Below are 72,089 nucleotides of genomic sequence, written 5' to 3'. Positions count from 1 at the left end.
TGAAATCCTCACCTTCGGGAATTCTCAGAGGCGCTCCGCTATAATTCACCGGACTGTCCGGTGCACCACCGGACAGTGTCCTGTGCCCCAAGAGAGAGCGACTCTGAACTCGCCAGCTTCGGGAACCCGCTCTCCTAAAATTCACCGGACTATCCGGTGAGTCACCGGACAGTGTCCGGTGCACACCGGACTGTCCGGTGTGACAGCGGAGCAACGACTACTTCGCGCACAACGGTCGACTGCAACGCATTAAATGCGCGCCTGCGCGCGCAGAGGAGCAGAGCACGCGTGGGTGGCACACCGGACAGCCTACAAGGCCTGTCCGGTGCACCACCGGACAGCCAGGCGGGCCCACAAGACAGAGCTCCAACGGTCGAAACCCAACAGCCAGGTGACGTGGCTGGCGCACCGGACTGTCTGGTGCGCCATGCGACAACAGCCTCCACCAAACGGCTAGTTTGGTGGTTGGGGTTATAAATACCCCCAACCACCCCACATCCAAGTTTCCACATTTCTACACCTTACAAGAGCTATAACATTCAATACAAGACACACCAAAGTGATCAAATCCTCTCCCAATTCCACACAAAGCCTTAGTGATTAGTGAGAGAGATTTGTTGTGTTCATTTGAGCTCTTGCACTTGGATTGCTTCTTTTTCTCATTCTTTCTTGCGATCATCTCAATTGTAATCAAGGCAAGAGACACCAATCGTGTGGTGGTACTTGCGGGAAGTTTGGTTCTCACTTGATTGAGAAGAGAAGCTCACTCGGTCTGAGGGACCGTTTGAGAGAGGGAAAGGGTTGAAAGAGACCCGGTCTTTGTGACCACCTCAACGGGGAGTAGGTTTGCAAGAACCGAACCTCGGTAAAACAAATCCTTGTGTCACACTCTTTATTCGTTCACGATTTGTTTTAAGCCCTCTCTCGGATTCGTTCATATTTCTAACGCTAACCCGACTTGTAATTGTGATTAAGTTTGTAAATTTCAGATTCGCCCTATTCACCCCCCTCTAGGCGACTTTCAATTGGTATCAGAGCCCGGTGCTTCATTAGAGCCTAACCGCTCGAAGTGATGTCGGGAGATCACGCCAAGAAAGAGATGGGGACCGGCGAGAAGCCCGCTACAAGCCACAGGAAAGCTCCATCGGGAGAGTCCTACAACAAAGGGAAGGGGAAGGAAAAGGAATCCCTTTCACACAAGTCACGTCGGAGCGGTGATAAGAAGAAGAAGATGAGGAAGGTGGTCTACTACGAGACCGACTCCTCGTCGCCATCCACCTCCGGCTCCGACACGCCGTCCGTAACTTCTAAGCGCCATGAGCGCAAGAAGTTTAGTAAGATCCCCCTACGCTATCCTCGCATTCCTAAACATACGCCTTTACTTTCCGTCCCATTAGGCAAACCACCAACGTTTGATGGTGAAGATTATGCTAGGTGGAGTGATATGATGCGATATCACCTAACCTCACTCCACAAAAGTATATGGGATATTGTTGAGTTTGGTGTACAGGTACCATCCGTAGGGGATGAAGATTATGATGAGGACGAAGTGGCCCAAATCCAACACTTCAACTCTCAAGCCACAACTATACTCCTCGCCTCTCTAAGTCGAGAGGAGTATAATAAGGTGCAATGGTTGAAAAGTGCTAAGGAGATTTGGGACACGCTAAAGACCGCGCACGAAGGAGACGAGGTGACCAAAATCACCAAGCGGGAAACAATCGAGGGGGAGCTCGGTCGCTTCCGTCTTCACCAAGGGGAGGAGCCACAAGACATGTACAACCGGCTCAAAACCTTGGTGAACCAAGTGCGCAACCTCAGGAGTAAGAAATGGGATGACCATGAGATGGTTAAGGTTATTCTAAGATCCCTCGTTTTTCTTAACCCTACGCAAGTTCAATTAATTCGAGGAAATCCTAGATATACACTAATGTCTCCCGAGGAGGTAATAGGGAATTTTGTGAGCTTTGAATTGATGATCAAAGGCTCAAAGAAGATCAACGAGCTTGATGGCCCCTCCACGTCCGAAGCACAACCGGTCGCATTCAAAGCGACGGAGGAAAAGAAGGAGGAGTCTACATCAAGTAGAACACCCATCGACGCCTCCAAGCTCGACAACGAGGAAATGGCGCTCATCATCAAGAGCTTCCGCCAAATCCTCAAACAAAGGAGGGGGAAGGATTACAAGCCCCGCTCCAAGAAAGTGTGCTACAAATGTGGTAAGCCCGGTCATTTTATTGATAAATGTCCATTATCTAGTGATAGTGACAGGGGCGACGACAAGAAGGGGAGAAGAAAGGAGAAGAAGAGATACTACGAGAAGAAGGGCGGCGATGCCCATGTTTGCCGGGAGTGGGACTCCGACGAGAGCTCCACCGACTCCTCCTCCGACGAGGACGCCGCAAACATTGCCGTCACCAAGGGTCTTCTCTTCCCCAACGTCGGCCACAAGTGCCTCATGGCAAAGGACGGCAAAAGGAAGAAGGTAAAATCAAGATCCTCCACTAAATATGAACCCTCTAGTGATGAGGATAATGCTAGTAATGAGGAGGATAACTTGCGCATCCATTTTGCCAACCTAAACATGCAACAAAAAGAAAAATTAAATGAATTGCTTAGTGCTATTCATGAGAAGGATGATCTCTTGGACACCCAAGAGGACTTCCTTATTAAAGAAAACAAGAAGCATGTTAAGGTTAAAAATGCTTACGCTCTAGAAGTAGAAAAGTGTGAAAAATTATCTAGTGAGCTAAGCACTTGCCATGATACTATTGCCAACCTTAGAAATGAGAATGCAAATTTAATTGCTAAGGTTGATTCAAATGCTTGTGATATTTCAATTCCCAATCTTAGAAATGATAATGTTGATTTGCTTGCTAAGATTGAAGAATTGAACATTTCTCTTGCTAGGCTTAGGATTGAAAATGAAAAATTGCTTGCTAAGGCTAAAGACTTAGATGTTTGCAATGCTTCCATTTTCGACCTTAGAAGTAAAAATGATATATTGCATGCTAAGGTTGTAGAATTAAGATCTTGCAAACCCTCTACATCTACCGTTGAACATACTTCCATTTGTACTAGATGTAGAGACATTAACATTGATGCTATTCATGATCATATGGCTTTAATTAAATAACAAAATGATCATATAGCTAAATTAGATGCTAAAATTGCCGAGCATGACTTAGAAAATGAAAAGTTTAAATTTGCTAGAAGCATGCTCTATAGTGGGAGACGCTCTGGCATAAAGGATGGCATTGGCTTCCAAAAGGGGGACAATGTCAAACTTAATGCCCCTCCTAAAAGATTGTCTAATTTTGTTAAGGGCAAGGCTCCCATGTCTCAGGATAACGAGGGTTACATTTTGTACCCTGCCGGTTATCCCGAGAGCAAAATTAGGAGAATCCATTCTAGGAAGTCTCACTCTGGCCCTAATCATGCTTTTATATATAAGGGTGAGACATCTAGTTCTAGGCAATCAACCTATACAAAATTGCCTAAGAAGAAAACTCCTAAGACATCAAATGATTCTAACATTTCATTTAAGACCTTTGATGCCTCTGATGTTTTAACTAACAAATCTGGCAAGGTAGTTGCCAAATATGTTGGGGGCAAGCACAAGGGGTCAAAGACTTGTGTTTGGGTACCCAAAGTTCTTTGTGTCTAATGCCAAAGGACCCAAAACCATTTGGGTACCTAAAGTCAAGAACTAAACTTGTTTTGTAGGTTTATGCATCCGGGGGCTCAAGTTGGATCATCGATAGCGGGTGCACAAACCATATGACAGGGGAGAAGAAAATGTTCTCCTCCTATAAGAAAAACCAAGATCCGCAATGAGCTATCACATTCGGGGATGGAAATCAAGGTTTGGTCAAAGGATTGGGTAAAATTGCTATATCTCCTGACCATTCAATTTCCAATGTTTTTCTTGTAGATTCTTTAGACTACAATTTGCTTTCTGTATCTCAATTATGCAAAATGGGCTACAATTGTCTTTTCACAGATGTAGGTGTTACTGTCTTTAGAAGCAGTGATGATTCAATAGCATTTAAGGGAGTGTTAGAGGGTCAGCTATACTTAGTAGATTTTGATAGAGCTGAACTCGACACTTGCTTAATTGCTAAGACTAACATGGGCTGGCTCTGGCATCGCCGACTAGCATATGTTGGAATGAAGAATCTTCACAAACTTCTAAAGGGAGAACACATTTTGGGACTGTCGGCGTTTCGACCCCGGGGGGTCCCTGGACCGACGAGTAAATTGTCGCTGCGTGTCCCAGCCCAGATGGGTCGGCGCGAGACGGGACACAAAGGGGAAGAACAGTAAGGGGAAACCGCGACCTTCGTGTTGTCCTGCGCCCAGGGCGGATGGATGCGCTTGCAGTTGGGGGTTACAAGCGTTCGCGTGGGAGAGAGCGAGAGCCTTATGCGTCGGCCCGTTCTCCCGCGCGGCCAACCTTCTCGTACGAGAGCCATGGACCTTCCTTTTATAGGCATAAGGAGAGGGTCCAGGTGTACAATGGGGGGTGTAGCAGTGTGCTAACGTGTCTAGCAGAGAGGAGCTAGGGCCCTAAGTACATGCCGTCGTGGCAGTCGGAGAGGTTTTGGCACCCTGTTCATGTGATGTCGTGGCCGTCGGAGGAGAGCTGGAGCCCTGTGGAAGGACAGCTGTCGGGGCTGTCGAATCCTTGCTGACGTCTCCTTGCTTCCGTAAGGGGCTGAGAGCCGTCGTCGTCATGGAGCACGCGGGGCGCCATCATTATTTGTTTACCGGGGCGAGCCAGATGGGACGCCGGTCTTGTTCCCCGTAGCCTGAGCTAGCTAGGGGTAGGGTAATGATGCCCCCCCCTGTGACGTGGTCGGTCCGAGCCCAAGGTCGAGCGAGGCGGAGGCTCCTCCGAGGTCGAGGTCGAGTCCGTCTTCCGAGGTCGAGGCTGAGTCCGACCCCTGGGGTCGTGCGAGGCGGAGTCCGTCTTCCGAGGTCGAGGTTGAGTCCGAGCCCTGGGTCGGGCGAGGCGGAGACTGTCTTCCGAGGCCAAGGCTGTGTCCGAGCCCTGGGGTCGGGCGAGGCGGAGTCCGTCGTCCAGTTTCGAGGTTGAGCCCGAGCCCTGGGGTCGGGCGAGGCGGAGCTTCCTATGACGCCCGAGGCTGGACTTAGCTGCTGTCAGCCTCACTCTATCGAGTGGCACAGCAGTCGGAGTGACGCAGGCGGCGCTGTTTTCTTGTCAGGTCGGTCAGTGGAGCGGCAAAGTGACTGCGGTCACTTCGGCTCTGTTGACTGAAGAGCGCGTGTCAGGATAAGGTGTCAGGCGATCCTTGCATTAAATGCTCCTGCGATACGGTCGGTTGGCGTGGCGATCTGGCCAAGGTTGCTTCTCTGCGAAGACTGGGCCTCGGGCAAGCCGAAGGTGTGTCCATTGCTTGAGGGGGCCCTCGGGCGAGACGTGAATCTTCCGGGGTCGGCTGCCTTTGCCCAAGGCTGGGCTCGGACAAGGCGAGATCGTGTCCCTTGAGTGGACTGAGCCTTGACCTTAATCGCGCCCATCAGGCCTTTGTAGCTTTGTGCTGATGGGGGTTACCAGCTGAGATTAGGAGTCTTGGGGGTATCCCTAATTATGGTCCCCGACAGGGACTAACAAATGTTCATTTTGAGAAAGACAGGGTTTGTAGCGCATGTCAGGCAGGGAAGCAAGTTGGTGTTCATCATCCACACAAGAACATCATGACGACTGACAGACCACTGGAGCTCCTACACATGGACCTATTCGGCCCGATTGCTTACATAAGCATCGGCGGGAGTAAGTACTGTCTAGTTATTGTGGATGATTATTCTCGCTTCACTTGGGTGTTCTTTTTGCAAGAAAAATATCATACCCAAGAGACCTTAAAAGGATTCTTGAGACGGGCTCAAAATGAGTTCGGCTTAAGGATCAAGAAAATTAGAAGCGACAATGTGACGGAGTTCAAGAACTCTCAAATTGAAGGCTTCCTTGAGGAGGAGGGCATCAAGCATGAGTTCTCTTCTCCCTACACCCCACAACAAAATGGTGTAGTGGAGAGGAAGAATAGAACTCTATTGGACATAGCAAGGACCATGCTTGATGAGTACAAGACTTCGGATCGGTTTTGGGCCGAGGCGGTCAACACCGCCTGCTACGCCATCAACCGGTTGTATCTACACCGAATCCTCAAGAAGACATCATACGAACTCCTAACCGGTAAAAAGCCCAATATTTCATATTTTAGAATCTTTGGTAGCAAATGCTTTATTCTTGTTAAAAGAGGTAGAAAATCTAAATTTGCTCCCAAGACTGTAGAAGGCTTTTTACTAGGATATGATTCAAACACAAGGGCATATAGAGTCTTTAACAAGTCCTCAGGACTAGTTGAAGTTTCTTGTGACGTTGTGTTTGATGAGACTAACGGCTCTCAAGTAGAGCAAGTTGATATTGATGAGATAGGTGATGAAGAGGCTCCGTGCATCGCGCTAAGGAACATGTACATTGGGGATGTGTGTCCTAAGGAATCCGAGGAGTCACCACATGCACAAGATCAACCATCCTCCTCAACACAAGCATCTCCACCAACTCAAAATGAGGATGGGGCTCAAAATGATGAAGGAGAAAATCAAGATGTTGAGCCACCTCAAGAGGAGAGCAATGATCAAGGGGGAGATGCCCATGATCAAGACAAGGAGGATGAAGAACCAAGGCCACCACACCCAAGAGTCCACCAAGCAATACAACGAGATCACCCCGTCGACACCATCCTCGGCGACATTCATAAGGGGGTAACCACTAGATCTCGTGTTGCTCATTTTTGTGAACATTACTCTTTTGTTTCCTCTATTGAGCCACACAAGGTAGAGGAAGCACTACAAGATTCGGATTGGGTGGTGGCGATGCAAGAAGAGCTCAACAACTTCACTAGGAATGAGGTATGACATTTAGTTCCACGTCCTAATCAAAATGTTGTAGGAACCAAGTGGGTGTTCCGCAACAAGCAAGACGAGCATGGTGTGGTGACAAGGAACAAAGCCCGACTTGTGGCCAAGGGATATTCACAAGTCGAAGGTTTGGATTTCGGTGAAACCTACACACCCGTAGCTAGGCTTGAGTCAATTCGTATATTACTTGCCTATGCTACTTACCATGGCTTTAAGCTTTACCAAATGGACGTGAAAAGTGCCTTCCTCAATGGACCAATCAAGGAAGAGGTCTATGTTGAGCAACCTCCCGGCTTTGAAGATAGTAAGTACCCTAACTATGTTTATAAACTCTCTAAGGCGCTTTATGGGCTCAAGCAAGCCCCAAGAGCATGATATGAATACCTTAGAGATTTCTTTATCACTAATGGCTTCAAAGTCAGAAAAGCCGATCCTACTTTATTTACTAAAACTCTTGACAATGATTTGTTTGTATGCCAAATTTATGTTGATGATATTATATTTGGGTCTACTAACGAATCTACATGTGAATAATTTAGTAGGATCATGACACCGAAATTCGAGATGTCTATGATGGGGGAGTTGAAGTATTTCTTAGAATTTCAAGTGAAGCAACTCCAAGAGGGCACCTTCATTAGCCAAACGAAGTATATTCAAGATATTCTAAACAAGTTTGGGATGAAGGACGCCAAGCCCATCAAGACACCCATGGGAACCAATGGGCATCTCGACCTCGACGCGGGAGGTAAATCCGTCGATCAAAAGGTATACCGGTCGATGATAGACTCTTTACTCTATTTATGTGCATCTCGAACGGATATTATGCTTTCCGTATGCATGTGTGCAAGATTCCAAGCCGATCCTAAGGAAGCTCACCTTACGGCCGTAAAACGAATCTTGAGATATTTAGTTTATACTCCTAAGTTTGGGCTTTGGTATCCTCGGGGATCCACATTTGATTTAATTGGTTATTCGGATGCCGATTGGGCGGGGTGTAAGATTAATAGAAAGAGCACATCGGGGACTTGCCAGTTCTTGGGAAGATCCTTGGTGTCGTGGGCTTCAAAGAAGCAAAATTCCGTAGCTCTTTCTACCGCCGAAGCCGAGTATATTGCCGCAGGACATTGTTGCGCGCAATTACTTTGGATGAGGCAAACCCTTAGGGACTATGGTTACAAATTAACCAAAGTTCCTATTCTATGTGATAATGAGAGTGCAATCCGAATGGCGGATAATCTCGTTGAGCATAGCCGCACTAAACACATAGCCATTCGGTATCATTTTCTAAGGGATCACCAACAAAAGGGAGATATCGAGATTGCATATATTAACACTAAAGATCAATTAGCCGATATCTTTACCAAGCCACTAGATGAACAAACTTTTAACAAACTTAGTTATGAGCTAAATATTCTTGATTCTAGGAATTTCTTTTGATGTCTAGCACACATAGCTCATAGATATACCTTTGATCATGTCTCTTTTATATATGCTATGACTAATGTGTTTTCAAGTGGATTTCAAACCAAGTCATAGGTGTATTGAAAGTGAATTGGAGTCTTCGTCGAAAACAAAGGCTTCCACTCCACTCAATAACTCATCCTTCGCCGTCGCTCCGAGCAACTCTCCGCCTTTGGTATAATCTTCACTCATGTTTTATTTGCCAAAGGGAAGAAAGTAGTAAGATAAGGGCTTATATTTCACTCAAAGTATCCATTTTTGGCGATTCATACCAAAGGGGGAGAAAGTATTAGCCCAAAGTAAAAGGACCGCACCACCACCTTGTTTTAAAAATAAGTTTTTCAAATTGGTATCTTATTATATTCAAAAGGGGGAGAAAGTAGCACCTTCAAAAATTGATATCTTAAAACCCTCTTGAATACTAAGAGGAAGAATTTATTGAGGGAGAGTTTTGTTTAAGTCAAAGGAAAAGCATTTGAAACAGGGGGAGAAAATTTCAAATCTTGAAAATGCTTCTCAAAATCTTATTCATTTACCTTTGACTATTTGCAATAAAACTTTGAAAAGAATTTACAAAAGAATTTGCAAAAACAAAACATTGGTGCAAGCGTGGTCCAAAATGTTAAAAATAAAGAAACAATCCATGCATATCTTATGAGAATTTCTATTGGCTCAAATTCTAAGTAACCTTTGCACTTACAAATTATGCAAACTAGCTCAATTATGCACCTCTATACTTGCTTTGGTTTGTGTTGGCATCAATCACCAAAAAGGGGGAGATTGAAAGGGAATTAGGCTTACACCTATTTCCTAATTGATTTTGGTGGTTGAATTGTCCAACACAAATAATTGCTCTAGTGCATAAGTTCTACAGGTGCCAAAGGTTCACAATAAGCCAATAAAAAGACCAACAAAAGGGTTCAAACAAAGAGAGCAAGGGACAACCGAAGTGCCCCCTAGTCTGGCGCACCGGACTGTCCGGTGTGCCACCGGACAGTGTCCGGTGCACCAGGGGACTCCAAGCTGAAATCCTCACCTTCGGGAATTCTCAGAGGCGCTCCGCTATAATTCACCGGACTGTCCGGTGCACCACCGGATAGTGTCCGGTGCCCCAAGGGAGAGCGACTCTGAACTCGTCAGCTTCGGGAATCCGCTCCGCTAAAATTCACCGGACTGTCCGGTGAGTTACCGGACAGTGTCTGGTGCACACCAGACTGTCCGGTGTGACAGTGGAGCAACGGCTACTTCGCGCGCAACGGTCGACTGCAACGCATTAAATGCGCGCCTGCGCGCGCAGAGGAGCAGAGCACGCGTGGGTGGCACACCGGACAGCCTACAGGGCCTGTCCGGTGCACCACCGGACAGCCAGGCGGGCCCACAAGACAGAGCTCCAACGGTCGAAACCCAACGGCCAGGTGACGTGGCTGGTGCACCAGACAGTGTCCGGTGGCGCACCGGACTGTCCGGTGCTCCATGCGACAGCAGCCTCCACCAAACAGCTAGTTTGGTGGTTGGGGTTATAAATACCCCCAACCACCCCACATCCAAGTTTCCACATTTCTACACCTTACAAGAGCTATAGCATTCAATACAAGACACACCAAAGTGATCAAATCCTCTCCCAATTCCACACAAAGCCTTAGTGATTAGTGAGAGAGATTTGTTGTGTTCATTTGAGCTCTTGCACTTGGATTGCTTCTTTTTCTCATTCTTTCTTGCGATCATCTCAATTGTTATCAAGGCAAGAGACACCAATCGTGTGGTGGTCCTTGCCGGAAGTTTGGTTCCCACTTGATTGAGAAGAGAAGCTCACTCGGTCCGAGGGACCGTTTGAGAGAGGGAAAGGGTTGAAAGAGACCCGGTCTTTGTGACCACCTCAACGGGGAGTAGGTTTGCAAGAACCGAACCTCGATAAAACAAATCCTTGTGTCACACACTTTATTCGTTCATGATTTGTTTTAAGCCCTCTCTCGGACTCGTTCATATTTCTAACGCTAACCCGGCTTGTAGTTGTGATTAAGTTTGAAAATTTCAGATTCGCCCTATTCACCCCCCCTCTAGGCGACTTTCAGCCTCCCAACGGCCACTTTTGGTGGTTAGGGCTATAAATACCCCAACCACCCCACCATTCATTGCATCCAAATTTTCATACTTCCCACACCTTACAAGAGCTATAACATTCAATACTAGACACACAAAAGAGATCAAATCCTCTCCCAAGTCCTTAGTTCATTCCCAATCAAATAGTGACTAGTGAGAGAGTGAATTGTGTCCATTTGAGCTCTTGCGCTTGGATTGCTTCTTTTTCTCATTCTTTCTTGTGATCAAACTCAATTGTAACCGAGGCAAGAGACACCAATTGTGTGGTGGTCCTTGCGGGAACTTTGTGTTCCGTTTGATTGACAAGAGAAGTTCACTCGGTCTATGTGACCGTTTGAGAGAGGGAAATGGTTGAAAGAGACCCGGTCTTTGTGACCTTTTCAACGGGGAGTAGGTTTGCGAGAACCGAACCTTGGTAAAACAAATCCTTGTGTCTCACTCTTTATTTGCTTGCGATTTGTTTTTCACCCTCTCTCGCGGACTCATTTATATTTCTAACGCTAACCCGGCTTGTAATTGTGCTTAAGTTTATAAATTTCAGATTCGCCTTATTCACCCCCCTCTATGCGACTTTCAATTGGTATCAGAGCTCGGTGCTTCATTAGAGCTTAACCGCTCGAAGTGATGTCGGGAGATCACGCCAAGAAGATGGTGATCGACGGTGAGAAGTCCGTTACAAGCCACGGGAAGGCTCCATCAAGGGAGTCCGCCAACAAGAAGAAGGATGGATCCCCTTCACGCATTCGGTCGCACAAGAGTGGCGAGAAGAAGAATAAAATGAAGAAAGTGGTCTACTACGAGACCAACTCTTCCTCGCCCTCTACATCCGGATCCGACGCCGCGTCCATCACTTTTAAGCGCCAAGAGCGCAAGAAGTATAGTAAGATCCCCCTACGCTATCCCCGCATTCCTAAGCATACTCCATTACTTTCCGTCCCATTAGGCAAACCACCGACGTTTGACGGTGAAGATTATTCTAGGTGGAGTGATATGATGAGATATCACCTAACCTCACTCCACAAAAATATATGGGATGTTGTTGAGTTTGGTGTACAGGTACCATCCGTAGGGGATGAAGATTATAATGAGGACGAGGTAGCCCAAATCGTGCACTTCAACTCCCAAGCCACCACTATACTCCTCACCTCTCTAAGTCGAGAGGAGTATAACAAGGTGCAAGAATTGAAGAGCGCCAAGGAAATTTGGGACGTACTCAAGACCGCGCACGAAGGAGACAAGGTGACCAAAATCACCAAGCGGGAGACGATCGAGGGGGAGCTCGGTCGCTTCAGGCTTCGCCAAGGGGAGGAGCCACAAGAGATGTACAACCGGCTCAAGACCTTGGTAAACCAAGTGCGCAACCCCGGGAGCAAAAAATGGGATGACCATGAAATGGTCAAGGTTATTCTTAGATCACTCGTTTTTCTTAACCCTACGCAAGTTCAATTAATACGTGGTGATCCTAGATATACACTAATGTCTCCCAAGGAAGTAATAGGAAAATTTTTGAGCTTTGAGTTAATGATCAAAGGCTCAAAGAAAATCATCGAGCAAGATGGCCCCTCCACGCCTGAAGCACAACCGGTCGCATTCAAGGCGACGGAGGAGAAGAAAGAGGAGTCTACATCAAGTAGACTACCCATCGACACCCTCCAAGCTCGATAATGAAGAGATGGCGCTCATCATCAAGAGCTTTCGCCAAATCCTCAAGCAAAGGAGGGGGAAGGACTACAAATCCCGCTCCAAGAAAGTGTGCTACAAGTGTGGTAAACCCGGTCACTTTATTGCAAAATGTCCATTATCAAGTGACAGTGACAGGGGCGACGACAAGAAGGGCAAGAGGAGAGAAAAGAAGAGGTACTACAAGAAGAAGGGTGGCGATGCCCATGTGTGCCGTGAGTGGGACTCCGATGAGAGCTCCACCGACTCCTCCTCCGACGAGGACGCCGCCAACATCGCCGTCACCAAGGGCCTCCTCTTCCTCAACGTCGGCCACAAGTGCCTCATGGCATAGGACGGCAAAAGGAAGAAGGTAAAATCAAAATCCTCCACTAAATATGCAACCTCTAGTGATGAGGATAATTCTAGTGATGAGGAGGATAATTTGCGCACCCTTTTTGCCAACCTAAACATGCAACAAAAGGAAAAATTAAATGAATTAATTAGTGCTATTCATGAGAAGGATGAAGTCTTGGACACCCAAGAGGACTTCCTAATTAAGGAAAATAAGAAGCATGTTAAGGTTAAGAATGCTTATGCTCTAGAGGTAGCAAAATGTGAAAAAATATCTAGTGAGCTAAGCATGTGCCATGATATTATTGCCAACCTTAGAAATGAAAATGCTAAATTAATTGCTAAGGTTAATTCAAATGTTTGTGATGATTCAATTTCCAATCTTAGAAATGATCATGCTAGTTCTATTACTAAGATTGAAAAATTGAATGATTCTCTTGGTAGCCTTAGAAATGAAAATGAAAATTTGATTGCTAAGGCTAAAGACTTAGATGTTTGCAATGCTTCCATTTCTAATCTTAGAAGTGAAAATGACATTTTACATACTAAGATTGTTGAACTAAAATCTTGCAAACCCTCTACATCTACCGTTGAACATGTTTCCATTTGCACTAGATGTAGAGACATTAATGTTGATGCTATTCATGATCACCTAGCTTTAATTAAGAAACAAAATGATCACATAGCTCAACTTAATGTCAAAATTAATGAGCATGACTTAGAAAATGAGAAATTTAAATTTGCTAGAAGCATGCTCTATAGTGGGAGACGCCTTGGCATCAAGGATGGCATTGGCTTCCAAAAGGGAGACAATGTCAAACTTAATGCCCCTCCTAAAAGATTGTCTAATTTTGTTAAGGGCAAGGCTCCCATGCCTCAGGATAACGAGGGTTACATTTTATACCCTGTCGGTTATCCCGAGCACAAAATTAGGAGAATTCACTCTAGGAAGTCTCACTCTGGCCCTAATCATGCTTTTATGTATAAGGGTGAGACATCTAGCTCTAGGCAATCAACCAGTGCTAAATTGCCTAAGAAGAAAACTCCAATTGCATCAAATGATTCTAACATTTCATTTAAAACTTTTGATGCATCTTATGTTTTAACTAACAAATCCAGCAAGGTAATTGCCAAGTATGTTGGGGGCAAACACAAGGGGTCAAAGACTTGTGTTTGGGTACCCAAAGTTCTTGTATCTAATGTCAAAGAACCCAAAACCGTTTGGGTACCTAAAATCAAGAACTAAACTTGTTTTGTAGGTTTATGCATCCGGGAGCTCAAGTTGGATCATCGACAGCGGGTGCACAAACCATATGAGAGGGGAGAAAAAGATGTTCTCCTCCTATGAGAAAAACCAAGATCCCCAACGAGCTATCACATTCGGGGATGGAAATCAAGGTTTGGTCAAAGGTTTGCGTAAAATTGCTATATCACGTGACCACTACATTTCCAATGTTTTTCTTATAGATTCTTTAGACTATAACTTGCTTTCAGTTTCGCAATTATGTAAAATAGGTTACAACTGTCTTTTTACGGATATAGGTGTTACTGTCTTTAGAAGAAGTGATGATTCAGTAGCATTTAAGGGAGTGTTAGAGGGTCAGCTATACTTAGTAGATTTTGATAGAGCTGAACTCGACACTTGCTTAATTGCTAAGACTAACATGGACTGGCTCTGGCATCGCCGACTAGCACATGTTGGAATGAAGAATCTTCGCAAGCTTCTAAAGGGAGAACACATTTTGGGACTAACAAATGTTCATTTTGAGAAAGACAGGGTTTGTAGCGCATGTCAGGCAGGAAAGCAAGTTGGTGTTCATCATCCACATAAGAACATCATGACGACTGACAGGCCACTCGAGCTCCTACACATGGATCTTTTCGGCCCGATAACTTACATAAGCATCGACGAGAGTAAGTACTGTCTAGTTATTGTGGATGATTATTCTCGCTTCACTTGGGTGTTCTTTTTGCAGGAAAAATCTCATACCCAAGAGACCTTCAAGAGATTCTTGAGACGGGCTCAAAACAAGTTCGGCTTAAGGATAAAAAAGATTAGAAGCGACAACGGGACGGAGTTCAAGAACTCACAAATCGAAGGCTTCCTTGAGGAGGGCATCAAGCATGAGTTCTCCCTACACGCCTCAACAAAATGGTGTAGTGGAGAGGAAGAATAGAACTCTATTGGACATGGCTAGAACCATGCTTGATGAATACAAGACTTCGGATCGATTTTGGGCCGAGGCGGTCAACACCGCCTGCTACGCCATCAACCGGTTGTATCTACACCGAATCCTCAAGAAGACATCGTATGAACTCCTAACCGGTAAAAAGCCCAATGTTTCATATTTTAGAGTCTTTGGTAGCAAATGCTTTATTCTTGTTAAAAGAGGTAGAAAATCTAAATTTGCTCCTAAGACTGTAGAAGGCTTTTTACTAGGATATGATTCAAACACAAGGGCATATAGAGTCTTTAACAAGTCCTCTGGACTAGTTGAAGTTTCTTATGACATTGTGTTTGATGAGACTAACGGCTCTCAAGTAGAGCAAGTTGATCTTGATGAGCTAGATGATGAAGAGGCTCCGTGCGTCTCGCTAAGGAACATGTCCATTGGGGATGTGTGTCCTAAGGAATCCGAAGAGTCTCCAAATGCATAAGATCAACCATCTTCCTCCATGCAAGCATCTCCACCAACTCAAAATGAGGATGAGGCTCAAGATGATGAAGGAGAAGATCAAGAAGATGAGCCACCTCAAGAGAAGAGCAATGATCCAGGGGGAGATGCCCATGATCAAGACAAGGAAGATGAACAAGTTCCAAGACCGCCACACCCAAGAGTCCAAGCAATTCAACGAGATCACCCCGTGAACACCATCCTCGGCGACATTCAAAAGGGGGTAACTACTCGGTCTCGTGTTGCTCATTTTTGTGAACATTACTCTTTTGTTTCCTCTATTGAGCCACACAGGGTAGAGGAAGCATTTCAAGATTCGGATTGGGTGGTGGCGATGCAAGAGGAGCTCAACAACTTCACTAGGAATGAGGTATGACATTTAGTTCCACGTCCTAACCAAAATGTTGTAGGAACCAAGTGGGTTTTCCGCAACAAGCAAGATGAGCATGGTGTGGTGACAAGGAACAAAGCCCGACTTGTGGCCAAGGGGTATTCACAAGTCGAAGGTTTGGATTTCGGTGAAACCTATGCACCCGTAACTAGGCTTGAGTCAATTCACATATTACTTGCCTATGCTACTTACCATGGCTTTAAGCTTTACCAAATGGACGTGAAAAGTGCCTTCCTCAATGGACCAATCAAGGAAGAGGTCTATGTTGAGCAACCTCTCGGCTTTGAAGATAGTGAGTAACCTAACTATGTATATAAACTCTCTAAGGCGCTTTATGGGCTTAAGCAAGCCCCAAGAGCATGGTATGAATGCCTAAGAGATTTTCTTATAGCAAATGGCTTCAAAGTCGGAAAAGCCGATCCTACTTTATTTACTAAAACTCTTGCAAATGATTTGTTTGTATGCCAAATTTATGTTGATGATATTATATTTGGGTCTACTAACGAATCTACATGTAAGGAATTTAGTAGGATCATGACACAAAAATTCGAGATGTTCATGATGGGGGAGTTGAAGTACTTCTTAGGATTTCAAGTGAAGCAACTCCAAGAGGGCACCTTCATTAGCCAAACGAAGTATATTCAAGATATTCTAAACAAGTTTGGGATGAAGGATGCCAAGCCCATCAAGACACCCATGAGAACAAATGGGCATCTCGACCTCGACACGGGAGGTAAATTCGTAGATCAAAAGGTATACCGGTCGATGATAGGTTCTTTACTCTATCTATGTGCATCTCGACCGGATATTATGCTTTCCGTATGCATGTGTGCAAGATTCCAAGCCGATCCTAAGGAAGCTCACCTTAGGACCGTAAAATGAATCTTGAGATATTTAGTTTATACTCATAAGTTTGGCCTTTGGTACCCTAGGGGATCCACATTTGATTTAATTGGTTATTCCGATGCGGATTGGGCAGGGTATAAAATTAATAGGAAGAGCACATCGGGGACTTGCCAGTTCTTGGGAAGGTCTCTGGTGTCTTGGGCTTCAAAGAAGCAAAATTCCGTAGCTCTTTCTACCGCTGAAGCCGAGTATATTGCCGCAGGACATTGTTGCGCGCAATTACTTTGGATGAGGCAAACTCTTAGGGACTATGGTTACAAATTAACCAAAGTTCCTCTTCTATGTGATAATGAGAGTGCAATCCGAATGGCGGATAATCTCGTTGAGCATAGCCGCACTAAACACATAGCCATTCGGTATCATTTTCTAAGGGATCACCAACAAAAGGGAGATATCGAGATTGCATATATTAACACTAAAGATCAATTAGCTGATATCTTTACCAAGCCACTAGATGAACAAACTTTTAACAAACTTAGTTATGAGCTAAATATTCTTGATTCTAGGAATTTCTTTTGATGTTTTGCACACACAGCTCATTTCTATACATTTGATCATATCTCTTTCATGTGCTATGACTAATGTGTTTTCAAGCTCATATTATGCTAAGTCATAGATTGAAAGGGAATTTGAGTCTTCGGCGAAGACAAAGGCTTCCACTCCACTCCATCGCATTACTCATCCTTCGTCGTCGCTCCGCATCGCTCTCCGTCTTTGGTATAATCTTCACTCATATTTTGTTTGCCAAAGGGGGAGAAAGTAATTAGAAGGGCTTATAGTTCACTCAAAGTATCTGTTTTTGGCGATTCATGCCAAAGGGGGAGAAAATATTAGCCCAAAGCAAAAGGACCGCACCACCACCAATTTCTTAAAGCAAAAGGACCGCACCACCACCAATTCCAAAATTGTGTTAAGAAAAGATTTTTCATATGATGATTTTACAATTGGTATTCTATTTCTGATAAAATTTCAAATTGGTACACCCCTTTCAAAATTAATATCTAAAACCCTCTTGAACACTAAGAGGAGGATTTCATTAAGGGGGAGTTTTGTTTTAGTCAAAGGAAAAGCATTTGAAAAAGGGGGAGAAAATTTTAAATCTTGAAAATGCTTCTTAAAATCTTACTCATTTATCCTTTGACCATTTGCAAAAGGACTTTGAAAAGAATTTACAAAAGGATTTGCAAAAACAAAACATGTGGTGCAAGCGTGGTCCAAAATGTTGAAAATGAAAAAGAAATCAATCCATGCATATCTTATGATAATATTTATTGGTTCAATTCTAAGTAACCTTTGCACTTACATTATGCGAACTAGTTCAACTACGCACTTCTATATTTGCTTTGGTTTGTGTTGGCATCAATCACCAAAAAAGGGGAGATTGAAAGGGAAATAGGCTTACACCTTTTCCTAAATTGATTTTGGTGGTTGAATTGCCCAACACAAATAATTGGACTAACTAGTTTGCTCTAGATTATGAGTTCTACAGGTGCCAAAGGTTCACAATAAACCAATACAAGTCAAATAAAAGGGGTTCAAAACAAAGGAGCCAAGTATACCGAAGGCAGCCCTGGTCTGGCGCACCGGACTGTCCGGTGGGCCACCGGACAGTGTCCGGTGCACCAGGGAGGAACGACTCTGAACTCGCCAGCTTCGGAAAAGTGGGAGGCCGCTCCGCTATAATTCACCGGACTGTCCGGTGTAACACCGAACTGTCCGGTGTGCCAGCGGAGCAACGGCTACTTCGCGCCAACGGTCGACTGCAGACGCATTAAATGCGCGCCTGCGCGCACAGAGGACAGAGCAGCACCAGAAGGCGCACTGGACAGTCTACAGGACCTGTCCGGTGCACCACCGGACAGCCTAGTGGCCCCACTTGTCAGAGCTCCAACGGTCAGAACCCAATGGCCGGGTGACATGGCTGGCGCACCGGACAGTGTCCGGTGCGCCATGCGACAGACAGCCTCCCAACGACCACTTTTGGTGGTTGGGGCTATAAATACCCCAACCACCCCACCATTCATTGCATCCAAGTTTTCATACTTCCCACACCTTACAAGAGCTATAACATTCAATACTAGACACACAAAAGAGATCAAATCCTCTCCCAAGTCCTTAGTTCATTCCCAATCAAATAGTGACTAGTGAGAGAGTGAATTGTGTCCATTTGAGCTCTTGCGCTTGGATTGCTTCTTTTTCTCATTCTTTCTTGTGATCAAACTCAATTGTAACTGAGGCAAGAGACACAAATTGTGTGGTGGTCCTTGCGGGAACTTTGTGTTCCGTTTGATTGAGAAGAGAAGCTCACTCGGTCTAAGTGACCGTTTGAGAGAGGGAAAGGGTTGAAAGAGACCCGGTCTTTGTGACCACCTCAACGGGGAGTAGGTTTGCGAGAACCGAACCTCGGTAAAACAAATCCTTGTGTCTCACTCTTTATTTGCTTGCGATTTGTTTTTCACCCTCTCTCGCGGACTCGTTTATATTTCTAACGCTAACCCGACTTGTAGTTGTGCTTAAGTTTATAAATTTCAGATTCGCCCTATTCACCCCCCTCTAGGCGACTTTCAGTAATGATTTATTTATTTAATAAGATAAGAAAAAATGAAACCCCTAGTGGTAAATAGATGCTTAATCTTGTGAGATTAATAATAGGTAGTATATGGATTTATCCCTAGTTTAACTCTTATGTCTCATTAAAACAAATGGAATCAGATTATGTAATCATGGAGACAAACAACACTTAGAGAATAACAAACCACTGAATGTGATTAGTTCACCCTATAACCTAAACTCCCTTTTGAGTTTATACTTTTCCTTTTGAGATGTGTTCCATTGTTTGTACATGATTGGTGTGCTGTTCATTTGTCATCTTCCAAATATATTGAATGTATGATCGCTTTATTTAGATGACGAGCAGCTCGTGGTTCCTGAGTGTGTTGCCGAAGATCTTCCTGAGCAACAAACTGGTGAAGGCAATTGTCCTATGACCCATTATGTCATATTTACTTTATAATTCATTGTCCCGCATTACATAATTAAAACCTAAGGATTTAGTAGCTTAGTATTTACTTTATCCTTGTTTACCTTTTGGGTTATCATGGTTAGATTTATGCTATTGCTTTAACTTAATCAACAAACATGATGTGAATATTTATGATACGATGATGTTATCCCGATGATGATCTTGTGATATTTTAGGGGACTCAGGCCATTTTTCTGAGTACCTCTCCATAATGACCTGTTCGTTGAGTGACCATCCGGGATAACAGTGCAACCATGAGGGTGGAATGGGACGCCCTTAGCTAAATAATTAGATGAACCTGAGGGTGTAGTTGGCATTGCAGGAGGGCCGTCAATGAGGGCCGGGGCGTAGTACTAGCTCTGCCAAGGGGGGTGCAGAGGTTCATTCGATTTGGTTTTGTTAGTCACCAACCTTGGGGAGGTGTACTGCGTTTGTACGACTGACGACGAAACCTAACGAGTAGCTATGCATCAGGGGAGTCTTTGTAAAGGCTACGTAGTGAGACCCTGCCAGGTCACCTTGGTAGTGATCAATGGGGAGTCATGATCTCCGGGCAGAATGGGAATCACGGCTCGTGGGTAAAGTGTGCAACCTCTGCAGAGTGTTAGAAACTGGTATATCAGCCGAGCTCACGGTTAAAAGCAACCTTGGGATCCTCTTTGATTAGAAGAACTTTGGATACTCTTATGATGATGATGATGTTTAATGATGATGGTTATAATTATGATCTCTGGTATTTTCCCTTGGAGGGAGTATATTTGGGTAATAACTGAGTTTATTACTAAAATTTGGCTTTACTACTAGTAATAAATACATGACCAACTAAAAACAACTGCTTAACCTTAACTCCACATACAACTAGTCCACTTTAACCAAACGGGACATTTTCTGAGTACGTTGATGTGTACTCACCCTTGCTTTAAAACCCACCCCACCCCAGGTTGTCCCCACTGTATTCAGTGCTCAGGAGGAGATGTTGGCAACATGGAGGACTTTGAGGAGTTCCAGGACTACGACGAGTTCTAGTTATCTTAGTGGCAAACCTCCAGTCAGCTGCCTGTGAAGGCCTTATCTGCTACGTTTCGTATTCCGCACTTTGATAATGTTAATGGTCATGTTATAGACTCTGTGGATGTCTTGGACATCTTGATGTAATAAAGTACCTTTCCGCTATTTACTTTTAGCAATGTGTTTGATGGCCTCAGAAGGATCATCTTTGCAGCCTTACCTCATTTTTAGCCCTCGGTCAGGTGGGCAAATGTTGGTGATGAAGCTGCTTTCAGTCCCCAGTCCTAATCCAGTAGCAATCCAGAATTTGGCCAGCCCGACAATTTGGGATGGAACAAGCAGGAGCTCATCTAGCAGAATCCGGTCATCTCCAAAGTCTACAGAGGCAGGGGAATAGTCAATCTAAAAAGATCAGCAAGAAAAACAGTCGTGCAACGACGAAGAGAGTGGTCATGCAGCTCTAGCCACAACAATTGAGGAGAAGTGAAAGAATCAATGCTAGAAACAAGGGCCTCAAGGTCTCCATTGACCTCGGTTCTTCATCTCAATCCTCTAAGGTTCCTTCTCGGCGTGATTGCTCTTATGCTGGGAAATCCTCATATCTCCAATTTTTCCTAGGTCCTGTCAAATTTCCTTCTTTACGAAACCTCTTCGACTATGATGGCATCTACCCAAAAATTATTGCTTCTACCTTGCAGAAGGTGGCTATTGATAGGTGGGTTGGCCCCCTTTGGAGGCAGCCGTGGAGGTGTTGCTTCATCCTAGATCAGGCAAGGTGGACAGTACTGTCGATACATGCTTCTGGAGTGATCATGATGAACAGAAGGCTTTTAAAGTGTGTTGTGGGAAGGATGACTTCCTTGTTTTGTGTTTGGAACATGGTGCTGTTAAACGACACATTAATCTGCCCTTATGTGGCTTGGAATGCTTGGTTGATGTTACTGCTTGCTATGATTCTGGGGGGATTATTTCTTCATTTCTTGGACATGGCTCGTTGGTTGCGTCTCGACGAAGTTTGTGCCTTTTTTGTGCTTTTTTCACAGGCTCTTCATTGGGATTCTCTCTCAAGGGATCTCTCTTTTGCTTGCGTTATGGATCGGTGGTCCTTACACTATTTGGCTATGCCTCGCCCCACTATCTGGTTTAAATGAATAACAATCTCAGGAATTGGAATGTTCTTAATTGGAATATAAGAGGGCTGAATGATGACAACAAATGCCTCGTGGTTAGACAGAAAATTGAGGAAAGTTGTTGTAGTATTTTCTATATTCAAGAAACAAAATTGGATGTCATAACTACTTCACACCTAAAAAAGCTTGCCCTCAAGCGTTTCAGCAACTTTGCTTGTAGCCCCTCTAGAGGGGAATCTGGTGGCATCCTGATTGGCTGGAATGAGTCCTTGTTTCAAGGATCGGTTCATGAGCAATGTCTTTTCTGTGACTATGGAATTTGTCTCTGTCGACTGAAAGATGGATTCTTTCTACTATTTATGGTCCCTGTCACGACCCTGATCGGGTGGCCTTCATCAACTAGTTGAGCAACCTATGCATTTCACCGGTGGATAATTGGATGTTGATTGGTGATTTCAACTTCTATCATTTAGCTGAGGAAAGAAACAATTAATTCTATCAGTCTTATTCATAGAGTGGTTTCATGAACTGGCCATGACTTCTTTGAGGGTTTAGGGTGGCCTTCATCAACTGGCTAAGCTCCCAGCCCGAATGGTTTCAATGGTCGTTTCATGAAGACCTGTTGGAATATCATTAAAAATGACTTCTATAACTTGTGCCATAACTTCTTTGAGGGTTCAATCAATCTGGAAGGCCTCAGCAATTCTTTTATCACCTTGATCCCTAAAGTGAGCAATCCGGCCACAATTAATGATTGCAGGCCTATTTCTTTGCTAGGTATACCTATAAAGTTGATCACCAAAATGCTTACCAACAGGCTTCAACCCAACATTCCGAGTCTTATTCACAGAGACCAATACGAGTTCATCAAAAATAGATCGATCCAAGATTGTCTGGCCTGTACCTATGAGTATATTCATCAATTCTATCAGTCAAAAAAGGAGGAAGTGATCCTAAAACTTGACTTCATGAAGGCTTTTGACACAATTGAGCACAGTGTTATTCTGGAAATGCATAAGCATCTCGTCTTCCCGGAGTAATGGATCTCCTGGATTCAAGCCATCCTTGAGTCTGGTGCCTCGGTTGTGTTGCTGAATGGGGTGCCAGGTAAAAGTTTCTTGTGCAAAAGAGGTGTCTGGTAGGGGGACCCTTTGTCTCCTCTCCTTTTAGTAATTGTTGTCGATCTTCTTCAATGCATCATTAACAAGGTAGCCAACATGGGTGTTTTCTCTGCTCCCCTTGAGAGGGACAACATGCCCAACTTCCTGGTTATTCAATATGATGATGACACTATTATCATCATGAAGGCATCCCAAAGAGACTTATTTTGTCTGAAAGGAATTCTCCACTCTTTCTTGCTTGCAACTGGGCTCAGAATCAACTTCCACAAGTCTTGTCTATTGCCGATCAACCTCAACACCATCAAAATTGGTCAGTTGGCTGCAGTTTTTGGTTGCCAAGTTGGTGTTTTCCCTTTCACTTGCTTGGGTCTGCCTATGGGTCTCACAAAACCAAAAAATTAAAGATTATATTCCTCTCATTTCTAAAATTGAAAGAAGGCTGAACGACACTAGTACTTGGCTATATATGGTTGAGAGACTCATCCTTGTCAACTCCACCTTTTCGGCGATGCCTATTTTCGCTGTGTGCCCTTAAGCTATCGATTGTCGTGATCAATACCAATGACTGCATTAGAAGGGATTGTCTTTGGAGAGGCAACAATGAATCTACTCATCGAAACTCTCTTATTGCATGGGAGAAGGTAACTCGTTCGAAGAACAAAGGTGGTCTTGGTGTTCTCAACTTGAAGATCTAGAACATAACTCTGCTTCTTAAATTCTGCATAAATTCTACGGCGGGCATGACATCCCCTGGTTGATCTTGTCTAGAACTCATATTATGCCTCAGGTCGGGTCCCTCATGCTTCTCATGTGAAAGGTTCCTTCTGGTGGAAAGTCGTTATAAGATTGGTTGACTATTACAAGGGTCATTCTACATCTAGGTTGGTGATGGTAGGACTATACTCTTATGGCACGATGTCTAGAACAACCTCTCCCTCAAGTCATTGTTCCCCAACTTCTTCTCTTTCGCTAGGAGACAAAGCTATTCTATGCAAATAAATTTCTCGAGAATGTCTTTGGAAGAAAATTTTCACACTCATGTCTCCCCTCAGGTTGCTCAGGAATACCACTTGTTCTGTGACATTATTGATCAGATGCAAACTACCAGAGCTGTCAAGGACATTTGGATTTATCCGTGGGGAAATGAGTGTTTTAGCTCCTCCAAGTTTTACAAGCTTACTTTCAGCTTTATTCAACCTCCAACTCCTTTCATCTTGGATCTGTCGATCCAAGGTCTGTAAGATAGCAAAAGTTTTTGTTTGGTTGATTTTCCGGGATAGAATCAACTCGAAAAACATCTTAAGAAGAAAAGGCTTTCTGAATGAAAGCAACGATCTCAAATGTGTTAACTACGATCAAGGCTATAAAGAAGCAACTTATCATCTTTTTAATTGTCCCTTCAGTACAGAATGTTGGAACTATGTTGAAATTCATTGGTGCCACAACCTAGATTTTTTCCCTATGATTGAGGCTGCAAGGGGTGCCTTTGGGCACAACTTGTTCATGGATATTCTAGCAGTGATAGTTTGGTGCATTTGGAAGCAAAGGAACGACTTCATCTTCAGGAACATTGCCACTTCTTTCCTCTCTTGGAAGGACAGCTTCAATGACATGCTGAAGTTGCAAATGCTTAGGTTTAATAGCGGTCAGAGGCTTAGGGTGTCTTTGTGGCTAAATTCTCGATAGCCGGTTGAATCATTTTTCTTTTCTTGATCTAATTTGTCCCCTTCCTTTCATTATTTAACAAAATCATGTTGTAGGGATTTTCCCTACAGCCTTTCCTTAAAAAAACTAGGGTAGTATCTGGAAGAGATCTCTATCTGAAAACTAACCACACCTGAACTTGAACCTATTCTATCTTTTTTTTTCAACAAATGGCAATGACATCCTAACAGCATGCACATACAGATAAGTCGGTGTAATTAGAAAGTTTAGGGCTAGTTTGGCAACAGCATTTTTCTAAGGAATTTTTATTTTCCCAAAGAAAAATGAACTAATTTCCTTAATAAAATAATTTTTTTTAGAAAAATAGGGATGCCAAACTAGCCCTTACAGAAGAATGCTTAGGAAATACAATCTATCTTTGGATTTGGTCCGTAGCAGGGTTACTCGTAGTCGACGAAGCTGGTGTCTTGCCGTTGGGGGTGCCATTGGTCACCGGAGCAGGTGTTCCCCATTTTCCTTCGGACTCCAATGGCTCCAGCACTTTAACGAACCCATCTGACAGCCCCACCGCAAATTGGTTTGGCTCGTGCGGATGTGCGGCGACAACAAGAGGGTGAACATGTGGATTGCTGGAATAATGAAACATACATTTCTTAGGTGCCTGGTGCTATATATAAGGCTATCTCCAGCAGTTTATTCATCTATATATCCATATTCAAACATCACTCTGCGAACAGTACAATATACAGTGTAAAACAATATTTTGGGTGACTATATGAGTAAACTGCTGGACACAACCTAAGGATCATGTGGCATTATTGCAATCTATAATGTAATATGAATGGGCACTCTTAAGTGTAGAATCACGTCTAGAAAGTTCATTATCCAATATTTTCTGAATTCGCCATAATGCACCCACAGTCTAAGGATAGATCAACAGTACCAGAGGCAGAATAGCACCCTAGCTGCCTGAAGCCCTGAATCAGATCAATGGCACTAAGGATTGATCTATATGTACATCAATAATTGCCCCACAAGTATAACACAATGATCTCACAACAGTGGTGATAACCTATGAAGACTTCAACCACCAACAAAATCAACAATATACGTGATGCTCATTTAGTGCACTAATTGACTCTCAGAATTGATTGCTCACTAAGCCAAACCAAACCACTTAGAAGCAAGAACCCATAAAAAACTTGACCCCACAAAAAAGTACCAGCAAACTTGGCTGAAGAGACATTTAGCATCACACCTCTCTTTCATTTTAAATCAAAAAGCTTGCACAAACTATAATGTAATAGTTGAAATTGAGAAATTGCATTGGCATCACACCTCAAATGCTAACAAGTGAACAGAAAATGCACTGGGCCCATCCAAAATCCTCATATGGTCTTTAGCTAATTAGTATGTATAGGGTACCTGTTTATCACCGATTGCGCAATTCGGCATCTTAATCTCAAGTTCTCCGCGTCAAAAACACCTATGTTACCATCAATGAAGGCAGAAAAAACTAGCTGGCTGTTACATGAGTATGATGCATGGGATATGGAAGCTGACAATGTGTCCTGCGGTATCCACTGAAACAAGATAAACATATTTAATAGGTAATCAGGCAATGAGAAAATAGTACTTTTTGATCTAGTATATGATGTGCAACCTGATAGATCCTCTCCATTTTTGATGCATCATATATGGCTAGTTGAGTCTCTTGTACTACTAGCAAGTGATTTTGGTCAGAACTAAACTGGACCCGTGTATTTCCTGAAGGAGCCTTCCCAGCTAGCATTTGTATCGAGACTGTTCTCTTTTTTTCCCAGGTGTCATTGGTCCACACACAGAGCTGAATAGATGAAAGTCAGCGACTGCTTCATTGGTGCAAGTAAATTCAGAGAGAAAAACAAGAGAGGTAGGGAAGGAGATGAGGGTTGTTGAAAACATGGTCATCTTGGGACGCACAAACAAGAAATTCATTACTAATAGTAACCTGTGCATCGGCGCCTGAAGAAACAAGTACGCCAAGGTTGGTGGAGAATGCCAACCCAGTTATCCTCTTTTGATGTCCTTTGAGTTCAGTTTTTACCTGAAACCCCAAAGGTCAGAAGGCTGAATGAAATGATTCACAGAACCATAAACTGCATCATAGATTAGGCATTTATCACCTTATCTACCCTGACATCGTATATGTGAATGGTTGAATCTTCCATTCCTATTGCTATGATGTTATTATCTTGAGGGTGAAATGCTAAAAATGTTGATGCTGGTGGTGGCGGCATGAATGTTGTCAGCACCTGCATGAAGGATGCATGATTAAATCTTCTTGAAATCTGAAAATTTCATCAGAATAAAACAGTTAGACATTACCTTAAATGTCATCATGGTAAACAAAGAAACCTTCCCACCACAAGCAGACATCACATAGGAATCATTCTTGGAGAGTGCAATGCATGGGATTGCCTCCTCTGGATTGGTATCCGATGTATCATTTGTCATGACAAGACCGCTATTTGGCTGCCAATGGTGTGGCACAACACTGGCTGTGGCCTGATTACGACAGGAAAAATTACAACATGACCTTGGTTGTCCTAAAATACAAATGATCAACAGAAAAGTAACACATACTTTTCCACTAGGATTTTGCTCGTTTCGACTCCATTTCCATAGCCTTTGAATGGCGTTTGACCCTAGTGCTAGCAACCCAACACCAGAATTTGTGTACAGAAGTCGGACAACCTGTACACAAAAGATGTTAAACCCTCACATATTCCATGATGACAAGTGTGAAACGAAGAAAGAAAGTACGCGACCACAGAGGCCCCCGCGTCGCCCAGCTCGGGCGGCACCAACCCTAGCCACCGCCACCTCCTCTCCCACCTCTCTCTACCTCGCCGTCGTCGGAGCTAGCCGGCCAGATGCTCGCGCGGCTAACGGTGAAGGCGGCGGCGGGGCGATTCTGCCGGCTCTAGGCTCCTGCGCGCCGTCTGTGGTGACGACCATGGCTGCGTCCGCGGCGGCCGGCGGGTCATCTGCCGGACCGTGGCATGGGTGGCGTCAGCCGTGGCGGTGGCTCATGCCAGGCGCGGCCGCCTCGCCCCCCGGAGAGTGCTCGCCGGCGCGGGACGTCCTCCCCGGCGGCTGGCGGCAGGTGGTCCCAGATCTGGCTGGGCTCGGGCCAGATCCGGTGCCCGCGAGGCAGGGGCGCGCGCCTGTGCGTGGGAGGGGCGACGTCTGGCGTCGAGCGACGGTTGCGGCTGCGGCTGCGGCTGGTGCAGCCAGCACGACGTGGCTTTGGCTGGCGTGACTGCGACGGGCTATGTCGACGATGGCGGTCGTGGCTGGGCGCCACCTCCTCTGGCCGTTCTGGCCTGGAGAGGCTGGAGTCTGCAGCAGCGTCGACTAGTGGCTCGGACTAGCGCAGGGTGGTGGTGGCGGCAGGCCCCAAAATCTTCATCATTGGTGCGGGACGACGGGGCAGCGGCGACGGCGGAGGCAGCTTGCTGCGAGGTTTCGGCCAGACGCTGTGTTGGGGGGGCTCTTGGGCGAAAGTCTCGGCGACGGTGACGCCCATGGGCGCCGCTTCCCCTGTTGAGGGCATCGCATCCCCAACGCTATCTTCCTTGGGTGAAAACCTGGTCCATCGCGAACAGGCGACGGTGGCGTTCACGGTGACGTCACTCTCTTGCTGAAGGCGTCGCTTCTGAAGTTCGTCTCGGCCATGGCTTTGCCTTCGGCTGTTGCATCGCTTCTCGGTGCCTGGTATGCGGGTGGAGGTGGGGTTTTGCAACGTGAAGTCGGAGCTGCTATGTCAGGGGATGTGGCTCGGCAACGATAACATGAGGCGAACCTCCCTTCTTCGTGGTCCAGAATGTTTCGAAGGTCGGGCAAAAATCGGAGGCAGGGCGGAGGGTCAAGATTAGAAGTCGGAGCTGCTCTGTGCCTTGAGCCCGGCAACGATGACCTGTTGAGACCTTTCGCTTCGGGCTGTCTGTCTGCTTTTCGTTTGGTTCGTCTGTCAGCTGCTTTGGGAAGTCGGAGTTGCTGGATGCTCTGCATCCTTGCTTGACAACGATCAGGGGCGGATCTCCACCCGGGGCTGCCTGGGCTGCAGCCCCGATCGGAAGTCGCGGCCCGCCCATCGTCGCGCCCAGCCCCAACCCTAGCTCCTGCCGCCGCTTGGCTCTCCTGCCGTCCTGCCTGCGTCCTGGTACCGCGGCCGCACCTCCTCTTCAGCTCCAGCGCCGCAGCGCCTCGCCCGCGGCTCCTGCCCTCCTCTGTCCTCTCCAGGCTCCAGCTCTCCAGCACCGCAGCACGCTCGGCCGCTCGCCCACGGCCCGCGCGGCCGTGCCTCCTCTCCAGCAAGCGAAGAAGATGATGAAGAAGATGATGAAGAAGCACTAGAACTAGCTAGATCTCTTCTCTTACTAGCTAGAAGCTTGTACAAACAGTGCACCACAGATGTTGTCGTACCCTAACCCTCACCATTTCGGCGTCTGCCAAGAACTCCCACACCCAAATCCTACCGGCTTCCCCATGCCTCCACCGGGCGCGCATCTGGATCAGCGCTACTACGTGGACCATCACTTCTTTCCCGGCCACGGTCACTGCTTCAACTCCGAGACTCTGGAGGCGGTGCTGAGGCCGGCGCGCGCTGCCCCAGAGTGCGACGAGGCCCTAGTCACGGCGCCGCAGGCGGGTGGAAGAAGAAACGGTAGTCTGCCTGCCGCCACCGCCGGCCAGGGCCAGGGCCCGAGCACGGAAGCGCCCGTTCCGGACGGACCGGCACAGCAAGATCCGGACGGCGCAGGGCGTGCGCGACCGCCGGATGCGGCTGTCCCTCGACGTCGCCCGCGACTTCTTCGCTCTGCAGGACCGGCTCGGCTTCGATAAGGCCAGCAAGACGGTGGACTGGCTTGGTATTTTTTTTGTTTGGCTTACATTTTTTTTTGTTATAGTCTTAACTTAGTAGCCCCCCTCTTGGATCAATCCTAGATCCACCACTGACAACAATGACCCTTGGCAGTTTTATGTGCTCTCGTGTGGGGTTGCCGCTGCCTGTGTTTATTTGGGCACTCTGTGTCGGTGGTGAGTGCGGTGCCGTGTTGATGTCCCAAACCAACCAGCGAGTTAGGTTGTATGGTGTCGGCGTGTTGATGTCCCAATCCAACCGCCTGTTGTTTGTTGTTTAGTCCGATCTGAACCACTTCTTTATTAATATAATCAGCAGCTCTCCTGCCTGGTTCGTTTAAAAAAAACAAGTGTGAAACGTACATCAAGAAAATCCAAACCTTTCTAGCCTGATCGGGAGTTTCTGGCATTGTTGCTACACGGCATTGTTGGGGATTTAGAACCTCCATTAGTTCCGAAGCTTTTGCTTTATCAGACTTTTCTTCTGAGATTCTTGCCTTTATATCTATGCTTCTTGATGCTGTATCGCCACCAGTCTATTCAAATTTGTCATCAAGTCAGAGTTATTTAAACTATTGATAATAGGTAAGGCAAGGAACCTTTTGTCTGAAACCATGAATCACCATACCAGCATAGGAGATGGCTTTGCAGGAGAATTCCTATCCAAGTGATCCATTCGGCCTATGTTAGGAGATATGGTAGCAACAACAGGAGCACCTGAGACCTGTAAATTCAAAACTAGTGTCAGGGTTCAGGGTCAATCTAAAAACGAGGCTATGAAGCACTAAATAAAAATAGCAGTCAAAAAGTTCTGTTAGAACCTTCATAGAAGCATCTTCGTATTGTAGCCTAAATGCTTCGAAAGGAGGCCTGCTACCTAATGCGCGTAGATTTCTGAGTCCATCAGCATTTGCAAGTATCTTAAAACCATTGTCCACTGTAGTAACAGCAAGAAGATTGCCTTCTTTATTGAACCTCAAGCGAGGAAGAGCCTGCCATAATGTAAAATGGTTAGATTGACCCCTCCTAAAGCAAGGACAAACATGAAAGTGAGCAGATACTAACTGGGAGGCCTCCTTCAGCGTCGGTGCAGATCAGCATATTATTATTATCAACATCCCAAAATTTAATCTTGTTATCTTCACCAGCAGCCAAAATGTGATTCTGAGCTATATCAAACTGCACTACACCAGCAACACCAGCTGACCTCTTACGGAATCCAGAATATGTCCTCTTGATAGATCCATCATTTTCATTCCACTGAACCAAATATGAGTCTCCCTCTTTGCTTGTTCCACATGAGAACAACCTTCACACGAAGGAAAAGCACATTGTTTCATTAGTAAAAATTGAAACAACTAGAACTAACTTTGGTGGTAAAAATAAGAGATAACCTATCTATTCTTACCTAGTCCCATCAGCACTATATAGCAAAGTAGTACACCACTTGCCAGGAGCTTCATAGTCCACCCTAGATCCCACATTGTCATAAAGCCAGGCCTTAATTTTTCCATCAAGGGAAGTTGAGAAGATGAACTGCATCAAACATAAGAATATCAACCAGGAATTTGATAAAATTGATGATAAACAATGGGGACAGCTCTTGGACAAATGCTATTGCGAACAAAAAAGAGATACCATAAATACTGCTAAAATCAACATTTGTTCACTTAAAAGTCATCCACATGCGGACCTCCCTTTTTTCCACTTGAATAGGCATATCACTATATTGTATGCCATAGTCGCAGTAGAAACTCCATAGCCATAATCCCTAAATTTAAACTAGAGCAAACAACAAATTAAAACTTGGTGTAAAAAAGGCATCGATAGCAAAGATTGGTATTGCATCCAGAATGAATTGTTGATGTGTACATATTACTTAGACAACACACCTGAATACTCTGTTTGTGATGCGCACATATAGAATACACAGGCGCCTTGTGCCCTTCAAATGTAAATAATTTCTGTCCATGCATATTCCATACCTAAAAAACGAAAATGAAGTTCAAGGAGACAAGCCAAGTAAAAAGTAAATTAATTTTCCATAAGTCACATCTCCTACCTTTATCAGTTTATCATCTCCACAGGTGACCACACAAAGTTGCTTGTTTGGTCGTGAGAATGCTATATCATTTACACCTCCAGAATGAGCAACAATCTGACATGAAGAAAAATGGTAATAACACAGTTTAAGTTATATGGGTTATGTCATTTTTAATTATCTATAAGAGTTTGTTGTGGATTGTGGTACCTCTAGAACATGTCGTGTCTCATTTGGTGGTTGATATGCATATACACGGATCAAATATTTTGTGAATGCAACTCCTAAAACCAAAAAAATGCAAGTTTAAATGAGAACTGTTGCTCAACAAAGTGTTACTTAGTTTCTTTTCTCAGCCAACGTATTAGCTGAAAAGGTAAAGTATTGATACTAACCAATCAATTCTCCATGAGGGCTCCAGGTAACTCGATTAATGGACATGGGGGGGTCTTTAACAACAGCATTCTTTACACAGGAATGGCAAATAATCAGACTCACAAGATGAAACACACACGCGCACGCTACCAGACAAGGTACAAGTAAATAGTCATAGATATAAGAAGTAAATTACAGCTAAGACTTCAGCTTGTATTTGAATACCTGAAATTGTGGTGAGCATGCATTTGTATCCAGAATTTTAAAGGGCTTTGAAAGTAATGTTTGACGCAGACCGATCTCATAAAGTGTAAATTCACCATTAGCAGATCCCACTGTGTAGTAAAACACAGGGTAAGAAAATTAGTTAATTTAAATGTTTTTTAGGATTCAGACAGGTTACATGAAACAGTGCATGCCACATTTTATATATAAAGATAATTAAATAACACAATTATCTTGATCATACCTAGAAGCAGTGTATGGCGAGTTGGATGAAAATCCATGCTAGTTACATTAGATCCATGTGACAATGAACAAGCAACTGTCCTTGGAAGATCATCCATTGACCATGCACGTTGAGGAATGGGAGTAGGATATGTGGTCTGCATAGGGTCGATAATGGATCGTGATCCAAATATTTCTTCACAATAAGTTAGGGCCCTTAAAAAGATTTAGTTCAAAATAAATAGGAATAGAGCTCGATTCTAATTCGATTCGATACTTAAATTTTATAGTATAAAATCTAGAGCCCATTACCACCCCTAGGTCTGCATAAGAATGATTGATTATTAAAATTCATACAAAATCCAAAAATGTCATATTTTCTAAGTGCAAATGCAAAATTACCTCACCAATGCCATGTCCACCAGGCCTCAAGCGCTTCATTAGTTGCTCAGGCACTGCACTTTGATAGTCTGTTATAGTTGGGCGTTTCAACATGGAGACAACTGACGAAACAATATAATATAAAATTATAAATGACGTCATGTGATGTTTTGAGACATGCATATAATTGAAAACATAAATACATTTCCACATGACAACACACAACGATTCTAAGAAAAACTGAATGGCCCTTTTTCTGAGCTAAACCTTTGCAGGTTAACTCAGAGTGTCACATTACTAATTAATTGCTGCACCAAATTATCATACTTGTTACTATATGAACTGACAGGAAAACACAAAAACATAAGAATCTGCACTGAAACCGTAGAGCAAACAGAATTAAACCTGCCAAAGAGTAGTCAGTAGCGTTATTTCACATATAGGCATGGGATTGAAGTCATCAATGTGTATTAGCTACATCATGTTTCATAACTGAGTAATTTGTAAATTATAACAAATTAGAAAAATCTAATATATATGTCTGGAACTGAAGTTCTACATGTGTAATTGTTTCTAAAATGGACTGATACGAAGTACAACGGCATAGTAAACTACAAATATATGTGTTTAATATATTAATTGAATTGCACAGAAAATAGAAAATTGTTAAAATATATTAATGTAGATCAAATTAACCACTGTGAGGAACAAATATGTTCAAAACAAGCAACCAGATGAACTTTAATAGAAATGTAGCACCACACTTTCATACCTTGATTGGGTGGAACAGGTATTGACGAGGCTGCTACAACAGCAGACTGAACAGATGAAGGGACGGCTGTATTCGTCAGCCAACGAGCTAAAGATGGACTAGGTGGAGGAAGTTGGAGTGGCTGCATAAATAAATGCATAATGTAAAAACAAAAAAACATCATAAAAGCCATGCACAAGCAGAAAATGATCAAGCAAAGATACAGTATGAGCTGTCAGGGGTGGATATGCGGCACCAGCCTTTGGAACAGCTGCCAGTGGTACAGATACCCGTGATGCAGGAGCTCCATTGGGTAAAGTACATGTATGGTCAGTGAATAAAGTTTTGATATCTGGATTTGGACGAGGATTCTTACAATGTTGATGCTGCCAATTCAAGCTGCACATTTTGGGGAGGGCATCATAATCACAATAAAAATTGTAACGGAACGAAAACAGAATGTGCAGTAACAGGGCCGTGCGAGAGGGGGTGCTAGCTGTTCAGTGGAACAGGGCCCCCAAATCCTGAGGGCCCCAAAATTTTCAAAGCTACAGTCCGTTGCTCACGTAATTTTGTTAGTCCATATCGTCTATGGCCGGTTGACAGTCACGGCGTCTGCCAGAGTCTCAACGTGTGCTAGCCTAGTAGGCTAGTAGCATGCTAGGAGAGTATGAGTGCATGTTTACACTCTACAGTCTGCCACAAGCTGGTAGTGAGTGGTGGCCAGACAAGCCTGCTGCGCCACTGCGTCTGTGTGCATTAGGACACCAAGAAAGCAAGGTGAATTTTTAAATATTTTTTCTTTAACTAGGTTTGTTACTTTGTTTGATTATATATTGAAATATAAATTGATTAGACCTTTTCAATTATTATTGGACATCCTTATAAACTAAATAATTTTATTGCATTTATCTTTTTTATGTACGTGCACCATTTGGTTTAGTATTCCAAGATCCAACTATCGACCATGCCTGATTCTCGTTCCAAAAGGCGTAAGAAGAGACAAAGAATAGAAGATTTAATTGAGTCTCAGAAAGAAGCTATAAATATATTTACTATTGAAAATCACAAGTGCCCTCAGTCATTTAATCAAGGCCCAACACTTGATAATAATGCTCACAATGGTCCTTGAGATGGCCAAATGGATACGAATAATATGAGCATATAATTGAAGAATTTATTTCAAGAAATACTAAAAATAGTTATTTAAGTGAAAATTATGCAACCAAAAATTGAATATATATATATATATATATATATTTATATCTTAATGTTATCTAATATATTCTAAATTTTATAGTATTGTAATGGTGAGGCTTATTCTAGAGTTTGCCCTCAATTTTGCTGGCACGGCCCTGTCCAGTAATGTAACAACATTAGATTACTTTCAAACCTTTGATTAATTAAAGTTCGGAGGCGTGATGCCTTAAGAGTCGGGAAGACAAGTTTTTCCTGGAGAAGAGGGTTGGCTTTAATGAGTTTTTTTAGTTCAACCAGCATAACAGTTCGAGCTGATTTAGTATCCCCATAATTAGACAACTGTTCATTTTCCCTGCAACAAAGAAACATTCATTTGGTAATTTGAGCAAAAATTGAAAACAGAAGCAGCAGGCTAAGGAATTATAATACTTAGAATAAACATTGTAAGCTAGTAATCTATACTACTATATTAAGGCTGCATGGGGGTAGCCTGCCTATATCTGGTTCTGCCTCTAGCCAATCTGCACCATCGATCTGTCCCTGCTCAATCCTGGCCCTCGAATCAATCCCCCCGATGGTCTGCTCCCCCATCTCAGCCACCCCCTTCCTCTCCCTCCCCCCGACGGTCCCGCTATCAACAACCCCCGACGCCAGAGCGGACCATAATCCTCCCTCTCCCTCCCTCCGCTCTCAACAACCCCCGCCCCCATCTCTCAGCCACCCCATCGCTCTGTCATCGTCCTCCCTCTCCCTCGCCCCGACAGTCCGCTCCACCCGCTCTCAACAACCCCCGCCCCATCGTCGTGTGTCTCGGCCACCCTCGACTCTGAGATCTACGCCGCTCTCAACAACCCCCGCTCTCAACAACCATGCTCCCAAGGAGGCTCCCAAGAATCTGCTCGCCCCTCCCTTTAGCGCAGAGCCGCACGTCCCCAATCCGCTACTCCAGCAAGCCCGCTCCCCGACTGTTCATCTACTCCGCCGTCACCTCGCGTCCGCCCTCGTCACGTTGGTTTTCGCCGAGGTGAGTTCTCCCTCCGTCCTTTTTCCTCTGCCCCACCGGCGTTCCCTCTCCCCTACCCAACTCCTGTCGCCTCTGCCTTGGCATGTTGGTCGGACTTGGCCAGCGCGGCGCGGCTGCACTCGGCCAGCGCGACCGGCATGATCCTGCGCGCACGGCTCCAATGCCCAGCCCCTGCTAGGATTTGCGGGTACCATTGCTTAATTCGTAACCATTATATTTTGTGGCCCGAATCTGGAGCAGTAAGAACCCAAATCCAAGCAAAGCAAAGGTGGTACCGAACGAACTACCAGCAGAACTTCGCCGGTGGAACACTGTACGAAGATTTTTACCTTGTGAAGTAACCGTGCTCCGCCGCGATGCCCAGCTTCTCGCAGGGGGGTGAACCACCTACTCAGCTCATCCTTCCCCCGTCCGCTCACGATGAACACTCTATTCTTTGGGTCCTCGCACAGACGATTCAACACAGAGATGACCTCACTGCTCGGCGTCCGGTCGATCGAATTCTCCGACATCACGGTGCTGTCGTAGTCCAGGAGAATCAGCCGGTTCTCCGTCCTCTGATACGAAGGGACAATGTGCTCCACGGAGAGCCGCCGGAAGTTCGGGCTAAGGGCCACCACCTTGAAGCTCATGCCGAACCCGATCCCCCAATGCCGACGCGAGAAATGGTCCTTGCAGGCATGTTGTAGGTCCGAGTCGAAGGACCGCGTCCAGTAGGCGACGCTGTGGGTGCTCACGTACTTGTAGTGCTTCTCGTGCCGCAACCGCTGCTCGGCCTCCGGCATCCGCAGCGCGACGTTCATGGCCTCCGCCACGGACTCCACGCTCCACGGGTTCACGCGGATCGCACCGCTGAGGGATGGGGAACAACCGATGAACTCAGAGAGCACGATGGCGCTCCGCTTGGGCGCGTCGTCTCCGAGCGCGGTGCTCTCCTGCCGGCATACCATATAGATGTACGGGATCCAGTTGAGCCTATCGCGCACGGCGCTCAGCAAGCAGCACTCGACAGCTGCGTAGTAGGCGGCCTTCTCCTGCGACGTCACTGGGCCGTCGATGAGCACGATCGACGTGTACCCGGGGGTGCCAAAACGCACATTGACCCAGGCGCTGATGGCCCTGGCCTCGTCCTGCACGCCCTGCATGTCGCGCCCTTCGCTGCGGGCAGGGTTGGCGATCTGCACCAGCACGGCGCGGCCACGGAGTTCCCGGTGCTCCACGAGCAGCTGCTCCATCACAAGATACTTGAGCCCGATCCCCTTGAACAGATCGACGTCGTCGACGCCTACCATGAGGCGCCTCCCCTTGTACGCCTCTGTCACCCGCCGCACCGCGTCAACCCTTTTAAGATAGAAATATCTGTCAAAGACTTGCAAAATATATTAAGGATAAATCTAGATATGACTCTAAAATGTTTTGACATGGCTGTTCGACTGCTTGCCAATAAAGATTCACGTATGTCAAAATGTGAAAAGATAAAGGATATAAAGCATTATATGGATATGCGCTTCTGGGTAAGTTTGTTTCCAATCAATAATGTAGCAATATACAGTATCTACCTCTAATCCTCATGTGGTCATGTATATATAGTTATCCAAAGAATGGTTGGTTTTGGTAAACTTCCAAAGTACCACGAGGACCCTACAACAAAAGAGCTAGCCAAAACACTCGACTGTTGGCCATCAATGAACTACTATATCACTGGTTGTAAATATGTAAGTATGTGTTCATTTCGAATGTATTTATAAAAAGACACTTCTTTGCAATCCTAATAATTGATGTTTTGCAGGTTCTTATGCCATGGAAATTCAACGAGTGCTACACCCTTTTCGTAATTGACCATGGTAAAAAGCACATGACTTTTATCGACTTTACACCCACTCAAGATTGGTGTAAGCATATGTCATACAAGAGGTTCGTGGAAGCGATTATCTTGGCCTCAAAGAAATATAAAATGCCTACAGCAAGAAACGTTCTGAATAGGTAGGGGATATTTTTAAGTGGGAACATACAATTCGGACTGGTCTTCCAATTGACTTAAAAATATTTTCTCCGTACCACGTACCTTCTCAACAATATAGAATTTTTCTATGATAACCATTGTATATAACATAGTTGGTCAAATATTATTCTATAGGGTTAATACCAGCTACCTCGTTCTACAAGCTATGGTCATGTGGGGAAATGATAGGCGATTGGAATTTGTTAGGGTGAGTGGAGTACATTTGTTTCATGTTCAAACATACAATCCAGTTACATAATACAAATTTGATTTGATGTTCTATTCTCTTATGTCTTTGTGTGTAGGATGCAAAGATTCTTCGAAGGAACTTTGTGATTGATCTATTAAGTTACGAGGACAATTCATGTCGTTATGCTATCCCTGCAAACATACAACAGAGACCTATCAATATCTCTACAAAGAAATAGATCAGTGTACGATTGTCGATATATTGTTTGTTTTAATGTAATTGTTGTGCACTCGCGTTTTATTAATAATTTGTGAGTCGTCGCAACGCACAGACACCTAACTATCATATATATAGGTTTGCATGATATTGATTGTTGCAATGTAGTGGTGAAATAGGTAGATTAAAATAACAAAATTTATATGTATAGCCAGGATCACCAATGGGTTACAAAATCTTTTCTCATAACAATATAACACATTTATATATAAGTTATCATGATATTATATGTTCTCGTTGCAACGCACGGGCACTAACCTAGTAAATATTGTGAAGCAACTAACATTTTTCATAGAAAACATCATGGTTTTAAATAGCCCGTTATAGTTCCACTATAGCTTCCATAGTGTGTTATTGCCAATTGTTCCGCTATTGCCACTAGTAGTATTTTAGCTTGGATAAGCAATGCTATTTGGACTAGCCACAGTATAATTTTGGCACCTTTCTTGTAAGAGAAATGGAGGACTTGTATTGCATAGAGGTTGGTTACATATATATAGACCCCAGGGAAATCCTAACCCTATTGGGCCGGCAGCCCAACAGTGGTGCCAGCCCATCTACACATATATTGATAATATAGGAACACACTCTTACATCCCCTGGCAATCGCAACGGGAGCACCACAAACGATGAGACTGCAGCAAAAGCCGAAGGTAGGAACCGACAAGCTGAAATCTCCCCGCAGTCGCAGCGTCATGAGGGTATGAATGTTACGACTGGAGTAGAGACCGGTGTGCACTCCATGCAGATGATAGCCCCTAGATGCTGAGTAGCCGATGGCGAGGTGGTGCATTGTTGCGACTTGGAGACACGCAGTAGCAGCCTCATTCTTCGGGGTGGTCGACGTTCGAGCGTCAACGGCCGGCGGGGCGATACAAAAGGGACATCAATAACCACATGGACCTTCTTGCATCTTTCTGTGTCCGGTTGTCGAGGAGCCCCGCTAGGGAAGCCGGCAGCAACAGGTGGCCGCGCCCACCAGAGGGGCCGCTTCGGCCTCTAGCCAGGGTAGGCAGCGACAGGATAGAAGGAACAGCGACCGATCCGGCCAGGAAGGCCACGACAGCGACAGATCCAACCATGAAGTCGATTGTTCTAGCCAGGAAGGTCGCGGCAATGCTGGATCTAGCCGAAAAAGGTCGCGGCAGCGACAGATCCGACGATGGCGGTGATAGAGAAGGGGGAGGGCGGTCCAACCAGGCAGGCAGCTGCGCCGGATCCAACCAGGCAGGGGAACAGCGTCGGCGGCGGAAGAAGGGAGAGGCGTTGCAGGGCCGGCTCAGGCGATGTACGCCAGCAGCCTACACACCAAAGCAGGAAATACGACAAGAGTAGAGGTGGCGCAAGGAGGGCGCCGGTCGCGGCGAGCGCAACAGGGGAGGACGTCGCGATCAGCAGGGGGAGGGTCAGAGGGGGAGGTCTGGGTGGCCGCCGGTGGCAGGGGAGATGGCTTGCGGCGATAGGGAGAAGGGTGGTGGCAGCTAGAGGGGGGAGGGAGAAACCATAGCTCGATTCCATGTTGGAAAGGCTGAAACCCAATGATTTCAAGTCGTCCGATTAATCGCGATTAATCGGTCTGGTCGGCCTGGAAGCCTCGATTAGGCACAGCGACTCAATTAGTCCCCCAGGTCGTCCAATCGTCCGACTAGTCGGTACCTAGTCGCGGTTAATCGCCCGACTTGGCGGAGCAAACGACCAGCGACCAGCCGACCATTTACTTTCTAATTGGGCTACGGGCTCCCGACTTTTGGCCCAACTACAGGGCATATGAAACGGCAGCCCCTGAAAACCCTTAACCCTAACGTAGCATCTGCCTTCCCTGGTGACTGGCTTCTCTGTCCATGTCGGCGGACTCTCCTCATCTGCTCATCTTCCCTGGCGGTTGATTCGGTTCATCCTCCATTTGTCCATCTCCAGCATGAGTAATTTAGTATTCTAGTTTCAATTCCAAATTTCCAATTGAAACTCTCCGGTTCTACTTTACTTGTGCAAGTTCTAACTTGTGTTGTTGCTGCCTGATTGGTGATTGGTTGATTGCCTCTACTAAGTACTGAGTACATTATATAACTATATATCTATAGTCCATTAGTTCTATACATAATTATATATATATAATATACTTCCTGGTCCTGGAGATACACATGACGACTAGATGGACGATTAGGGGCGATTAGGTCTGGCTAGTCGTCCAGGTCGCCCTAATCACGATTAATCGCCTGGTCGCCTGGAGAGGACGACTGTCATGTACGGTAAGCCGTACACAAGGCGCAGGCGCGCTCGCGACATCCGGCGGGCAGCGGAGCGCGCCAACAGTGCAGCAGCGCCGCAGATGGCAGGCACTCAAGTTTAGGAAAGCAGCAGCCACCTATGGCAAGGGATAAATAGGAAAGTACCAATTTGGCTCTTATGGCAAGGAATAAGTAGGAAAGTAGCAATTTAGCACTTATGGCAAGGAATAAGTAGGAAAGTAGTATTTTGGCAGGGAAGATAATTAGGGAGCTTGCTCCATTTGTGTGGCCGCCGGCCCTATATATCCCCAAGTGCGCAGCACTGTTGAGGGCAATAAAATATCAAGTCATCTCCCACCTCTCTCTCTCAAGCCTGCGGTTAGGAGGAATACTCCTACCGGAGAAGACGGCCGAAGGCTACGAGTTACGTAGCTGAGGCCCGGCGAGTCAAGGGTTCGACGCTCTTGACAGCTTGGTATCCCGAGTCCGGAGATCCTTGCCTCACCCAGTCCCGCCCACTGATCCACTAACCACACCACCATCCCCGACCACGCCCACCAGCGGTTCGCCATCCTCCATCCACATGGCCGAGCCCACTTTAGCTGACGTCATCGAGATGATGAAGGCCATGCAGGCCGACATCACCAGGCTGAAGGAGAAATCCGACTCCTCCTCCGCAAGCGGCGCCCAGCCCGAGCGTCATCGCGACATCGATCGCCCGCCAAGGTTCCAGAAATGGGACTTTCCACGGTTTGATGGCAAGACCGATCCCCTCCTCTTCATCAACAAATGTGAGTCGTATTTTCGCCAGCAGCGTACAATGGTGGAGGAGCAAGTGTGGATGGCCTCGTATAACCTCGAGGGCATCGCACAACACTGGTACATACAACTACAGGAGGACGAGGGCACCCCGTCCTGGAGCAGATTCAGGGAACTGCTCAACCTGCGCTTCGGGCCAGCCCTCCGTTCAGCGCCGTTCTTCGAGCTCACCGAGTGTCGACGCACCGGCACGGTCGAGGAGTACTCCAACCGATTCCAGGAGCTCCTACCCCGTGCTGGCAGGATGACGGAGGAGCAACGCGTCCAACTCTACACCGGCGGCCTGCTGCCTCCGCTCAGCCACGCAGTGCGGATACTCAACCCCGGCAACCTCAACACTGCTATGAGCCTAGCGCGGCAGGTGGAGCAGATGGAGCTCGCCAAGATCCCGGCACCAGCCAAGACAGGGCCGCGCGGCATCCTGCCGCCGCCACCTCCGCGGCCAGCGACGCAGGCGCTCCCGGCGCCACAGGCGCCCTTGGCGCTGCCAGCGCCGCCACTGGGCGCAGCAACGGGCCGTGGCGACGGCTCCAGGCGATTATCTCCAGAGGAGATGGCGGATCGGCGCCGCCAAGGACTGTGTTTTAATTGTAACGAGAAATATTCTCGTGGCCACAACCGTTTTTGCAGGCGCATTTTCTTCTTGGATGGCGTCGAAATTGAGGAGGCCGAGGCGGAAACGGGTGCCGCGGAGACCGACGCTCCCTGTTTCTCCCTCCAGGCCGTGGCCGGGGTCGCGCCAGGGGACACCATGCAGATCGCCGTCACCCTCGGTTCAGTCTCCCTGGTGGCACTGCTCGACTCGGGAAGCACCCACAATTTTATATCCGCAGCGGCGGCGCACCAGTCGGGCATCCCCATCCAGCGCCGACCCCGCCTCACGGCCATGGTGGCCAATGGCGAGCGGATCACCTGCGCGGGCGTCCTTCGCAATGCGCCGCTCCACGTCAAGGGCGAACTCTACCCGGCTGACCTCTTCGTCATGCCATTGGCCGGGTACGACGTCGTCCTCGGCACACGATGGCTTGGTGCGTTGGGGCCAATCGTGTGGAACCTCGCCAATCGCCGCATGACGTTCCAGCGCCAGGGGCGCTCCATCTCCTGGACGGGCACGCCCAGCCCCAAGGAGCCGGCGCTGCGCGCCACCAACGGGACGGACGCCCTACTGGAGGCCCTTCTCGCCTCGTTCGGGGGGCTCTTCGCAGCTCCGATGGGTTTGCCCCCCAAGCGCGCCCACGACCATCGCATTCTCCTCAAGCCCGATGCGTCACCGGTGGCTGTCCGGCCGTACCGCTACCCGGCTGCACACAAGGACGAGCTGGAGCGGCAGTGCAACGCCATGATTGACCAGGGGATCGTGCGTCGCAGCGACTCCCCATTCTCATCGCCCGTGCTCCTGGTCAAGAAGCCCGATGGCTCGTGGCGCTTCTGCGTCGACTACAGGGCCCTCAACGCCCTCACCATCAAAGACGCGTTCCCCATCCCGGTCGTGGAGGAGCTTCTCGACGAGCTCCACGGCGCCAAATTCTTCACCAAACTGGATCTACGGTCGGGCTATCACCAGGTCCGGATGCGGCCAGAAGACGTGCACAAGACCGCGTTCCGCACACACGATGGCTTATACGAGTTCCTCGTGATGGCATTCGGGCTCTGCAACGCCCCAGCCACGTTCCAGGCACTGATGAATGACGTGCTCCGGCCCTTCCTCCGACGGTTCGTCCTGGTATTCTTTGATGACATCCTCATTTACAGCAGCACGTGGGCCGATCACCTCCGCCATCTACGGGCCGTCCTCGACGAGCTACAACGCCATCAGTTGTTCATCAAGCGTTCGAAGTGTTCTTTCGGAGCAACATCTGTCGCCTACCTCGGCCACATCATCTCGGCCGCAGGGGTGGCCATGGACCCGGCCAAGGTGGCTGCCATTCACGACTGGCCGCCGCCGCGCTCGGTCCGAGCCGTTCGAGGGTTCCTCGGCCTCACCGGGTACTACCGCCGCTTCGTCCACAACTACGGCACGGTGGCTGCCCCCTTAACGGCCCTCCTCAAAAAGGATGGCTTCGTCTGGGATGACGCGGCCATGGCTGCCTTTACGGCGCTCAAGGCAGCTGTGTCGTCCGCTCCTGTCCTCGCCATGCCAGATTTCGGCAAGCGGTTCGTGGTGGAGTGCGATGCATCCTCCACAGGCTTCGGTGGGGTGCTCGTCCAGGAGGGACACCCGGTCGCGTTCTTCAGCCGACCTATTGCACCCCGCCACCGCGACCTCGCCGCCTACGAGCGCGAACTTATCGGCTTGGTCCAGGCTGTCCGGCACTGGCGGCCGTACCTATGGGGACGACACTTCATTGTCAAGACGGACCACTTCAGTCTCAAGTATCTCCTCGACCAGAGGTTGGCCACGATTCCCCAACACCATTGGGTGGGCAAACTTCTGGGATTCGACTTTACGGTCGAATACCGCTCGGGCGCCACGAACACCGTCGCCGACGCACTATCCAGGAGGGACCCCGACGAGGGCACGCTGATGGCCATTTCAGCACCCCGTTTCGACTTCGTCGAGCGCCTGCGCCAGGCACAGGCTACGGATCCGGCTCTCGTCGCCCTCTACGAAGAGATCCGCGCCGGCACGCGCGCTGCACCATGGTCCATCATCGGTGGGATGGTCGCCATGGAGGGGCGCCTCTATATCCCAGCCACTTCACCCCTATTACGGGAGATCGTGGCCGCTGTACATGATGACGGCCACGAGGGCGTCCACCGCACCCTGCATCGACTACGGCGCGACTTTCATTTTCCCAACATGCGTCGTATTGTGCAGGAATTCGTCAGGGCGTGCGGCACATGCCAAACATACAAGTCAGATCACCTACGTCCAGCTGGTCTCCTACAGCCCCTGCCGATCCCCAATGGGGTGTGGTCGGACATCGGCATCGACTTCATCGAAGCTCTGCCCCGCGTGCAAGGCAAGACGGTCATTCTCACTGTCGTCGACCGTTTCAGCAAGTACTGCCACTTCATCCCACTGGCGCACCCATACACGGCGGAGTCGGTGGCGCAAGCATTCTGCGCCGAGGTGGTGAGGCTGCACGGCATCCCGCAGTCCATCGTATCGGACCGAGACCCCGTCTTCACGTCGGCCTTCTGGAGGGAGCTAATGGCCCTGACTGGAACCAAGTTGTTCATGTCCTCCGCCTTCCATCCGCAAACCGACGGCCAGTCGGAGGCAGCCAACCGCGTCATCATGATGTACCTTCGCTGCTTCACCGGCGATCGACCCCGACAGTGGCTCCGGTGGCTTCCATGGGCGGAGTACACCTACAACACCGCCTACCAGTCCTCACTCCGCGAGACACCTTTCCGGGTGGTCTACGGCCGCGACCCACCGACCATCCGGTCCTACGAGCCGGGTGACGCACGCGTGCCCGCGGTGGCACAGGAGATGGAGGAACGGGCTGCCTTCCTCGACGACGTTCGCTACCGTCTCCATCAGGCGCAAGAATCCCAGAAACGCGCCTACGATCAGCATCACAGGCAGGTCGTCTACAATGTCGGTGACTGGGCCCTTCTTCGTCTCCGTCAACGACCATCGGCATCCCTGCCACGTTCCACCACGGGCAAGTTGAAGCCCCGCTACGTCGGCCCCTACCGTGTCAAGGAGATCATCAACGAGGCGGCCGTACGCCTACAGCTTCCATCCGACGCCAAAATCCACGACGTCTTCCATGTGGGCATCCTCAAGAAGTTCGTTGGGGCGCCACCAACGGAACCACCTGCGCTACCGGCCACACTCAACGGCGCAGTGGTGTCCACACCTTCCCGTGTCCTGGCGGGTCGCCTGGCTCGCGGCATTCGGCAAGTTCTGGTACAGTGGCACGGTGAACCAGTGTCGTCTGCGACCTGGGAGGATTTTGAGGATTTCAGGGCAAGCTTCCCCGCTTTCCAGCTCGAGGACGAGCTGACTTTCGAGGCCGGGAGAGATGTCATGTACGGTAAGCCGTACACAAGGCGCAGGCGCGCTCGCGACATCCGGCGGGCAGCGGAGCGCGCCAACAGTGCAGCAGCGCCGCAGATGGCAGGCACTCAAGTTTAGGAAAGCAGCAGCCACCTATGGCAAGGGATAAATAGGAAAGTACCAATTTGGCTCTTATGGCAAGGAATAAGTAGGAAAGTAGCAATTTAGCACTTATGGCAAGGAATAAGTAGGAAAGTAGTATTTTGGCAGGGAAGATAATTAGGGAGCTTGCTCCATTTGTGTGGCCGCCGGCCCTATATATCCCCAAGTGCGCAGCACTGTTGAGGGCAATAAAATATCAAGTCATCTCCCACCTCTCTCTCTCAAGCCTGCGGTTAGGAGGAATACTCCTACCGGAGAAGACGGCCGAAGGCTACGAGTTACGTAGCCGAGGCCCGGCGAGTCAAGGGTTCGACGCTCTTGACAACGACTAGATGACTAGATGATTTGAAATCATTGCTGAAACCCCTAACCCTAATTAGGGTTGGATTGCTATATTAATAGATAAGTATATGGTTGGGCCAAGGCCCATTACAGTGGATAACACACACAACACGCTAACAAGTTAATGCATCTGTACCAGCTGCTTGCCATGGCTTCCTAATGGTTCATGATCTATTAGTCCTATTTTCATTACCAGTGAAGATACATTAATTGCATTGCACCAAACAGGAAAAGCATTTTGAGTGACTAAAACATTGAAGGAGTAAGAAGCTCTAAGAAATATTTATTGTAAATGCTTTGCAACGATCTGATGCCATGGATTGAGAAAGCAAGATGAACAAACCTAAAATTCTCAAAAGTGAGAAGCTGTGTTATTTCCTTATATGACTCCTCATTGAATGTCGAAAAGACTTTAAGATCCTTAACAAGAATATCTAAAGCCTTTGCTCCATCATGCCTGTTTGGAACATAGAGAGAAAAAAGTCAGTAGAATGTTATAATTCCCCAAAAAATGGATCATAATTCAAAACCCAACTCCTCATTCAAATGAAGTTTGAAATATGAAAGAACAGTACCTATCAAGCGCTTCCAAATACTTCTGTTTCCTAATCTCAAAGAAGATCTTCATCGAATAATTATTGTCATCTATCTTGGTGAAACCTGACAAGTATTTCTCCACCTCATCCCAGTCCCCAGCATGGCCCTTCGCTTCAAAGTACTTCATATTGAAGAAGAACCCCGACTCTTGCTCAAACCTACAACACAATGTGAAGTAGGGAATTACTACATTATAGTAGAATATCAACGCACAGATAGTTCCATTTCTGGGATAAAAGAACGTGGGAGAACATCAGTTGTCAATTTTTTTCATCAATCAACAGAATGAGTACATTAAAGAGCTCGCAACTCCAATGGTCAAAACTGAAAAATATCGAGTAATCTCTTAACCAGACAACCACACTACAAGATTTGAGCTTGGAAAACTGATCCTAAACGACCAACCAAGTTCATGCCATTTATTGTAAAAAGACTAGAACTCACAAAGCACAGATCTGAGGCCCCGTTTGAATCCGATAGGATTCTGAGAATCCAGATAAAAAAAATATCTCAGAATCCTAGTATATCATCCAACCTCGGTATAGATTTTAGAGAGATTTAACTCATACATACTTAGAATCCCAAAACTGCTCTGATTCTTTTTATCCAGATTCTTAGATTCCCATGTGATCCAAACGGCACCTAACCAACCGTGTGTTTTCCCGCAACGCAAAAATTTGGAGCAAGCAAAATAGAATACAGTGCAGAACACATTGAAAATAGAATGTTATACAAGTTCCAACTAGCAAAGTGTCCGTACGTTTCCATATCTATATTTGATATAAAGTATAAAACAGAAAGACATATGTTCTATGGTTGGATGGGTATGAATTTAAATTCGAAGCCAACAACCATGATTCAAATCATCATTAAGCATAACTTTAGCTTTCCAGCTAAATTACTGTCTAGTGCGTCGTTTACCGATATATTGCCCGCAGGACACGACAAGAGGGCCAAAGCGCCAGTACACCTAACAGAGTAGTTCTTTTATATTTTTTTTGTGTTTTAGTTCAAAAATAAACTAACGAACAACAAATATTCAAAAACAGAGATAGTATTAATTAATAAAATTAATCCATGAGATTTACTTGTTCCGATGAAATTAAGTAACCGACACAGAAGACTAAGGCCAGTAGACAAAAAAAAAAAGGAGCACGCGATTGGTGTAGTAACCCGTACATGCAATGCAAGTTCCATGTTCCAAATGCGCCCCTGATTTTTTTTTCAGGAATAAAAAAGAAAAGCTGAGTCCCAGAAAATCAACTTTGACCGGATTAATTAAAAACAACGACTATGACGGACTACACGGTTCATGGTAAATCGAACAAGGCCTCAACTCGTCGAAGCCTAGAAACAGAGTAAAATTAAGAAACAGCTTAAAAAACAGAGCCGCGTCTGACCGAATTCGTAAGAAAAAGGCGGAAACGGGACAGGGCGACAGGCTGCGCGCGCCACAAAGAGCATGATCGATCCAACTACTCATGACTCATCAACCCAAGGACCAAGGTAACCACCGCAAAGAGAGGAGAGGGTGTACGCACTTATGCATGGTCTCCTTAAACTTCTCCTCGTCTAGGAACTGGAGGACGAGGAAGACGATGTCGCGGGTGAGCGATGACATGGCGGCGGTAACCGGCCCCGCCCGGTGCACGATCCGCGCGCCCTGGAGCTTGGCTAGCGCCCTCGAGTCCGCGGAGCGCGATCCTGGTGGCTTGGCCGCGCGGGCGGGCGCGAATCCTAGAGTTCCGTCGTCGGCCCCCTCTCGCGCGAGCGAAGCGGAGGCGAGAGAGAAGCGGGGATGGGGTGGAAGGAAGAGGGTTGGGTGGGAGAGAGAAACTCCAGTCTCGCTTTTCTTCGATGAGCTCTCGCCCTTTTCTCTCTTCCTACCCTACGCCACCCCACCGCTTGCTTATCTGTGAGAAGCCTGTGTCCTTATAGATAAGCAAGTGTACTTATCGACAGGGGAACATACCTAAGACATGTTCGGTTATATCAATCCAGAAGGGGATTGGAGGGGATTAAATCCCCTGAAAGGGAATTAGGCTTTCACCTAAGTCCTAAATAATTTTGGTGGTTGAATTGCCCAACACAAATCTTTGGACTAACTAGTTTGCCCAAGTGTATAGATTATACAGGTGTAAAAGGTTCACACTCAGCCAATAAAAAAACCAAGTTTTGGATTCAATAAAGGAGCAAAGGGGCAACCGAGGGCACCCCTGGTCTGGCGCACCGGACTGTTCGGTGTGCCACCGGACAGTGAACAGTACCTGTCCGGTGCACCAGGGGACTCAGACTCAAACTCTTCACCCTCGGGATTTCTCGGAAGCCGGCGCGCTATAATTCACCGGACTGTCCGGTGTGCACCGGACATGTCCGGTGCTCCAAGGAAGCGCGGTCTCCGGAACTCGCCAGCCTCGGGTTCGCGTGGCAGCCGCTCCGCTAAAATTCACCGGACTGTCCGGTGTGCACCGGACTGTCCGGTGTACCAGCGGAGCAACGGCTCTCTTCGTCGCCAACGGCTCCCTGCGGTGCATTTAATGCGCGCGCAGCGCGCGCAGACGTCAGACTTGCCCATGCTGGTGCACCGGACATCAAACAGTACATGTCCGGTGTGCACCGGACACCCAGGCGGGCCCACAAGTCAGAAGCTCCAACGGTCAGAATCCAACGGCAGTGATGACGTGGCAGGGGCACCGGACTGTCTGGTGCGCCATCGCGCAGACGCCTCCAGCCAACGGTCATGTTTGGTGGTTGGGGCTATAAATACCCCAACCACTCCACCATTCATTGCATCCAAGTTTTCCACTTCTCAACTACTACAAGAGCTCTAGCATTCAATTCTAGACACACTAAAGAGATCAAATCCTCTCCAATTCCACACAAAGCCCTAGTGACTAGTGAGAGTGATTTGCCGTGTTCATTTGAGCTCTTGCGCTTGGATTGCTTCTTTTCTTTCTCACTTATTCTTGAGATCACAACTCCATTGTAATCAAGGCAAGAGGCACCAATTGTGTGGTGGCCCTTGCGGGGAAGTTTTGTTCCCGGCTTTGATTTGAGAAGAGAAGCTCACTCGGTCCGAGGGACCGTTTGAGAGAGGGAAGGGTTGAAAGAGACCCGGCCTTTGTGGCCTCCTCAACGGGGAGTAGGTTTGCAAGAACCGAACCTCGGTAAAACAAATCTCCGTGTCTCACTTACTTATTCGCTTGGGATTTGTTTTGCGCCCTCTCTCGCGGACTCGTTTATATTTCTAACGCTAACCCGGCTTGTAGTTGTGTTTATATTTGTAAATTTCAGTTTCGCCCTATTCACCCCCCCCCCTCTAGGCGACTATCAATTGGTATCAAAGCCCGGTGCTTCATTAGAGCCTAACCGCTCGAAGTGATGTCGGGAGATCACGCCAAGAAGGAGATGGAGACCGGCGAAAAGCCCACTACAAGCCACGGGAGCACTTCATCGGAAGAGTCCCGCACCAAAAGGAGGGAGAAGAAGAAGAGCTCCTCCAACAAAGGGAAGGAGAAGAAATCTTCTTCTCACCACAAAGAGAAGAAGGAAAAATCTTCTTCCCACAAGCCGCATCGGAAAGGCGACAAGCACAAGAGGATGAGGAAGGTGGTCTACTACGAGACCGACACTTCATCAACATCGACCTCCGACTCCGATGCGCCCTCCGTCACTTCTAAGCGCCAAGAGCGCAAGAAGTATAGTAAGATCCCCCTACGCTACCCTCGCATTTCCAAACATACACCTTTACTTTCCGTCCCACTAGGCAAACCACCAACTTTTGATGGTGAAGATTACGCTAGGTGGAGCGATTTAATGCGATTTCATCTAATCTCGCTCCACAAAAGCATATGGGATGTTGTTGAGTTTGGTGCGCAGGTACCATCCGTAGGGGATGAGAACTATGATGAGGATGAGGTAGCCCAAATCGAGCACTTCAACTCACAAGCCACAACAATTCTCCTCGCCTCACTAAGTAAAGAGGAATATAACAAAGTACAAGGGTTGAAGAACGCCAAGGAGGTTTGGGATGTACTCAAAACCGCGCACGAGGGAGATGAGCTCACCAAGATCACCAAGCGGGAAACGATCGAGGGGGAGCTCGGTCGGTTCCGGCTTCACAAAGGGGAAGAGCCACAACACATGTACAACCGGCTCAAGACTTTGGTAAACCAAGTGCGCAACCTCGGGAGCAAGAAGTGGGACGACCACGAAGTGGTAAATGTTATTTTAAGATCTCTCATTTTTCTAAATCCCACTCAAGTTCAATTGATTCGTGGTAATCCTAGATATACTAAAATGACCCCCGAGGAAGTTATCGGGCATTTTGTAAGTTTTGAGTGCATGATAGAAGGCTCGAGGAAAATCAACGAGCTTGGCGACCCATCCGAAACTCAACCCGTTGCATTCAAGGCGACGGAAGAAAAGAAGGAGGAGTCTACACCAAGTCGACAACCAATAGACGCCTCCAAGCTTGACAATGAGGAGATGGCGCTCGTCATCAAGAGCTTCCGCCAAATCCTCAAACAAAGGAGGGGGAAAGACTACAAGTCCCGCTCCAAGAAGGTTTGCTACAAATGTGGTAAGCCCGGTCATTTTATTGCTAAATGTCCTATGTCTAGTGACAGTGACCGAGGCGACGACAAGAAGGGGAGAAGAAAGGAGAAGAAGAGGTACTACAGGAAGAAGGGCGGCGATGCCCATGTTTGTCGCGAGTGGGACTCCGACGAGAGCTCAAGCGACTCCTCCGACGACGAGGACGCCGCCAACATCGCCGTCACCAAGGGACTTCTCTTCCCCAACGTCGGCCACAAGTGCCTCATGGCAAAGGACGGCAAAAAGAAGAAGGTTAAATCCAACTCCTCCACTAAATATGAATCGTCTAGTGATGATAATGCTAGTGATGAGGAGGATAATTTGCGTATTCTCTTTGCCAATCTTAACATGGAGCAAAAAGAAAAACTAAATGAATTGATTAGTGCTATTCATGAAAAGGATGACCTTTTGGACTCCCAAGAGGATTGTCTAATTAAAGAAAACAAGAAACATGTTAAGGTTAAAAAGGCTTATGCTCTAGAAGTAGAAAAATGTGAAAAATTGTCTAGTGAGCTAAGCACATGCCGTGAGATAATTGACAACCTTAGAAATGAAAATGCTATTTTAAATGCTAAGGTTGATTCACATGTTTGTAATGTTTCAATTCCCAATCTTAGAGATGATAATATTGACTTGCTTGCTAAGATTGATGAATTGAATGTATCTCTTGCTTGCCTTAGATTAGAGAATGAAAATTTAATTGCTAAGGCTAAAGATTTTGATGTTTGCAAAGTTACAATTTCCAATCTTAAAGACAAAAATGATATTCTTCATGCTAAGATTGTGGAACTTGATTCTTGCAAACCCTCTACATCTACCATTGAGCATGTCACTATTTGTGCTAGATGTAGAGATATTGATGTTAATGCTATTCATGATCACATGACCTTAATTAAGCAACAAAATGATCATATAGCTAAACTTGATGCTAAAATTGCCGAGCACAACTTAGAAAATGAGAAATTTAAATTTGCTCGTAGCATGCTCTATAATGGGAGACGCCCGGGCATTAAGGATGGCATTGGCTTCCAAAGGGGAGACAATGTCAAAATTAGTGCCCCTCCTAAGAGATTGTCCAACTTTGTTAAGGGCAAGGCTCCCATGCCTCAGGATAACGAGGGTTACATTTTATACCCTGCCGGTTATCCCGAGAGCAAAATTAGGAGAATTCATTCTAGGAAGTCTCACTCTGGCCCTAATCATGCTTTCATGTATAAGGGTGAGACATCTAGCTCTAGGCAACCAACCCATGCTAAATTGCCTAGAAAGAAAACTCCTACTGCATCAAATGATCATGCTATTTCATTTAAAACTTTTGATGCTTCTTATGTGCTTACAAGCAAATCCGGCAAGGTAGTTGCCAAATTTGTTGGGGGCAAGCACAAGGGATCAAAGACTTGTGTTTGGGTACCCAAAGTTCTTGTTTCTAATGCCAAAGGACCCAAAACCGTTTGGGTACCTAAAGTCAAGAACTAAAATTGTTTTGTAGGTTTATGCATCCGGGGGCTCAAGTTGGATACTCGACAGCGGGTGCACAAACCACATGACCGGGGAGAAAAGGATGTTCTCCTCATATGAGAAAAACCAAGATTCCCAACGAGCTATCACATTCGGGGATGGAAATCAAGGTTTGGTCAAAGGATTGGGTAAAATTGCTATATCTCCTGACCATTCTATTTCCAATGTTTTTCTTGTAGATTCTTTAGATTACAACTTACTTTCTGTTTCTCAATTATGTCAAATGGGCTACAACTGTCTATTCACTGATGTAGGTGTCACTGTCTTTAGAAGAAGTGATGATTCAATAGCATTTAAGGGAGTGTTAGAGGGTCAGCTATACTTGGTAGATTTTGATAGAGCTGAACTTGACACTTGCTTAATTGCTAAGACTAACATGGGTTGGCTCTGGCACCGCCGACTAGCCCATGTTGGGATGAAGAATCTTCATAAGCTTCTAAAGGGAGAGCACATTTTAGGATTAACAAATGTTCATTTTGAGAAAGACAGGATTTGTAGCGCATGCCAGGCGGGGAAGTGTTGGGGGCCTTCGGCTTCCGAAGGTCCTCAAAAACATGATTTAACAATGTTTCTGGAGTATAATGTGTGAACAGGTATCTTCGGGCTTGAATCAGAAAGGGAGAAGCTCAAAAGATACGAAGGTTGACACAGTGCCGAAGCTGTGAAGCAGGAAAGCTTCGGCATGTTCGCAGAAAGGGGAACCGACTTAAAGATGAAAAGGCCATTTAGACCTCGATAGAATGCTGTAGAATTATCACCAAATGTAAAGGGCATGTGTGTAATTTTGTATGGGTTGTACCCCGTGCCTATAAATAGGTGAACAGTACCCCCATACTGTTCACGCTGACTTGGCATTTGCTTTTGCGTCACACTTGTATTTTCATCTCCTTCCAAGCCGAAGGTACATTTATAATTCGATATTGTTTCTATACCTTTATGATGAGTTAATAAAGTTAAATGAATAATGTTATATGATTATTCACGCTATCTCTTATGTTTCATATGCTTCGTCTTTTACTAATGTATATTGTAGTGATGAAGGTTAATCCTTCATGACCTTCGTCCGGAGATCGTTATATCCTACGGGAAATAATGCTTCGAAGGACGAAGGATCTTAATGTTTAACATTTTCTGTGTTGCCTTGTTCTTAACTCATAGCATTTGAGAACAAGTCCCCAACATTGGCGCCCACCTCCGGTGAACTCACTTCCACTTCGAGTCTTCGTGAACACCTTCGGAAGCTATAGACCTTCGCTATGGCGCCGAAGAAAGCTTCAGCGGCTGGGGCTGCAGCACTACAACCGCTGGACCACAACCAGGAGACCGTCTCTCTTCGGGAGGCCAGAAGCCAGAAGAGAAAAGCTGTTAGCCCGACGCTTGAGGAAGAAGAGCTAGACCAAGAAATCAGAGAGATGGAGATGCTACATCAACAAGTGCAGAGGAAGAAGGAGAAGATGGCCCGCCTAGCTGAGTTGCAAAGGCAAATTGACGAAGCTTCTGAGGAAGTTCGCCATCTCACTCACGATGAGCAGAACAGAAGGCCTCATCAGAAAGACCTTCATCAGGAGGGCTTCGTCAACGAAGACGACTGGTATGATAATTTCCATCAGGGAAATTTTGTTTTTGATGATGCTTCTCCTCTGTCTGCTGAGCTGCAGGCTACTCCTTGGCCTCCATCCTATAAGCCACCCCAGCTCCCCATGTTTGATGGCCACTCCGACCCGAAGCAATTCTTGATGAGCTACGAAGCAACAGTGTCTTCGTACGGGGGCAACGCTGCAGTCATGGCGAAGTCTTTCGTCATGGCCGTCAGGAATGTTGCTCAAACCTGGTATTCCTCCCTTCGGCCAGGAACAATCACTTCATGGCAGAAGCTGAAAGATATGTTACTGACCAGCTTTCAAGGATTTCAAACGAAGCCGGTTACAGCTCAAGCCCTCTTCCAGTGTATTCAAGATCACGAAGAATACCTTCAGGCGTATGTCCGAAGGTTCTTACGATTGAGGGCGCAGGCACCAACGGTGCCCAATGAAATCGTTGTCGAAGCCATGATCAAGGGGCTTCGTCCTGGACCTGCAGCTCAATACTTTGCTCGGAAGCCTCCTCAGACCTTGGAGAAATTGCTCCAAAAGATGGATGAGTACATTCGTGCCGACAATGACTTTCGCCAAAGAAGGGAGGAGGCCTTCAGATTTTCTGAGATGACCAGGGGCTTCGGAGGAAGATACTACCCGAGGCATGTCCGTTCCATTCACAGCACTCAGAATGATGATAAGGAGAGTCAGCAAAACAGGCCGCAGTGCTCCTCACAGGCTTCGGGGCAACAACAAACTTCCTTTCGGCCACCAGCTCCAAGAGGCAGAGGCGCCAGGGGCTTCGGCGGAAGATTCGGAGATCAGCCAAGGAGACTGTTTTGCCTATTCTGTGGAGAGGGCAAGGGCCACACCACTAGGACGTGCCATGTTACAATCCAGAAGCAAAAGGAACTAGCCGAAGCTGCATCTCAACAAGCTCAGTCGAAGCAGGTTATGCATACTGCTTCGTTTCATCCGCCTTATGTCCCACAATACATAGACAACCACCCTGCGGCTTCTGTAGCTTCGGCAAGTCAACCTCAAGCTTCCTGGCAGCAGCTTCCGCCTCCACCTCCATTGCAGCAAGGTCAACAGCCAGAAGGGAGTCAATACGCTCCACAGCAGAGGGACTTCAGAGAACAGTCCGAAGCTCGCACAGTCAACAGCACTGTGCCAGAGTCGAAGCACATTTATTGACATATCCTACCTTTGATACCAGTCTTTTCTATTCCGTTTTATTTTCTGTAAAGCAAAAAACATTGATAGTTTCCATGTAACAATTTCGTTGTTTCCACGAGAAAAATTTATTTGATTTACAGGCCTAAGTTGCCGAAGCCTAAAATTTCTTCCGTTACCAAGAAGGACCGTCGGACTAAAAATCCTTCGGAGTAACAAAAAGTCGTTCTAAGGAACGCAGAGTAAGTTTATAAAGTCACAAAAAGTCGTTCCAAAGGGAGCGCAGCGTAAGTTTTCTGCTCAGAAGTCGTTCCTAAAGGAATGCAGAGCCTACAGCGAAAAGTCAACGCTGATACCGTCTAAGTAAAAGACGAAGAAGCTCCTAAGGGAGGCTTACAGCGAAAAGTCAACGCTGATGCCGTCTAAGTAAAAGACGAAGAAGCTCCAAAGACGTTCCTAAGGGAATGCAGAGCTTACGAATATATTTTATGTGTATCTTCGGAACAAATGTCACATGCATAACATAACATCATCACATCATTTTGCATAGCATAAGCATCATACATCATATCGCATCTGGCAAGAGAAGGGGACATTCTCAACCTTCGAAGGGACGCTTTGAAAAAGTGACATTGAAATTGTATAGCTTCGGAATACAGTTTCGGGGAATATTTTCACGAAACATGGGCGAACTTTATCAGATCAATATCAAAGTTGCATAGCTTCGGAAAATAGCTTCGGAAAATGTTTTCACGAGGCATCGATGTCATTCATCAGAATAATTTTGACGAAGGCTATCTTCTTCACGACGCATGAAAAGAAGGGAAGGTGTTTTTTCGCCGAAGGCTCAAAAGTGGTATGTTTTTAAAGTTTCATGCATCGTAAAGAATTCAATAATGAAAAGAGACTTGTATATTACATTCAAATGTACAAAGTGTTGCATAGATTACACTTTAAATGTTTTTCCAAATAGCACCTAATCTTCCCTCAATACTGCTTCGGCAGCTTCATTCAGAAGTTGGTCAACAACCTTGTCCATGATAGTTTCGGCCATTTGATTAATTTCTTCATCCCCTTTTGTGTGGGGGTCGGCAGATCGTCCAACAGTTTCTGAGCGAAGAGAACACTTCTTCAGTACTTTTACAAATCGTGAGCAAAGTTTAAAATGAAAATTACAACGCAACAAGAACGACTAGTTGGTACCTAACTGTCCTTCGGGCTCCCTACTCCTTTCGGCAGCGTCTGCTACTCTTCTAGCATCATGAATGCCTTTTTCGCTTCTTTCAATAATCTCTCGTGCCATTCCTCGGCCGCCGTCGTTCCAGATATCAGTAAAAAATTTGCCACCAACCACGCTCGCTTCGGCCGAGGGGTCCTTGATGTCTTCGGTAGATAAGGTAGCTTCGGATTGAGCTAAAAATTTTACATGTTCGCAACCTTTCTTCTCTAAGACGGAAGCAATTCCTCTGGCGCCCGAAAAAGCACATATGTCGCCACGACTGTTCAGAATCTCTTCGAAGGCCTCTGCTTCGTGGCTAATCCATTCCAGCGGACCTTCGGGATTGCCTCGAGAGAAATTCTCTTCGCTGGAAAAGGCGCCTACACTGGCGAAGCTGGATTTAATTTTATTCACACATTCTACAGATTTGACATAGCATTTCCCCTGAGATGTGCGAAGCTCCTTGACTTTTGATTCCAATTTGTTGACCATAAAATCACTAAGTTCTCGTTTCGTTTCCTCAAGCGCGCGCTCCTCTTTAGCTCTAGCCAGCTGTTTCTGAAGATCTTTAATCTCGCGTTTTTGAGCTTCGGCCTGGGCCTTTGAAGCAGCTTCGTCTTTTTTCACTTTATCTACCAGTGTAAGTAGAATTTTATCTTTTTCCAAAGCTTCGTTTCTCAGTTTGATAACTTCGGAGCGTAAATTATTAAACGCAATTTCATAACTTTCATCTTCGGCGCTCTTTTGCGCTCTTAACGCGTTGCTTAGGATCAGGCCCTATATGAAAAAAGAATTCATATAAGAAAAAAGGAATGAGTTGCGTAAAAAAATAGGGGGTTTTTTCTCAAGTGTTTAATTCCCGTACCTTCAGGCTGTTGTACGCGAGGCTGTCTGCGAGATCCTCTTTCGTCATGGCACTTAACCCAGCTTCAAGCTTCGGAAAGCCTATGCTTCTCGCCATCTCTCGGCAGACGGATAGCTCTTTGTTATCAGGCAGGCAGTATAAGAAGTCATCTTCATTTGTTCCATTGAATATTACTGCCCCCTTCGGATATTTCAGCTCCTTTGCATAGTGGTTGGCCTCATGAGTTTCTTCCTCAGATAGCTTTTTCCCCGAAGCATGTCGCATGATGTAATCATGCATGTCGGCAGGTGCTTCGGGGATGACGGTGTCCGTTTCTTCAACTAATATTGGTTCCGGAATTTTTACTGCTTCGGCTTCAAAAGGATGTTCTTTGAAGGGCTCTGAAGGCCCAGCTTCAGCTTCAGCTTGTTGAGCCGAAGCTTCAGTAGAAGTTTCAGCAACTTCAACACTCTTTTTTGGAATTGTGCTTGAAGACTTAATTGTCTCCAAGACGTCTAGTACATTTACCATTCTTTTCCTTTTTGGGGTCACTAATGGCCCCTTTTGGTTTTTTGCTGTCCCAATGATTGCTGTAGGACTCAAAACTTCTGATGTTTTGGAGCCCTCAGTTGCTTCTCTTACCTCCTCAATTTTTTCTGTGAGCGGCGCTTCGGTTTTCTCTTTTGTTTCTGACAACAAAATGTTTGATTGTTCTGATTCTATCTTTGGTGGCACTTCGGCCGTTTCTGCGATCTCTGGCAACAAGGCTGGCTCGATTAGTTTTTCAGCTTCGGTGGCTGAAGAAGTTTTCCCGGTAAACTCCGGCACCGAAGCTGGTTCAATATAACGCGGCCGTTGCGTAAGAACCTTTATCTTTTTCCTTTTCGGTTCTGGCTCGCTAGGAGCAGCTGCAGCTTCTTCTTTTGTAGAGATTGTGTTTTTTCTCTTCTGCTTTCGAATGGGATAGCAGTAATCAGGGTAGACAAACCCAATGGCATCAAATACCCGATTCAGTCTCTTCTTTTTTCGGCCTCCGAAGGCTGCTGACATTGCATTATCTTCAGCCTTCGAGTAGGTCCCAAGTAGCTCATCACTTAAATTGTCAATGCTTTTCAACCACTCATCATCTGGCTCAATAAATTTGTCTCCAAATTTGAAGGTGTACTTCAGTCTCACAAGCTCACCTTCGTCGGCCTTTTTTATGGTTTCTTGTGGCATTTCCCATTTCTCAGCAAGCGGCCACACCCTGAAGGCGATATGTTCTTGTACTAAGTCCCTTGTTCCTATAAAAGAGCAGACAACGCCGAAGGCTCTTTGGCACTCTTCGGCGGCTTCGTTCATTTCAACCTTCGGCCTCCGAAGGCCGAAGCTTTGCCAAATAGGACGCATAATTATACCTTTGATGTCTTCTCGTGCTGATAGGTCATTCTTCACATAAAACCATTCTGTCATCCAATCCCCGGGCCATCTCTTCCGAAAGGTTGGTACGGGACAGCTTGCCCCGGACCGAGAAACGAAGCTGTAGCAGCCAAAGTTGTTATGGTACTGTTCTTTGCCCCAAGGCTTTGTTTCATATAATAATTCATGAACATTACAAAAGCTTCTTGCGTCAGGCTCCAGACCTTGACTCCTCGCGGCCCACACGAAGATATTTAGCCTTATAATTGCCTCGGGAGTAAGTTGATGAAGATAGACTTCGAAGATTTTCAACACCTCCACGACGAAGCTGCTCAAGGGGAATCGCAATCCAGCTTTCAAAAAGCTTCGGTACACCACAACTTCATTTTCTTCAGGGTGTGGACAAGTTTTTTCTCCTTCGTCCGCCCTCACAATGGACAGATCTCGGAAATACCTTCCTCTCATATTAACAAGATGATTCTCTTTGATAGTTGATTTACCATAAACTGAATGGCTTGGTCGCCAGGGACGATCTTCGGAGTCTTCGCCACCGCTGTCCATATCATAACTTTCGCTGTCACCAGTATCTTCAGACAGCCCCTCCAGAATTTCCTTGGTAATCTTTTCTGTGTTGGACTTCGACATCGCTATAAGAAACCCTAGGTTCTTCTCTTCATCAAGACTCAGCTTCATCTCAGCAGCAGCCTTCTTAGCAGCTTCAGACATCTTCGGAAGCGCTAAAAAACTGTTTCTAAAAACCGAAGCTTCAAAGCTAAAAACTTAGCAGAGCACAATGCACAAGAGCTAAAAAATGAGTGAGCAGGAGGGTTGGCCAGAAAGCGTGCAAAATAAGTTTGCGGTATGGCCGTATTTATACGCTTGATGCGTTGAAAGTTGAAAGACCCCACTTGTCATTGAATGTTGCTATTCTAGCAAAGGGAAGGTGTTTTTTCGGACCTTCGGCATAAAGCCTTCGTTCATATCGCAATCTGAATTTATTATTTTCAAACAAATTAATATTGCGAGGGGCTACTGTTGGGGGCCTTCGGCTTCCGAAGGTCCTCAAAAACATGATTTAACAATGTTTCTGGAGTATAATGTGTGAACAGGTATCTTCGGGCTTGAATCAGAAAGGGAGAAGCTCAAAAGATACGAAGGTTGACACAGTGCCGAAGCTGTGAAGCAGGAAAGCTTCGGCATGTTCGCAGAAAGGGGAACCGACTTAAAGATGAAAAGGCCATTTAGACCTCGATAGAATGCTGTAGAATTATCACCAAATGTAAAGGGCATGTGTGTAATTTTGTATGGGTTGTACCCCGTGCCTATAAATAGGTGAACAGTACCCCCATACTGTTCACGCTGACTTGGCATTTGCTTTTGCGTCACACTTGTATTTTCATCTCCTTCCAAGCCGAAGGTACATTTATAATTCGATATTGTTTCTATACCTTTATGATGAGTTAATAAAGTTAAATGAATAATGTTATATGATTATTCACGCTATCTCTTATGTTTCATATGCTTCGTCTTTTACTAATGTATATTGTAGTGATGAAGGTTAATCCTTCATGACCTTCGTCCGGAGATCGTTATATCCTACGGGAAATAATGCTTCGAAGGACGAAGGATCTTAATGTTTAACATTTTCTGTGTTGCCTTGTTCTTAACTCATAGCATTTGAGAACAAGTCCCCAACAGGAAGCAAGTTGGAGTCCATCATCCACACAAGAACATCATGACGACCGACAGGCCGCTTGAGCTACTCCACATGGATCTATTCGGCCCGATTGCTTACATAAGCATCGGCGGGAGTAAGTATTGTCTTGTAATAGTGGATGATTATTCTCGCTTCACTTGGGTATTCTTTTTACAGGAAAAATCTCAAACCCAAGAGACCTTAAAGGGATTCTTGAGACGAGCTCAAAATGAGTTCGGCTTAAGGATCAAGAAAATAAGAAGCGACAACGGGACGGAGTTCAAGAACTCTCAAATTGAAGGCTTCCTTGAGGAGGAGGACATCAAGCATGAGTTCTCCTCTCCCTACACGCCACAACAAAATGGTGTAGTGGAGAGGAAGAATCGAACTCTATTGGACATGGCAAGAACCATGCTTGATGAGTACAAGACACCGGACCGGTTTTGGGCCGAAGCAGTCAACACCGCTTGCTACGCCATCAATCGGTTATATCTTCACCAAATCCTCAAGAAGACATCATATGAACTCCTAACCGGTAAAAAGCCCAACATTTCATATTTTAGAGTTTTTGGTAGCAAATGCTTTATTCTTGTTAAAAGAGGTAGAAAATCTAAATTTGCTCCTAAAACTGTAGAAGGCTTTTTACTTGGTTATGACTCAAACACAAGGGCATATAGGGTCTTTAACAAGTCCACTGGACTAGTTGAAGTCTCATGTGACGTTGTGTTTGATGAAACTAACGGCTCTCGAGTAGAGCAAGTTGATCTTGATGAGATAGGTAATGAAGAGGCTCCATGCATCGCGCTAAGGAACATGTCCATTGGGGATGTGTGTCCTAAGGAATCCAAAGAGCCTCCAAATGCACAAGATCAACCATCCTCCTCCATGCAAGCATCTCCACCAACTCAAAATGAGGATGAGGCTCAAGTTGATGAAGGGCAAAATCAAGAAGATGAGCCACCTCAAGATAATAGCAATGATCAAGGGGGAGATGAAAATAATCAAGAAAAGGAGGATGAGGAAGAACCAAGACCGCCACACCCAAGAGTCCACCAAGCAATACAACGAGATCACCCCGTCGACACCATCCTCGGCGACATTCATAAGGGGGTAACCACTCGATCTCGGGTTGCTCATTTTTGTGAACATTACTCTTTTGTTTCCTCTATTGAGCCACACAAGGTAGAGGAAGCTCTCCAAGATTCGGATTGGGTGGTGGCGATGCAAGAGGAGCTCAACAACTTCACAAGAAACGAGGTATGGCATTTAGTTCCACGTCCTAACCAAAATGTTGTAGGAACCAAATGGGTCTTCCGCAACAAGCAAGATGAGCATGGTGTGGTGACAAGGAACAAAGCTCGACTCGTGGCCAAAGGATATTCACAAGTCGAAGGTTTGGATTTCGGTGAAACCTATGCACCCGTAGCTAGGCTTGAGTCAATTCGCATATTATTAGCCTATGCTACTTACCATGGCTTCAAGCTTTATCAAATGGACGTGAAAAGTGCCTTCCTCAATGGACCGATCAAGGAAGAGGTCTATGTTGAGCAACCTCCCGGCTTTGAAGACAGTGAGTATCCTAACCATGTTTATAGGCTCTCTAAGGCGCTTTATGGGCTCAAGCAAGCCCCAAGGGCATGGTATGAATGCCTTAGAGATTTCCTTATTGCTAATGGCTTCAAAGTCGGCAAGGCCGATCCTACACTCTTTACTAAAACTCTTGAAAATGACTTGTTTGTATGCCAAATTTATGTTGATGATATTATATTTGGGTCTACTAACGAGTCTACATGTGAAGAGTTTAGTAGGATCATGACACAGAAATTCGAGATGTCGATGATGGGGGAGTTGAAGTATTTTCTAGGATTCCAAGTCAAGCAACTCCAAGAGGGCACCTTCATTAGCCAAACGAAGTACACTCAAGACATTCTTGCTAAGTTTGGGATGAAGGATGCCAAACCCATCAAGACACCCATGGGAACTAATGGGCATCTCGACCTCGACACGGGAGGTAAGTCCGTGGATCAAAAGGTATACCGGTCGATGATTGGTTCATTGCTTTATTTATGTGCATCACGACCGGACATTATGCTTTCCGTTTGCATGTGTGCAAGATTCCAATCCGACCCTAAGGAATCCCACCTTACGGCCGTAAAACGAATCTTGAGATATTTGGCTTACACACCTAAGTTTGGGCTTTGGTACCCTCAGGGATCCACATTTGATTTGATTGGTTATTCGGATGCCGATTGGGCGGGGTGCAAAATTAATAGGAAGAGCACATCGGGGACTTGCCAGTTCTTGGGAAGATCCTTGGTGTCTTGGGCTTCAAAGAAGCAAAATTCGGTCGCTCTTTCAACCGCCGAAGCCGAGTACATTGCCGCAGGTCATTGTTGCGCGCAATTGCTTTGGATGAGGCAAACCCTGCGGGACTATGGTTACAAATTAACCAAAGTCCCTTTGCTATGTGATAATGAGAGTGCAATCAAAATGGCCGACAATCCCGTCGAGCATAGCCGCACTAAGCACATAGCCATTCGGTATCATTTTCTTAGGGATCACCAACAAAAGGGGGATATCGAGATTTCTTACATTAATACTAAAGATCAATTAGCCGATATCTTTACTAAGCCACTTGATGAAAAATCTTTTACCAAACTTAGGCATGAGCTCAATATTCTTGATTCTAGAAATTTCTTTTGCTAAGCTTGCATACATAGCTCATTTGAATACCTTTGATCATATCTCTTTTATATGCTATGACTAATGTGTTTTCAAGTCTATTTCAAACCAAGTCATAGGTATATTGAAAGGGAATTGGAGTCTTTGGCGAAGACAAAGGCTTCCACTCCGTAACTCATGCTTCGCCATCACTCCGAGCAACTCTCTATTCCTTGGGGAGAAATGAGCATCAAAGAAAAGGACTTCATCCTTGGGGGAGAGAGTAAAAGCTCAAAAACAAAAGGACCGTACTTCGTCTTTGGTATAATCTTAACTCATTTACTTATGACCAAAGGGGAAGCAATTACTTCGAGGGCTCTAATGATTCCGTTTTTGGCGATTCATGTCAAAAAGGGGGAGAAATGAGCCCAAAGCAAAAGGACCGCACCACCACCACCAAATTCAAAAACTTAGTGCTTTCCAAAAGTATTTATCATTTGGTATCCTATTGTGTTCAAAAGGGGGAGAAAGTTGTATTTCAAAAATTGTATATCAAAACCCTCTTGAACACTAAGAGGTGGATCTCTTTTAGGGGGAGTTTCGTTTAGTCAAAGGAAAAGCATTTGAAACAGGGGGAGAAAATTTCAAATCTTGAAAATGCTTTACAAACTTTTTCATTTACCTTTGACTATTTGCAAAAGATCTTTGAAATGAATTTACAAAAATTTTGCAAAAACAAAACATGTGGTGTAAGCGTGGTCCAAAATACTAAATAAGAAAGAAACATTCCATGCATATCTTGTAAGTAGTTATATTGGCTCAATTCCAAGCAACCTTTACACTTACATTATGCAAACTAGTTCAATTATGCACTTCTATATTTGCTTTGGTTTGTGTTGGCATCAATCACCAAAAAGGGGGAGATTGAAAGGGAATTAGGCTTTCACCTAAGTCCTAAATAATTTTGGTGGTTGAATTGCCCAACACAAATCTTTGGACTAACTAGTTTGCCCAAGTGTATAGATTATACAGGTGTAAAAGGTTCACACTCAGCCAATAAAAAGACCAAGTTTTGGATTCAATAAAGGAGCAAAGGGGCAACCGAGGGCACCCCTGGTCTGGCGCACCGGACTGTCCGGTGTGCCACCAGACAGTGAACAGTACCTGTCCGGTGCACCAGGGGACTCAGACTCAAACTCTTCACCCTCGGGATTTCTCGGAAGCCGGCACGCTATAATTCACCGGACTGTCCGGTGTGCACCGGACATGTCCGGTGCTCCAAGGAAGCGCGGTCTCCGGAACTCGCCAGCCTCGGGTTCGCGTGGCAGCCGCTCCGCTAAAATTCACCGGACTGTCCGGTGTACCAGCGGAGCAACGGCTCTCTTCGGCGCCAACGGCTCCCTGCGGTGCATTTAATGCGCGCGCAGCGCGCGCAGACGTCAGACTTGCCCATGCTGGTGCACCGGACATCAAACAGTACATGTCCGGTGTGCACCGGACACCCAGGCGGGCCCACAAGTCAGAAGCTCCAACGGTCAGAATCCAACGGCAGTGATGACGTGGCAGGGGCACCGGACTGTCCGGTGCGCCATCGCGCAGACGCCTCCAGCCAACGGTCATGTTTGGTGGTTGGGGCTATAAATACCCCAACCACTCCACCATTCATTGCATCCAAGTTTTCCACTTCTCAACTACTACAAGAGCTCTAGCATTCAATTCTAGACACACTAAAGAGATCAAATCCTCTCCAATTCCACACAAAGCCCTAGTGACTAGTGAGAGTGATTTGCCGTGTTCATTTGAGCTCTTGCGCTTGGATTGCTTCTTTTCTTTCTCACTTATTCTTGAGATCACAACTCCATTGTAATCAAGGCAAGAGGCACCAATTGTGTGGTGGCCCTTGCGGGGAAGTTTTGTTCCCGGCTTTGATTTGAGAAGAGAAGCTCACTCGGTCCGAGGGACCGTTTGAGAGAGGGAAGGGTTGAAAGAGACCCGGCCTTTGTGGCCTCCTCAACGGGGAGTAGGTTTGCAAGAACCGAACCTCAGTAAAACAAATCTCCGTGTCTCACTTACTTATTCGCTTGGGATTTGTTTTGCGCCCTCTCTCGCGGACTCGTTTATATTTCTAACGCTAACCCGGCTTGTAGTTGTGTTTATATTTGTAAATTTCAGTTTCGCCCTATTCACCCCCCCCCTCTAGGCGACTATCATCCCCTCCTAGTAAAAAATGACTAGGAGGAGATTTAAACCTCTCCAATCCTCTTCTGGATTGGTGTAACCGAACAAGCCCTTATGTGATACTACTATGTCGGAAGCGGCGGACCGAAGGGGCCGGGATTTAAATCGGATGGATATTCGTGAGCTGGCGTGAGGGCAACGTGCGCGCGAGGAGAATTTTGCCATTATGAAATACCACGGGTGTGGCTTCGACGAAATGGAGGTTAAAGAGAGGGATTCGACTATATGAAAAACCAAGGGAAAACACACACTCTGAAATAGACATGACTTTTCCATCATCAGGTAAGGACGATGATTATTCCACTGAAACTGACGTCGTCACACATTCGTTACCCTCTCTCGTTACAAGTTCACCACCTGCCACTTCGTCTCCTCTCTCTCTCTGCACCCAGACGTTCTTTCCTCTTGCTCCCTTCCACGCGCAGCCGAACCCTAGCCGTCGCACACTAGGCCCCTCACTCAAACCCCGTGGATCGAACTGCTCATGTTGCGGTCGTTGCAGCTGTGGAGGCAAGATGTGTGGCGTTGGTGACTGAGAAGGAGGCACGAGCGGCGGTGCAATCTGCCAGTATTGCCGCAGATAAGGTTCAACTTGTCGTCGAAGCTGTGAAGTATCGAAGCTTTGTTGAAGATAACTCCATGGTGGAATACTTGGTGACTGGTTGTGTTTCTCCCTTCCTTTTGCCGCATGTGGAATGATAGGGTTTAGGACTGCTGTTTTAGGAGATCTCCTATTTTAGGGTTAGTTCTTCACAAGCATGGTAACTTAGTCGTCCACTTGATCAAGAACTAGTTTTATTTCTACAGGAACATGTTGTTTTGAAGTATCACGTTAGCATCAAGAACTCACTGTGATATGACATTCAAGAGATGAGGAGGCAATCTTCACTGTTACATAACATCAATAGGTTGTGTTGTAGTATCCCAGAAGTTGAAGGGGGTAAGGTTGGAAAAAGCTTGCTGGCCATTTGAAGGATGTTTGCAAGAACATCGAGAAGACTTGTATTGTCTGTGAAGAAGATCTGGAGAATAAATCTCCTAGTTGGGACCTTCATCATCCACCTTCAGATGTTGAAGACCACCCTGACCCTTCTGATGTTGAGGACCAAGTGGATGGATACGTGTCAGAAGATCCGGAGTTGTGGGAAATGGTGTTTGAAGACATGAAGTGGGAGGAGAATAAAGTTGTTGTCTCTTTGTCTGAGCATTGTCGTATTATGGGCTACGACGAGATTTATGATCGTACTGTTTAAGTTGCCAAGACTACTAGTATGTTTCTTCTGTGGTTCTTTCTTTTGTGGTCATGAGATGAACTTGTAACGAGTTTGTGTCACGAGATGAACTAGTTAGCAGTTATGAAGACTTTTGTGATGTCAAGACTATGTACTTGTAACATCTCTCTCTGTGATGTGGTTGTGTTTATGTAAGACAATCTATGTATTGAAGACTATCTATGCAGTCAGTGTGTTCATATGGTTAATGTGTAATACTTTGTATCTGCAATTTTAAATATGGGAACTGCTTTGCTATATGGTTAATGTTCATATTCTGGGAACTGCTTTGCTATATGGTTGATGTTCACTATATTTTCGACTATTCTTCCTATATCCGGAGCAGTTCCCAGAATTCTGGCAAAGCAGTTTGTGCCCCGAGAACTGTTGTCTATGTGTTTAGTCAGTGTTCTGGGAAAATTGTTCCCCGAGAACTGTTTGAAACTGAGAAACTATTTTCTCTACTGAATTGCTTTGCTACACCATTTGTCTCCTTCGATTTTGGCAAATTCTGGGAACCATTTGTCTCCTTCGGTTCTGGGAACATGTTTTCTGGGAACAAAATTCAGAACTGCTTTGAGTCTAGAACAGTTCAGTTCAGTTTCTGGGAACAAAATTCAGAACTGCTTTGAGTCTAGAACAAAATTACCAGAACTGCTTTGTATCTGGTGATGTGGCTTTGTATTCCATTTAGTTCATGTTTATTTCCCAGAACAGCATCGGTCATGAACATGGAACCATTTAGTTCATGTTTATTCCCAGAACTGCTTTGTATTCCCAGAACAAAATTCCCAGCACAGCTCACATGGGAGCAATAAACAGCACATGAACTAAATCTGGGAATAAATAGCCAGACAAGCACACATTTCAGATGATCTAGGAACAATAAAACACAAGTTTTTGGTACATGCATCTGCCAACATCAAGCTAGTTTCTGGGAACATGAGTACGGTGATAAGCACGGTTCACATTCAGATCTGGGAACACACAATTTTTCAGATCTACTGTCCGTGATAAGCACGGTTCTTCAGTTTCTTTGGAGGGGTAATTTTCTTAACTACCCATTTGACACTTCTAGGTGGCGAAGTAGCAGTCGTGTGTTCATCTTCATTTGCATCCGCAATATCTAGTAACCTTGTCACTAGTTCACCACTTGGTGCTTCATCTTCATTTGCAGCTATGACAATTGGTGCTTCATCTTCATTTGCAGCTACCACAATTGGTGCTTCATCTTCATTTGCAGCTACCACAATTGGTGCCCCTATCACTAGTTCTATGAAACAACTCCATGGTCATCTCTATAATCTTGTCAGCTAAGTCACAAACAGGCAGGTCTTTGTGGTCCTTTATCCAGTTGTTGAAGACCTCTGCCATGTTGTTTGTTATGTAGTCACACTTAATCGATGTGTCGAAACCACTCCTATACCAAATAAATTTGTGATGTTGGTCTAAATACTCAGCAATCTTAGTTACACTTCTAACTTGGTTGACATGGTGCTCAAAAACTTCCTTCCTATATGCCCTCGCAGCTGCATACATGTGCTCAGAACCTGCGTGGCTTTTGACATAGTTGGCCATTAGATGTCTGAAGCACTCTCGCTTCTTAGCATTAGGGAAACACTCTGCAATTGCATGCATTAAACCATTTTGAGCGTCCGAACATATAGCGAGTACTAAAAGATCTCCAACGACCTTCTTCAACTGTGTCATGAATCAGGTCCAGCTCTCAACAGTCTCAGACTGGAAAAAGCCAAAAGCTAAAGGAAACATCCAATTATACCCATCAACACATGTTGATGAAGCTAGCTGCCCATTCCATCTCCCATTAAGTGCAGTCGAGTCGACACTTAGGTAAGGTCTACAACCGTCCCGAAAACCTGAGATGCATGGTCCAAGGGCACAAAAAACGGTTGAAATAGTACTTACCATCCTGTACAACAACATCAATCTCGATAATACTTGAAAGGATCACGATGCCCAAGAGGGGGGTGAATTGGGCTTTTCTAAAAATCAACACTAATTAAAACCTAAACAAGAGCCCAACTTCACCCCAACAACTAGCACTAAGAGAATAATACTAGAAATACAACAATGCTAAGACAATACTTCAAATACTTGCTAAATAAATACACAATGTAAAATGTTTGAATTAAGTGCGGAATGTAAAGCAAGGTTTAGAAGACTCCTCCAATTTTTCCCGAGGTATCGAAGAGTCGGCACTCTCCACTAGTCCTCGTTGGAGCACCCACGCAAGGGTATCGCTCCCCCTTGGTCCTTGCAATAACCAAGTGCTCACTACGAGATGATCCTTTGCCACTCCGGCACGGTGGATCCCTCACGACCGCTTACAAACTTGAGTCGGGTCACCAACAAGATCTCCACGGTGATCACCGAGCTCCCAACGCCACCAAGTCGTCTAGGTGATGCCGATCACCAAGAGTAACAAGTCGTAGACTTTCGCTTGACCAAGAGAAGCCTAATGCAAGTGGTGTGTGCTCTAGGTGGCTCTCGCTAGCGCTAATGAGGTCCAAATGCGGGATTAAGATTCTCTAATCACCTCACTAAGCTTTTGGTGCTTGCAATGCTCTACCAATGTGCAGGAATAAATGTGGGCAGCAAGACATTGAATATGGTGGGTGGAGGGGGTATAAATAGCCCTCACCCACCAACTAGCCGTTACCAGCACTGTTCTGCGCATGGGCGCACCGGACAGTCCGGTGCGCCAACGGTGCGCCACAGGTGCGCCAATGGTCGACTCCAACGGATAGTTCTGACAGCTAGCCGTTGGGCAGATGGCACACCGGACGGTCCGGTGTGTTGCCTGGTGCGCCACTAAAATTCATCTCGTGAACCTTGCGCTCTCGGGTTTCTGCACGCGAGGAAACCCTTCCCCGGGCCATCTGGCCCCACCTGACAGAGGGCGCACCGGACAATCCGGTGCCCCAAGGCCAGAAACCCTAACTTCTATTTTCTTTTGTTTTTCAAATCGGTTTTCGTTCTAACTTGTGAGTATATTCTAGAGTGTCACCTAGCACTATATGTGAGTGTGAATATGCACCAACACTACAATAGAACTCTCTTGGTCAAACTACTCATCGATAACCCCTCTTTATAGTACGACTAAAGCAAAATAAAAGACCTAACTAAATCACAAGTGTCCGCAACTCTTTGACACTCGGACTACGTAGACCTTCACTTTTTGTTTCGTTGCTTTAGCCGTCGCTTCGAGTTCTCATAGCTGGGATTGTTTTCATCGTTGTAGTACTTCTACCTGTAATGTGACCTAACTTACCATTTGTCTCTGCAAAACACACGTTAGTCACATATAACATTACGTTATCATTAATCACTAAAACCAACCAGGGGCCTAGATGCTTTCAATCTCCCCCTTTTTGGTGATTGATGACAACCCTACAAGATTTGTTAGAGTATTTGTCTTGAAATTTCTATCAATAGAGAAGATGGTTAGTGAAAGGGAAATAGGCTTACACCTTTTCCTAATTGATTTTGGTGGTTGAATTGCCTAACACAAATAATTGGACTAACTAGTTTGCTCTAGATTATAAGTTTACAGATGCCAAAGGTTCACAACAAACCAATAAAAAGGCCAAGAAAGGGTTCAAACAAAGAGAGCAAAAGACAACCGAAGTGTGCCCTGGTCTGGCGCACCGGACTGTCCGGTGTGCCACCGGATAGTGTCCGGTGCACCACCGAAAAGTGTCCGGTGCACCAGGGAACCCGACTCCAAACTTGCCACCTTCAGGAATTCTAGGAGCCGCTCCGCTATAATTCACCGGACTGTCCGGTGTAGCACCGGACTGTCCGGTGCGCGAGCGGAGCAACGACTATCTGTGCCAACGGTCGTCTACAAAAGCAACGGAACAGTGAACAGTGCGCGGACTGCGCGCGCAGAGTCAGAGCAGGCGCCAGAAGGCGCACTGGACAGTGAACAGTGGCTGTCCGGTGCACCACCGGACTGTCCGGTGGCCCAGATGTCAGAAGCTCCAACGGTCAGAATCCAACGGCCGGGTGACGTGGCTGGCGCACCGGATAGTGTCTGGTGGCGCACCCGACTGTCCGGTGCGCCATACGATAGCAGCCTCCACCAACGATCAATTTGGTGGTTGGGGCTATAAATACCCCCAACCACCCACCATTCATTGCATCCAAGTTTTCAGCCTTCAAACACCTTACAAGAGCTATAGCATTCAATACAAGACACAATCAAAGAGATCAAATCCTCTCCCAAGTCCAAAGATCATTCCAATCAAATAGTGACTAGTGAGAGAGAGACTTGTGTTCATTTGAGCTCTTGCGCTTGGATTGCTTTTCTTCTTCATTCTTTCTTGATTCCAACTCAATTGTAACCAAGGCAAGAGACACCAATTGTGTGATGGTCCTTGTGGGGACTTAGTGTCCTGTTTGATTGAGAAGAGAAGCTCACTCGGTCTAAGTGACCGTTTGAGAGAGGGAAAGGGTTGAAAGAGACCCGGTCTTTGTGACCACCTCAACGGGGAGTAGGTTTGCAAGAACCGAACCTCGGTAAAACAAATCACCGTGTCATCCGCCTTATTTGCTTGTGATTTGTTTTCACCCTCTCTTTCAGACTCGTTTATATTTCTAACGCTAACCCTGGCTTGTAGTTGTGCTTAAAGTTTGTAAATTTCAGATTCGCCCTATTCACCCCCCTCTAGGCGACTTTCAATTGGTATCAGAGCCCGGTACTTCATTAGAGCCTAATCGCTCGAAGTGATGTCGGGAGATCACGCTAAGAAGGAGATGGTGACTGGCGAGAAGCCCGCCACAAGCCATGGGAAGGCTCCATCCGGTGAGTCCGGTAACAAGGTGAAGGGATCCCCTTCACATGACATGTCACGTCGGAGCGGTGAAAAGAAAAAGAAGATGAAGAAGGTAGTCTACTACGAGATCGACTCTTCGTCGCCATCCACCTCCGGCTCCGACACACCGTCCGTCACTTCTAAGCGCCATGAGCGCAAGAAGTTTAGTAAGATCCCCTTACGTTATCCTCGCATTTCCAAACGCACCCCTTTACTTTCCGTCCCACTAGGCAAACCACCGGTTTTTTACGGTGAAGATTATTGTATGTGGAGTGATAAAATGAGGCACCATCTAACCTCACTCCACGCTAGCATTTGGAACATTGTTGAGTTTGGTGCACAGGAACCATCCGTGGGGGATGAAGGTTATGACTCGAACGAAGTAGCCCCAATCCGGCACTTCAACTCCCAAGCCACCACTATACTCCTCGCCTCTCTAAGTCAAGAGGAGTATAACAAGGTGCAAGGGTTGAAGAGTGCCAAAGAGATTTGGGATGTACTCAAGACCGCGCGCGAAGGAGATGAGGTGACCAAGATCACCAAGAGAGAAACGATCGAGGGGAAGCTCGATCGATTCATGCTTCACCAAGGGGAGGAGCCACAAGCGATGTACAACCGGCTCAAGACCCTGGTGAACCAAGTGCGCAACCTCGGGAGCACCAAATGGGATGACCATGAGATGGTCAAGGTTATTCTAAGATCACCTGTATTTCTTAATCCCACTCAAGTTCAATTAATTCGTGGTGATCCTAGATACAAGCTAATGTCTCCCGAAAAAGTTATATGAAAATTTGTGAGCTTTAAGTTGATGATCAAAGGCTCCAAGAAAATCATCGAGCAAGGCGCCTCCTCCACACCCGATGTGCAACCCGTTGCATTCAAGGCAACAGAGGAGAAGAAAGAAGACTCTACACCTAGTAGGGTCCCC

The 72,089-nt window shown here is 46.2% G+C and overlaps 1 protein-coding gene and 1 pseudogene across 4 annotated transcripts; one reads left to right on the top strand and one right to left on the bottom strand.

Annotated features, from left to right (window-relative positions):
* Nucleotides 1-24,610: 24,610 nt before the first annotated feature.
* On the bottom strand, nt 24,611-47,988 carry LOC103634695 (protein TPR1). Of its 4 annotated transcripts, XM_035961592.1 has the most exons (26): nt 47,674-47,972; nt 46,111-46,290; nt 45,879-45,992; nt 35,894-36,905; nt 34,734-34,892; nt 33,565-33,739; nt 33,362-33,482; nt 32,611-32,711; nt 32,231-32,366; nt 31,987-32,096; nt 31,782-31,851; nt 31,597-31,670; nt 31,408-31,503; nt 31,238-31,330; nt 30,754-30,881; nt 30,411-30,654; nt 30,167-30,337; nt 29,974-30,069; nt 29,726-29,881; nt 27,063-27,173; nt 26,805-26,984; nt 26,603-26,731; nt 26,428-26,523; nt 26,101-26,283; nt 25,863-26,020; nt 24,611-25,066 (listed from the first exon to the last, which is right to left on the bottom strand). In XM_035961592.1, the coding sequence occupies exons 5-26, from the start codon at nt 34,838-34,840 to the stop codon at nt 24,850-24,852; spliced, it is 2,952 nt and encodes a 983-aa protein (XP_035817485.1). In that variant the 5' UTR covers nt 34,841-34,892; nt 35,894-36,905; nt 45,879-45,992; nt 46,111-46,290; nt 47,674-47,972; the 3' UTR covers nt 24,611-24,849. The 4 variants fall into 4 exon arrangements, with proteins under 4 accessions (XP_035817485.1, XP_020398069.1, XP_020398071.1 ...); XM_020542480.3 differs by lacking the exon at nt 35,894-36,905 and having other exon boundaries at nt 47,674-47,988; XM_020542482.3 differs by lacking the exon at nt 35,894-36,905 and having other exon boundaries at nt 32,611-32,663; nt 47,674-47,988.
* Nucleotides 28,630-29,719, top strand: LOC103634694 (transcription factor TEOSINTE BRANCHED 1-like; annotated as a pseudogene).
* Nucleotides 47,989-72,089: the final 24,101 nt, after the last annotated feature.

This window comes from Zea mays, chromosome 8, assembly GCF_902167145.1.
Source record: "Zea mays cultivar B73 chromosome 8, Zm-B73-REFERENCE-NAM-5.0, whole genome shotgun sequence".
NCBI lineage: Eukaryota > Viridiplantae > Streptophyta > Magnoliopsida > Poales > Poaceae > Zea > Zea mays.
The sequence above is the reverse complement of the archived record's forward strand: the minus strand, read 5'-3'. Positions and strand labels throughout refer to the sequence as shown.

Bases quoted from the DNA above. Each gene is read 5' to 3' on its own strand.
- LOC103634695 (XM_020542480.3), bottom strand. From the start codon at position 47,753: ATGTCATCGCTCACCCGCGACATCGTCTTCCTCGTCCTCCAGTTCCTA. The intron at 45,993-46,110 runs GTACTGTTCTTT...TGTTCCAAACAG, and splicing joins TATTTGGAAGCGCTTGATAG to GCATGATGGAGCAAAGGCTT. The intron at 31,331-31,407 runs GTAGGAGATGTG...TTCGTTTTTTAG, and splicing joins GAGATGATAAACTGATAAAG to GTATGGAATATGCATGGACA.